The sequence below is a fragment of the Diceros bicornis genome, chromosome X (genome assembly GCF_020826845.1).
Source record: "Diceros bicornis minor isolate mBicDic1 chromosome X, mDicBic1.mat.cur, whole genome shotgun sequence".
Taxonomy (NCBI): Eukaryota; Metazoa; Chordata; class Mammalia; order Perissodactyla; family Rhinocerotidae; genus Diceros; species Diceros bicornis.
This window is the reverse complement of record NC_080781.1, coordinates 123,043,372-123,115,460: the sequence shown is the minus strand read 5'-3', so window position 1 is coordinate 123,115,460 and position 72,089 is coordinate 123,043,372. Positions and strand designations below refer to the sequence as shown.

The window sequence follows — 72,089 nt, the reverse complement described above, 5'->3', positions numbered from 1 at the left end:
AGATTGACCTATAATGCCATTTAAATTACAACCCAATTTCTGAGGAATTAAGAGCAACTGTCCTTAAAAAATATCCTTGCAAGACTGGAAATGCGGTTCTAGAGGCAGTTCAGATTCCACCCATTTCCCTTATCTCAAAAAGCTCAAAAACTTTCCGGGAATTATTTAGCACATCACCAATTCCTAAGACTGAATTTAGAAAAAGGAGAAAAGGAAAGAAAAACTGTCATAAGGGCACCCTTACCCCAAATCTAGCATCTTGAGTGTCTTCTCCACAAAAATTAGTAAAAAAACTTCAAAAAAATTTGGATTCATAACTAGGAAGCCTTGTATTACTGTACTGGATTCATGGCAGTAATTTTAAAACAATAGCTGTGGAGTCTCTGTGTATGTGTGTCTATGTATGTGTGTGTGTGTGTGTGTGTGTGTGTGTGTGTGTGTGTATGTGTATTTGCGTGATATCTTACCTCCAGATGGTATAATTTCTAAAGAGATCTATTCTATTGGCTTAAAGTAAGCACTTATATAAATTATTTCTAAAACTAATAAAAACTAACCCAAATGTCTTTCAAGATAACATGATATAAATTAATTTTTTGTAAATGAAAGCTTATTTAAGATTGTTCATTTGATTAAAATGGACATGTCCTCAGAGTTATCAGCACTGGATATGATGCAGACACACAGCCTTTATTCTACATTTATTGGTCAAATAAGCTCACATCATCTCTTGCAAAACTGGTTAGCAAATAATTACTTAAAATGATAGCTAATTTTGTCTAATATCTCATGAAGTTTTGTAGGCAATCTAAATAATTTTTGGGAACAAGTAAACTAAATAGATGTAAATAAGATAAAAGTGTTGGGTAAAATTTTTAACAATAATTATGTGTTATGGGGTATGTACTTAAAATAACTTCAAACCCTTTTGGTAACCTAAAACCTTAGATTTTGCTAAATTTAGTTAAATGATAAAATTTGTTGAATATCTGGGTCATTTTCAAATAAGATAAAATACTGAAACATTATTGCTAAACATGTCTAAGTTTATCAACTTTTGGCTTCTTATTACATTGAAACAAAATGTTTGGGTCTATTAGTGAACATGTCTTGTATTTTATTAAAAATTGTACTATGAAGCAACATGCTTTTAGAAATTGTGAAAAGTGTTTATAAATTTGCAAAGCCACAGAATGCTAATGTGAAAGACAGTTCATAATTGCTTGCTTCTTAGTTTTCACTAAAAATTAAGGTCTCTAAGGGTTAAAAATTCTAATTAATATATGTGATTAAAGTTACTAAAAATTAATAAGGAAAACAGCTTTGTATTCAAGGAAAGTAAAATGTAGGTTTTCAGTAAACAAGGTATAAATAATGGAAATATTTTTGTTTTTTTTGTTAAGAAAGATAAATTTGTCCTAAAGTACTGATAGGGAAGAAAGAAGGCAAGGGACAAATTCTGAATGTAAAAAGAAAGTTATAGATGGTTTGTGGAAAAAGAACCCTGAGGAAAGAATTTTGTGCATGGTCAAGTTGGCTAAGATTAAAATAAATTTAATTAAGTAAATAAGTTTTAATATCAAAAGTAAGACATTACAAAATTAGATTTGGTTTTCTCTCTCTTAAAAGGGATAATTTTCTTGAACTTGTTAGTCTGCTCTTGATAAAGAGATCATAAAAGATTTTTCTTTACCTTTGAGTAAGTCTACCTAAAAGACAGAAATTCTATGTTTAGTCAAAATAATTTCCTATGTTCTAAAAGGCTGAAATCTCTCTATTAAGAGAACTTAGATTTTGTTTTAATGATGAAATCTGTATATTTGCTTTTAATATCTCCTGTTGTCATCATGGTTAAATGGACAACTAAGCATTGTTTCATAGGGACCTATGATATTGTGTGGGTAAATGTTATTAATATAAGTGTTTTTTAAAAATTATCTAGCATTCCTAAAATTCTGATCTGTCCTGGTTCTCAGCCATAATTCTAGTTATTATCTGGAAGTGTCGTATGTCGCAGAAATAACCAAGTTTTTTTTTGTCAATTGCCATTTTTGAGTCTTTTGTCATTTGCAGATAGTTGTTGTTTTACTTTGATATTTTTGCAAACATTTCATCTTCAGAGAGATTCCTGGAAAGGACTCTGACACTTTAGAATACAGGTTTGTGATAAACGTTCAGATTACAAAACTGAGCTGGGTAAGAAATAACACAACTGTAACAGAGAAAATAATGGCCTTATAAAACTGCTAGCAGAAGATTAAGATCAAGAATTGATTATATGGGACCAACTGAACTGATGAGGATGATTATAATTTTGATCACTATTCATTTGAAATATTGTTGATTTTTAATGTTTTGTTTTTTCATATTTAAGAAAACCTTTTTCTCTTTTCTCTTAAGCTAACTATAACTTATAGAAATTTAGTAAATTATACCTTTGTAAGCAGAATTGAAACATTTACCTTTTTCTCCCTACATGATCCCTCCAGAATTTAGAAACTCTTAGTGAGTGAATATTCTTATATTCATGACAATATAGTTATTTGCATAAGTTCAATAAGAATCTGATCTCGTTATAGAAGGATGCAATTGGAAACATTTGTTATATTACCAAGGCTTTAACTGGAATGTCATATTTGAGACAGACATGCATAGACTTGAATATGACCTTTAAGCTTTAAGGGACAAGCCACTTGAAAATATTGGCCTGGTACCTTGCTTAGAGGGTTCCCAGCAATCTTACCCGGTCACTTCCCTGGCAGGTGCAAAAAACCTCAGGATATTTTGGGGAACCTCAAGAGAAGAGAGGAATTCACCGAAATCTATAAGTATTGTAGGCAGAGTCTGATGATAAGTCCTTGGCTTGGTTTTCCGGGCCTTGAGAAGCCTTTAAAGTTCAATCTGAGAGTCCTTATGAAAAGCTGCAGCAAAGCAGATTTAAAAGAGCCTATATGATCAATGGCTATTCTTGCTGTACTTACGTAAATAACTGGGCTAAGTTTATTGAAAGTATACTTATTTTGCTAACCAGTTAGTCTCAATTTGGCTATCTTTGGTAAAAATGATGGGGTCAGTTGAACTGGTCCTGGAGGGCGATTTCAGAGAGAAAAATTATGTTTCAATAAAAACTATAGTACACATTTGTAGATATTAGATTCTAGTTCTGTTAATTGTCTTTGAGGTTTTTGTTTTGTTTTATATCTGTAAACTGGACTAGATCCTGAATTCTTCTAGTCTCCTGAAATATCTGGCTACAAATCTCCAAACTAACATTTTCGATTTTTTCCATCATTTTCATTTGGAATCGTTGAGAACTGAAACCACTCATTTTCCTGAAGCCCTGCAAACAGAAGCTGGACAACTTGATATGAACTTAAGAGAGATTCATGCCTGTTGCTGTATAAGCCACTCAGAAAGATACCTGAACACCCAATGACATCATCAGAGATATTTCAAACTGCAAAAGATGCTTCCACTCTGACATCTAGAAATGTTCGGGACTGGCTGCCCCCTGGGCTCAGAAACTGATCCAACCACTAACATTGTTTCTCTAGAAATGCTTCTTATTAAATACCTGGTTACTTGCTTACACAATATAGGCCTAACTTTGGCAGCCCACCTGCATCACCATGTTTCTAAGAGACTGGTTAAATGAGATAGAACTACCTATGCACCTTATCAGCAGGAAGAAGCTAGAGCAGTCATCACCCTATATCTCTGAAGATTGAGGAATGAACAACAAAAATGGTGCATTTATAACCACAGGCCCTCCAGGACCAGTTCAACTGACCCCATCTTATTAACAGAGTAATTAAGAAATTGTCTTTCAGAAAATTTGCAAAGTCACATAGCCAGAGCATGTGCAGAAGAAATCCTGACCTGAAAAGACCTTGGAACCAAAGATTCTCCTCCCCATGGAACCAAAGGACCAAGACATGACCAGAACTTATAAGTCAGACTCTTATCAGAAGTGAGAGGTCCATCATTCAGGAAGATCCGGTGTCAAAATTCCTTCCCCACTTTATCATAAATGTTTAGGACCTCATCATAAATGTTTAGAACCTTACCATAAATGCTTGAAGCCCACCAATCAAAACCTATCCTGCCAGCATTTCTGCATGTCAGACTGTTCTCCCTAACATTTTAAATTTTGCCCCAAATCTTGAATCAGGGAGACAGATCTGAGGGCACATGCCTCCTGTCTCCCTGAAGATTGATCTCACAGAATAAAGCTGATCTCTTTTCCTAAAAGCTGATGCCATAATTAATTGGCTTGTTTATGCACATTGAGTAGGAGAACCCCATTTTTGTGCAGTAACAGATTGACACTTGGAAAAAAAGTAAGAAACAAAGAAATAAGAAAGAGAACAAAGTAACATAACAATAATAGTCTGGGATCAAGGTGTCAGCAAGGTTGGTTCCTTCTGAAGTCTGTGAGAGAGAATCTGTTCCACGTCTCTCTCCTAGCTTCTTGTGGTTTGCTGGCAATATGTGGCATTTCTTAGTATGTTAGGGTTCTCCAGAAAAACAGAACCAGTATGATGGGTAGATAGATAGATGATAGATAGATAGATAGATAGATAGATAGATAGATAGATAGATAGATTTATTATAAAGAATTGGCTCATGTGATTATGGAGGCTGAGAAGTCCCAAGATATGCAGGGTAAGTTGGCAAGCTAGAGACCCAAGAGAGCCAGTGGCATAGTACCAGTCTGAGTCCAAAGGCCTGAGAAAGCAGGAGAGATGATGGTGTAAGTTCCAGTCTGTAAGCAAGCAGGCTCAAGATCCAAGAAGAACTGATATTTCAGTCCAAGTCCAAGGCTGGAAAAGATCAATGTCCTAACAGTCAAGCAGGAGGAGTTCCCTCTTATTCATGGGAAGCTCAGCCCTTTTGTTCTATTCAGGTCTTCAATTGATTGCATGGGCTCCACCCACATTAGGGAGGGTAATCTGCTTTACTTAATCCACCTATTCAAATCATAATCTCATTCAAAAACACCCTCAAGGACACCCAGAATAATGTTTGACTAAATATCTGGGTACCCCGTGGCCCAGTCAAGTTGACACGTAAAATTAACCACCACACTTAGCTTCTGTTGCATCACCCTGATCTCTGCCTTCATCTTCACATGGTGTTCTCCCTGTGTACAGATTTATGTCCAAATTTCCCCTTTTTATAAGGACACCAAGTCATATTGGATTAGGGGCCCACTCTAGTCCAGAATGACCTTAACTAACTGATCTGCAACAACCTTATTTCCAAATAAAGTCACAGTCTGAGGTACTGGGTGTTAGGATTTCAACATATGAATTGGGAGGGGGACACAATTCAACCCATAACAGAAGACATATCAATGATTTTTTCAGAATTAGGAGGGAGGAAACATGTGACACAAAAATTGTATAAGCTTCTAAGCAGTGCCTTGAGTTGCACAACTCCAGGGGGAACAATGTCAGAGAATGCAAGGTGAGTTGTTGTTCTGGAGGCACCATGCATATCCCGTTCTAGGTGAATAATGCCCCCTGGGGTTACATAACACCAACATTTGCCTATTTTACAGGCAACAGGAAATCTTCTCAAATATCTTCTCACTGACACAGGAAATAAGGCACCTATGAACCCATCTTGCAAAATTGTCTTAAAGGCAAAATAAAGTCAATCATGACCTAAATCAAGGAAAATGATTTAGGACTAGATGAAAAAATATATTAAAGGGACACTGAGATTGTGGTTGGAAGTATGTGGAATAAGAACTACCCTTTAGGGACCGGCCCCATGGCCTAGTGGTTGTTTGGCATGCTCTGCTTTGGTGGCCTGGGTTCAGTTCCTGGGCAGGGACCTACACCACCCGTTGGTGGCCATGCTGTGGCTGCAACCCACATACAAAATAGAAGAAGATGGGCACAGATGTTAGCTAGGAGCAAATCTTCCTCAAGCAAAAAGAGGAAGATTGGCAATGGATGTTAGCTCAGAGCAAATATTCCTCAGCAAAATAATAATAATAATAATAATAATAATAGTAATAACTACCCTTTACTTTATAAAAGTATACTATTCAAATATTTTTATAATAAGCTTGTATTATTTTATAATCAAAACCTAATTTTTTTTTTTTGTGAGGAGCTCAGCCCTGTGCTAACATCTGCCAATCCTCCTCTTTTTTTGCCGAGGAAGAGTGGCCCTGGGCTAACATCCGTGCCCATCTTCCTCCACTTTATATGGGACGCCGCCACAGCATGGCTTGCTAAGCACTGCATCAGTGTGCACCCGGGATCTGAACCGTCGAACCCCAGGCCGCCACAGCGGAGTGCTTGCACCTAACCACTTGCGCCACCGGGCCAGCCCCCAAAACCTAATTTTTAAAAGTCACTTTGTTTAGTTCTTATTTGAGCTAGTAATATTAAATACAAGTCTTTTCAAATGAGCACTGTTTCCTTTGAACAACATCAAATTTCATCTTAACAATTTATATTCATTTATTGCTATAGAATTAAAAAAATTTACAGTATCATCTTAACACAGCAACCTAATTACATTGGTGCATGTATGTTATCTCTGTTTTATATATCTTGCCTCAGATTATCTAGCTATAAAATATGAAATTGGAATCCATTTTGTATACAGTTCAGTAAAACGTGTTTAAAATATTTTGCTGAATTTATGATTGTGCAAGTCTTGGCTAAAATAGAGATAAAGTCTTGGCTAAAAACAACACTCAAAGGAGTTCTTTGAAGTACTATAATAATGCTAGCTGTGAGTGTGGGCGGGACATCAGTATATACAATTTAGCTTTAAATCAGCATCCAAACAAATTGTCTTTTCTGTGAGCCTTTGCTTGGTTAGAATTTACCAAACAAGCATATTTTTTATTTCTGTTGAATTGCAATCACATTTCAAAAAAATGAAATAATTTGAATAAACTCATATTTGTTAAACAACTGTCTATCTTGGAAATAAAACTAAACTGGCTTTAAATATGAACTAAAAACAATCTTGAATCTCTCTTCCCTTTGAATACCAAAGAAACAAAGCCCTAAATTCATTTTTTAAATTATTTTACAATTTTCTGGGATTTTTAAATAATAAGATACAGATAGCTGAGGATCCAGACACAAATTCAGAAAGAAAGGGAATATTAGAAAACTAGAATTTGGTAGGCAGCCTAGTGGAATGGATATTTTGTAATAAAATGTTGCATAAATGATGCTGATGGGGATCTAGATTCACTGTTGTCATGGCAACCACTTGGCTTGTGGTATCTCTGATGCATCTTGCTTTACTTTCTCTTAAACTGCTTGCGAATGAAAGCAGAAATTAAACTATGTTAATTCAGTGTCCTGACTTTTTGCAGCTGTTCCTCCACTACATTTGTGATTTTTTAAAGCTCATCTATGTTTCCTTTTAGTTAAGGTGCTGGGGTGGGGGTGGGGAGCAGATGAATAGAATGCCTGAAACTGTCTGTACTATTGCCTGGGGAATGAGAGAAAAGTTACCTTTCATCTTTGTTTGCCTAGACTATAGTTTTAAAGTATTTAAAGACCAGTTCTTTGCAGACAATACAGCAAAGGTAAAAAAAAAAAAAAGTGAAAACTGAATGTATTTGTTTTTTAAGTGCTTTCATTATTAATGTTGTTTTTATGATGATTTTAGCTAAAATTTTAACAATTCAAATTGAGCTATGTGTAGAAAACACAGTAATAATTTATTTCTGGCCCCACAGTTGTCAGTTCAGTTTATTTAGTGACTCAAATATTGACATAGTAAAAACCAAATAACCAAATTAAACAAAAAGCAGTTTTAAGGATCAATGTGCTATTGCCCACGTGCCAGTTTTTATCAAAAAACCATTGTAACCATTTAATAACTGTTTTTAGTAACAAGTGATGTGTTATAAATACATTCTTTAGATTTTATGAAAGTTATGATCATTTATGGTTAAATAGCAACTTATAACTGGGTAAGAAGTCATCCAACTAGTGTCAGTATTTTATTAGATAATGTTTTGTTATATGCTGTTTGGGGCTATATTAAAGAAAACCAATTTTCTCTTCTGCATTATCACGTCAGCAGCAGAAAAAAAACATCTTTCCTCTCTAGGTCTACATCTATTGTTTCAACTGGAAGCCTCAGGGACATGGTAATTGCTTGGCAGATCAACATTAAGAGCAAGTTAAGTCAGGTCCCAGAGCAGCCTAAACCCTTGTACTCAAATACACATATGAAAGAGAGAACCTTTAACACCAAAGCAGATTCTTGGTTTTGTCCATAAAAAGGAAATGTTTATAAGCAAATTTATGTTGGTCAGAGGATAAAGCCAGATTTTTCTGGTAGCTGAATTATTCCCTGACAACAACTCCCCTTAGAAAATAGTATTTCATATACTTAAAGTAATGCTAAATCCCAATAGCCATAAGATAAAATTGAGGACCTTAAGACAAAGGTATACAGGAGTCCCTCCTTATCCACAGTTTCGCTTTTCGAGGTTTCAGTTACCGGAGGTCAACCACAGTCTGAAAATACTAAATGGAAAATTCCAGAAATAAACAATTCATATGTTTTAAATTGCCACCGTTCTGAATAGTGTGATAAAATATGGCACTGTCCCACTCCGTCCTGCTCGGGACACCAAGCCACTGCAAGTAAGGGATGGTTACATAGATTCAGAAATAGGTTTGGACTGGAAGAGAGAGAGACCACATTCATATAACTTTTATTACAGTATATTGTTATAATTGTTCTATTTTATTAGTAGTTATTGCTGTTAATCTCTTACTGTGCCTAATTTATAAATTAAACTTTATCATAGGTACGTATGTATAGGAAAAAACATAGCATATAAAGGGTTCGGTACTATCTGCAGTTTCAGGCATCCACTGGGGGTCTTGGAACGTATCCCCTGCAGATAAGGGGGCACTACTATATACTAAATAATGTAACTGTGTGTCACCTTCCTCAATAGCCAATGCCTACAAAATAAAATTACACTGCTTTGCATGCCCAAATCATCATGGCATAATTACTTACCCATCCTTATTTGCTGGAGTTCAGCCCACTCAAAGAGTCATCACTAAGTATTCCTGAGCATTGTACATGTGACCTGCTCACCTGTGCTCTGGAGCATGTTGCTCCATTGCTTGCCATTTCACTTCTGTTGTCCCCAGGCCTCTGTTGCTGCTGGTAACACTGAGGGGTGTGTGGGCACAGCTATTGTTCCTCCGCTGTGGCTGGTCACTCATTCTCCAACTCTAGGTTGTGGGACAGGTCCCTGTTCCATTGAGTTTCTCACAGCACAGAAAACATGAAGGTGAGCATTGTAAAGACCTTGCTGGAGGCTTAGGGAAGACCCCACATAGAAAACAGATTATCCCTACTCCTAGACATGGCTGCTTACTGATCATGAACCCATGCTAAGCATCTCAGCAGCTTCATGGTGGGGAGCCCTGGCATGCCTCATTGCCACACACCAGAACCCATGTGGAACCACCCTTTTGCCACAGAGAAAGGAGGAAATTCTTTCCCCAAACACGCAACTCCTTTTCTGCCTCTGGATGATGGAGATGGGACATTCAATTTGTCAGAGCGAATCCCTCACCAACCTCTACAGAACGAGCTCTGGACCCCATGGCCTAAACAATACCATCACAATATACAGCATTTGGCCAACATTTGGCCTATTCCAAACTTAAATTACACCACATAGGGCTTCTACAGTCCAATCTAGGTTGTGTGGGATCAAACTCCGTCCAATTTTTAGTCACAGGTTTTCCTTTATGGTAAGTCAAGTGAAGATAAGACCACCATATGCCCCCTGATTTTATGAGAACTTTTTGGAGTATTTATAGGCATCTTTCAAACTCAACAACGATCACAGGCATAGGACACTTTTAGTCCAGATGTGACTCTGCATAGGCATAATCTGGTTAAAAATACACCCAATTTATATTACTAAACAATACTTAAAATTCTGGTCTGCACTACTCCTGGATTCATACTTGCCTAGCATCTGAAAGACTGAACAGGCTCGCCAAAGTGATCCCACTCTAAAAAGAAGCCTTCTGCAAAGTCAAATTCCATTTGTCAGTGTAAATTGAAGGAACTGCAATACTTATAACCGCAGCATTTCAGCTTCAAAAATTCCAAGATCCTGTCCCCAAAAGACCCCCTATTCATGATGGAATCATAAAGTCATAATCATCTCAGGATATTAACCATACCAGGAGAATTATTGCGTGTTCCAAAAGGTATCTAACTTGTTCCCCCAAAATGAATTAGCCATTTGAGAGTTCTGGAAAAAATATCAGGATAAAGAATGAGCAGTTATTTTCCAATCAGAAGTTTAGTCATTTAGATGGTATCAAACCCTTCATTCTTTCTGGCAGTCATTCCACAAACATTTAAGTGACAGTGACTCTGTACTGGGAATTTTAATAGCATTAGGAGATATATATATTAAAATTTCTTTCTATACTCTTGGGACTCAAAATCTTCTAGAGAAGGAGAGAGTCAAGTGTATAATGCACAATTGGGTCACAAATATTAAAATGAAGTTATGAAGTAAAGCACTGTTAGAGGCACACCAGGGTGAGTCAGAGATGGTCTTCTGAAGAGTGCTGTCTGAAGTGAGTGTTGGAAGATAAATATTCTGCAGTCAGCACCATACTAACTTCATGGTACATTGGTATAACCTAAAGACAATGGGTGGATATGGATAAACTAAAATTAAATATATCCATTGAATGTTTACAGAAGTATGGACACAAATCATAATTAGACCATCCTTATGCAAGGTTCTTTTCAATGAGACATTTTTGCAGCTCTTATCTACATGGCTTTGATTAAGCAAATAATCTGAACATTGCTTTTATTTTCCCTAAGAGTGTCTTTCTAATCAGACTGTCCACTGTTGTATGTGAAAGGGAGATCGCTTTCAAACACCAGGCTGTTGAGACTCACAACAGAGTCTTATATCAGGTGAAGAGACTCCAGGCATCTGTTAAGGAAAGGACTGAGGTACACTATGATTGTTACTGCAACCACTGGCCTAATAGTCTCTCCTCTAATGACACATGGAGTACTAGAATTTTAATTTTTGTTTTTGAGTAGAAAAATTATCAAAAATATATCTTCTAGGATAAAATAATACAACTTGGCAAACTTAAGATAAATTTGTCTATAAACTTGTTTTTGCTGCAGAAAATTTAATTTTGTTGGGTAATAGTTAATTTTTGGATGTCTAAGTCAATTTTTATATGTATTAGCTTATAATATCAGATTGAATATTTGATCGAGGTTTATGAAAAAATGCCTCTTAAAATTTAGTAGCATATTTCTTAAGTACTTTAAATTAAACATTTTCTATTTAAAATTTTTTAAAAACTACCAAACTGAAACTTCTATTTATAATAAGGAAGTTCATCCTCTTCCAGGCCATTTAATTCATTTAATTCAGTTTTAATCAAGGTTCCTTTCTTACTCTCATCTATTTTACATAAGGCTCCTGGACACATTTTACTAATCTCCGAGACAGTGCACTACAAGTTCCTTAGTACTCGCTCAGTGGTATGCTGGTAAATAGTTAACTGGCTCTCTAAAAAATATGTAAATGAATAAAAAACACTGATTTGTAATGTTTGCCAATTTCTATCATGTAAACACTTTCACCATGGTCAATTCCAAGCCACCAACATCATGTTGCTAAACATATAATCAGCTCTTGGCAGTTGTGAAGCAGTATACTCTCGGGAACTAGTGCCAACCAGCTCTAGCACACTACAGGACCCACTATCTCTCTTTCCAGAGTACTATTGAACACACTCACAAACATATTGACTTCTGCAAGAGAATCGGGTACAGAGTGATCATGGTCTGTAAATAGGTGTGTATATTATTGTTGTTAGGAGATAATCTGGGTTTATGACAGCAATTCTGACCTATTACTACTGATTTATGGGACAAGGAACAGAAAAGAGTTTTCTTCTTTTGTGCAATTAAGGATTGTTTATCAAGCACAGAAGTATGCCAGCAGCTGAAATGGGGAAAAATATTTTTTTAAAAGCCTAAATAGTTATTTTTAGGTACACACTCCTCTTCAAATTGAGACTAATTTTTTCTTGTAACAATTGATTCAAAAAGCAAACCTACATGGTCATAAAAATATTTAAATGCATCATCTTTCTTTTTAAAAACTTAAGTGATTGAATCTTTAAAAGATTAAAATTAGAACTACCAAATGATCCAGCAATCCCACTTCTGAATATATATCCAAAAGAATTGAAAGCAGGGTCTTGAGGAGATATTTGCACACCAACATTCATTGCAGCATTGTTCACAATAGCCAAGAGATAGAAGCAACCCAAATGTCCATTGACAGATAAATGGATAAACAAAATGTGGTCTATACATACAATGGAATATTATTCAGCCTTTAAAAAGGAAGGAAATCCTGTCACATGCTACAGCATGGTTGAACCTGGAGGACATTATGCTAAATGAAACAAGTCAGTCACAAAACGACAAATACTGTCTGATTCTACTTATATGAGGTATCTAAAGTAGCCAAATTCATAGAAACAGAAAGTAAAATGGTAGTTACCATAGGCAGTGGGCAGGGGAAATGGAGAATTGTTTAATGGTTATAGAGCTTCAGTTTTGCAAGATGAAAAATTCTCGAGATCTATTTCACAGCAATGTGAATACACTTAACACTACTGAACTACACAATTAAAAATGGTTAAGATGGTAAATTTTATATGTGTTTTTTACCACAGTTTTTTAAAAAAAAAACTTAAGTGATTGAAGTGTTATGAATGGAATGCTTATGATTTGTAGTGGTCTAGCTCTTTTTCTATTGCATGTGTCTGTGAGAAGACAGGGTACCAAGTTTCTGGAGAGAATTTGGTCTCTGGAAATTTGGGTTGAGCACAATTTGCTTGTACTATGACTGTATTGTGTGGAGGCAAGGGGATATATCTAAGGAAAGAGCCACATAAAAGTGTCAGGTGGGCCATCCCCTGAGCTGTGGACCTGTAGGGCTTATATAGAGAGGAAGAAACTGCCAGAAATGGGATAGGACTGAAATAGGAGGGGTCAGAAGACAGTGAATGCTCAAAGTGGAGAGATGAAGAGAACCTGGAATAATTCACTTGTAGGCAGTAGGATGTTTTACATGATTTCTACCACTGTAACAGGAATTTATGAATCCTCCCACACAAAATGAGCTTAATTTGAACTCATTTGAACTCTGGTCTTGATTTTTTCAGCCAATAAATTTATGTAGATTATAAATAGGTCAGTGTTAACTAACAACTTTTGGGTTTCATTTTATATGATTTTGAAAAATGTGTGTTTCCTGCCACATATTTTCCAATGCATTTCAAAATACCATTATTTGTAATTTAGTTTACATACCGGAATACATTCATACACCTGTTCATTCATTTTTTTAACCCATCCACCACTGTGTTAAGCCCTGTGCTTGATACCAAGATGTGTAAAATTTTCAATAAACATGCACTCTATTAGATGAGATAACTATATACACAAATTATTGTTAAACATGGAAAAGTAAGTGTTTTAAGGAAATATCATGGAAAGCTGGAGAAGGAAGCTCTTAATTCCAAAAAAGTTTATTAAGGAGAAGACCAGGAAAGTGATGGGCCTTGAAATATAGGTAGGAAATTTATAGTCAGAAATGGAAGCAAAGTATATTCCACACCAAGGGAATACAATGCCTAGAGTACTAGAAATGTGAGAAAGTGTATGGTGTACAGGGAATCAGTTGTCTGCCTGCACCTGAGAAGCCCGCACAGTGAGAGAGGAGACTGAAAATGTGGGTTGAGGTCAGATCATTGAGTGTTTAGAAACCTGGACTTGATTCTTTAGGCAATGAGGAGCCGTTGAAAGTTTATGACTCATTTAAAAATAATATTATGTAGAAACATTATTGGCAACAGTTTGAAGAATATCTATTAGAGACAAAGGGAAACTATTATGAGCTAGAAATCTACAAGGCAATCCAAGTACAATATCCCAATTAGGGGCCTATCAGAGTGGTCCAGATGAAAGATGATGAGGGCCCAAACTAGACTGATGACTGTATGAAAAGAAAGAAGGACACAGCTTAGTTTTAAGATTTAATTTTGTGAAACTTAAATGGAAACCTCATTTAAAATGGAGTTGGGAGGCCAGAAGAGAGAAGGTTCATGCACATGTCACTCAAGGCACACTACTGACCCCAAAAGGAAGAGACGCACCTTGCATCTCCTATAGGAAGTGATACTACTTCACTACCTCAGCAGAAGGAAGAAATTCCTCCTTGCCCAGGAATAGCTCAGCCAATGAAAAGCGCCTATACCTGGAACACCCAATCTCCTCCAATGTACTCTTCCTTTACAACAGCCTCTCCCAACTTCATAAACGAAAGTTCCTCTCCTTTGTTTCTCCTGACTTGCAGTGTGGTTGGCTGGAGACCACAAGTCCCAAATTGCAATTCTTTGCTGTTCCTGAATAACCTATTTTTCTGGTAAAATAACTGGCTGTTTATTTGTTTTAGGTCAACAATTTAACATAAAATTTTTTTGGACAAGGCTTAGCAACTCATTAGATGTGAGGATTGAGAAGGAAGTAGAAAATGACTCAGAAATTGATTACTGGCCTCAGTGGCTGAAACAGTGGTAATTTTGTTTAACTGAAGTAGGACATAAAGAAGGAGAAATGCTTTTTCAGTTTAAAGTAATGGATTAAGTTTTGGACAGATTTAAGATGTTTGGGAGACATCAGTGAGGCAATATCTACCAAGCAGTTAAAGCTCTTGTTTATAGAGGGCTTACTATGTGTTGGCATTTTGCTAGGCCCTTGACATGCACTATATTGCTTAAAACTTACAATGGCTTTATGAGGCAGGTTCTTTTCTTTTTTTATCATCTCTCTATTATAGATCAAGAAAAAGAGCCTTAGAAAAGTTAAGTAACTTTCTCTAAGCCCCACAAGTTGCTAATACTTGAGCCAAGGTTAAACCTAAGCAATCTTACCTTATGGCCCACCCTATTGGCCACTGCCCTATATTAGCTCCCTAATACATAGATTTGGAGCTTAGGAGAAAAGTCAGAGCTAACAAAGTAGATTTGGAAGTTTATTCCACAAGGCTTTATTGAACTCCTGCCAATGTCCAAGCATAGTGCTCTGAGTTGCAAGCACACACATGCCGTTGGCATGACCCTAGAAATGAGAATTAAAATAATGGACCAAATCTGGGCCGGCCCCGTGGCTTAGCGGTTAAGTGCTCGCACTCCGCTGCTGGCGGCCCGGGTTCGGATCCCGGGCGAGCACCGACGCACTGCTTCTCCGGCCATGCTGAGGCCGCGTCCCACATACAGCAACTAGAAGGATGTGCAACTACGACATACAACTATCTACTGGGGCTTTGGGGGAAAAATAAAGAAAATTAAAAAAAAAATGGACTGAATCAATGAGTGTGAACATTAGGAAGAGAAGAGGCTAAAGTGAAGAATCATGGATTGGGCTCATGAATAAGTAACACTCAAGAAGAGGGAAAATAAGTATTCAGAAAAATGGGAAGAAAATTCAATCCAGGTGGCAAGTGAACTAAAGAAAGAGAGTAGTCAATTCCGTCAAGTATTCCAGAAAATAATTAAATGAAAGAATATTGATAGGAGGTGTGGAGTTTTATAAATTTTGGTGTAATTAATTATCTTCATAGAAACTAGCCTGTCATGACTTTTTGAGAGAATGTGAAGTGCAATGTGAAGATATATGTAAACTAATATACTTAGAATTTTGAGCATGAAAAGACAGATCTTTTGCCCATTTTTCAACTGGGTTGTTAGCTTTGTTGTTGTTGAGATGCATGAGTTCTTTACATATTTTGGAGATTAACCCTGTATCAGATGTATGGTTTGCAAATATCTTCTCCCAATTGTTAGGTTGTCTTTTCGTTTTGTTGCTGGTTTCCTTTGCTGTGCAGAAGCTTTTTTTAGTTTGATATAGTCTCATTTGTTTATTTTTTCTATTGTTTCTCTTGCCTGGTCAGACATGGTGCTTGAAAATATGTTGCAAAGACCGAAGTCGAAGAGCATACTGCCTATGTTTTCTTCTAGAACTTTCATGGTTTCAGGTCTTACATTCAAGTCTTTAATACAGAGGGGAAGGAGGGAGGGAGGAGGGTGAAAGGGATAATTAGGCACATGTGTGTGGTGAGGGATTGTAATTAGTGTTTGGGTGGTGCACATGATGTAATCCATGCAGAAATAGAAGTATAATGATGTACACCTGAAATTTATACAATGTTATAAACCAATGTTACTGCAATAAACAAAAAAAAAAAGAAAAGAAAAACAACAAAAGAAAGACAGATATGAGAGGATGGCTTAAGGGAGAAGCCAAATTGAAGACAGGGTTTTGTCATTTGCTTTCTGCCTCACAGACTTTTTTGCTGATTCTACAGCCTGAGAGAAGGGTATTATGTGTATAGTCAAAGCACTCTGTTCTTACAAAGTCAGAATTGGTGAGTAGATGATCCATCAATTGAAAAAGTTGATTCAAACAGAAAATCATATAAATAATGATATCTGCATACATTAAGCATTTTATTTTAATATGAAACATGTAAATATTCATTTATTTACCAACTTTTTGCTGAGGAGCCAAGGCCTTTTCTTTACATGCAGGCCTGCTAGCTGCATTTCCTCATTGTCTGTCCTGTATAAACTGCATTCATAATATAGTCTCCACCACTTCCTGTCTGGGTTGCTTCAAAGAGAAGGAGACCTTAGAGTCACTGTGAAGCAATGCAGAATACAGAGACCTTCTTGATGTTTTTGATTCTTTTAATCTTTTGCCATTTTCTTTCTCACACATAATTCAACAATTTTGATAATGACTTTCCAAAGCATTCAATCTGGTTTTCATAAAAGGATCAACTCTCTTTTCACATAAATATTTCACTAGTTTGTACTCTGATTCAAGCTTACACAAGGCCTCCAGGCAAGAAACAGGTGAAAGAGGCCCATGGTAGCTGAGCAGAGGACCACAGGAAGAGAAATTTGTCCTGCTCTTGGGACTGCAGGGTGAAAAGAGGGATGTGTCCCTGCCTAGGCCAGATGTGGACTCTGTGAGTGGGAGCCTTACTGGGTCGTTTGGAAAAGGACCCCGCCATCGCAAATAATCCATAATCAATCTATAAATCAAAATTGGGGTGAGTTTATTATGAGCCAGGTCTGAGGACTATAGCCCAGGGGCTTTCTTCTCCAAGGAAGGAAGAACACCAAAGAAGTGGGGTGTACAGGGTGGTTATATACCATCTTGGAACAAACAGCATACATCACATATGACAAGAATATCTCTTTTACTACTGTGACGAGATGCTTAGCTGGCACAGCAGGTCAGTGGTCACAAGGTGAGCATAGCAAGTTAGTAATTAATCCTTAGTTTCTAGGAAGAGAAGCTTATCCTTAAAGAAATGCTGATATGCGGGAAAGCTACATCCCTATCTTTAAGGGCATCATTCTTGTCGTTGGGACATTGTAAATGTTTAAAGCAGATGTACAATGCATGCTCGATAGGCCACATCAGGCCTTTTTGGAAAAACAAGGTCAGGCTGAACTAGTTTTAAACTAAATGGCTTCCTCATATACTCCAATATATCCTGTTGCTTTTTATTTATTCATCAACTCCATCCAAGAGAACTGCCAGGAGCAGGGAAATCTGAGCAAAAAAGGCTGGAGGTGCACTTTCAGCTGCTGGGAGTGTGTCTTATGGGAGGGACAGAGGAGAGGTGTTGTCCAGGTCCCATGTTGAAGGAGTGGTTGTCAGATGTTCCTTGGGGAGGAATCTCAAGGAAACACATGAAATGCATCCCATAAAGGAAAGAGTCAACTCTCAACAGCCATCCAGACCAGACAGCATCAAGACCAAGTCATGACACTACTCTTCAAGTAAGACTCTCCCCTCTCCAACGGTCACCCTTCCCCATCCCACCTTGACCCTAGAGATGTGTAAAGCCCCATCAGCAAGCATAGGTGTGAAGAAAAAGATTTGCAAGGCAGGTAAATAGACTAGAAGCCAACTACATCTCCACTTTGTTGCCAGAAGCTTTCCAACTTAAGCAGGTCTTATCTGGGACAGGGACATGATTAAATTTTAGGTATAGTTGGGATTTTCACTGTTAAAAGAGAATGGAGATTTTAATTACTGAAATTATCTTATTTTTATGATTAATAGTGACCACAGAACATTTTATCTAAAAGTAATCAAAATAATAACAATAATGATAGGAACTGGCCATGATTTTACACAAAGAGTGAAGACAGTTTGTACCCACAGAGTGGGTTTAAACAAATTTGGAGGGGGTGTGTGGTGGGGGACAATCAAGTACTCTGCTTGTACCCTATATAGCTGTCTTATTCTCATGCAAAAGTTACAAATAGTGACCAAAAATGTATTTTAGCGTCCAGGGAATGTTGATTATAAATGGAATGATACTTTTGCTCTCTTATTTATATCTTTTGTACTATGATAATCATCTTTCAGGATGACGTAAGAGTACAGTCATTTAGATGTAAATACTAATTTGACATAACTCGTGCAGAGTTTTTCTTGGTGATTTCCACATTGCCCTACCCTGTGAATGGCTTCCTCTCCCAATGTCAGGGATTGGAAACAGAGGTTTTACTTTGTTTTAGATTTTTTTTCTATCTCCTACTCATTATAATATCCTTATTCATTCCATAAATAATCATACAAGGTATGCACAGGTCTCATGGAGGGTACAGGCGTGTATAAACAGAAAGACAACGCCCAATCTAATTGCAAAATACGTTGAGCTCTGCAACTCTCTCTGGTTTGCCTAGAGTTTAGGTGAATGGTCATTGTGTTCACACGCTCATGATGAAATCTGTCTGTGTGTGAGGTTAAAGCTGCACAGATCTGTTACTTTCGAATAAAAATAATATCATAAGGCACTTCTTTGTGCCACTTGAATCCCTAGCAAAGATGCATTTATTTATTTTTTTAAAGCTTGTTATCACCTGGTTGACAGGTAATAAAATTTGTCCAAAGTAAAAGCTGAAAGCGGAAGTGTAAAGTAATGTATGAAAACCTCAAAAAATTCATCTGTGCAGGCAAATCCATACACAAAGTACTGAAAAATTAATGTGACATGCATATATATGGAGCTTTTTTTACATTATGTAGATGCTGCTGTAGTTCATAAAATAAAGCCATTTAAAAGCAAAGAAAAAGTCACCTGTGACATTTGGGCACACATATGATGCGGCTCAGGGCAAGCCACCCCAAAATATAACAAAGTAGCATATTAATTATTTTGAATTAAAGTTACTTGAGGAATAGCTGGTGCAAGAACTCTCTGACCCTCTTATTTGTCCCCCTGGAAGTTGGAAATAAATCCCCCATGTGAAAAGTACCCTCCCTGCACCACGAGGTAGAGAGACATCCTTATCATCAGAGATTGGGAATTCAGGGCTGAGAAGGCTATGTAAATAAACTCTGCTTAGATCCTTCACTAATTAGTACTCGAGCTTAAGTTTCTTTGTCTTGTCAGTTCTTCAAAAATTTATTGTTTCTTTGTCTAAAAGGTATAAAAGCTGCCTGTTCCGGTCACTTCTCTGAGCCTCATATCTTCGGGGTTCCTGTATGCATGAAATTAAAATTTGTTTTTTCTCCTGTTAATCTGTCTTGTGTCAATTTAATTATTACACTAGCCAAAAGAACCAAGAAGGGTAGGGGGAAATTTTCCCCTCCCTGACACATACACAACTGATCTTTCAATTGAAGACACTATTCCCAAACTAAATACAATATCCTAGAAGAAGTAAAGAGTTTATAGTCATAATTTGGTTTTGTCAGAGCAGAATATGCAAATAAACTAATACTTGCTACTTGGATTAAACATATCCTTACCTTGTTCATACACTTGATATGAAGGAGTAATGGCAAGGTGTGTTCTCCCTGCATGCATAGCATTTGCAGGCTGTCTTTCTATGACTGTTGAAGGGGCACGTGCAAGCTTCACTGAGTTCTTCTAACTGGACCTTGTAAAGTCACAAATGCTCTGTTGCTAGGATTTGTAGGATTCTTTGTGTTGCTTTATACAATTTCATACACTGATACTATTTCTGAGGTGGGTGTAATAATCTACACGTCAATTAAATTTTTGTTTGGTGAGGAAGATTTGCCCTGAGATAACATCTGTTGCCAATCTTCCTGTTTTTGTTTGAGGAAGATTAGCCCTGAGCTAACATCTGTACCAATATTCCTCTATTTTGTATGTGGGTTGCTGCCTCAGCATGGCTGACCAGTGGTGTAGGTCCACACGCGGGATCCGAACCTGTGAACCTGGGCCGCCAAACAGGGCGTGTGGAACTTAACCACTATGCCACACGGCCGACCCCCTCATTTAAATTTTTCCTACACTATAAATATTATTAAAACTGTTATTTGAGTTCATGTTTGATGTTAAAATACAAATCATACACTTTTATGTATGCATTCACTTTCCCCAATACTGTTCTCATTATATTCCCTTTGTGTGGAATACGCTTTGCCTCCATTTCTGACCATGAAATTTCTATCTGTATTTCAAGGTCCTCTCTTTCGTGACGTTTTCCTTAACAATAATATTTCGAATTAAGAACTTCTTTCTCAATCTTGCTATAAAGTCAGTAGAAGAGAATACTTTGGAAGAGCTGCAGGAGTTGGGAAGTTTAGATGATGGACTTAGAAAAGAGGATATACACAGCCCTATGAGGATGATGGTCTAGTGGCTGATGCAGTCCCAGGATTCCTGGGCTTTTTGTGGTGATTGATGTGAGGATCTCAAGACAGATCGTGGTGGTGAGGCAGGGAGCGCTGGTGTGGAAGGCAAAGGTGGGAATACTTGCCAGGAACATACAGAGTTCTTGGGCGTCCTCCTCACAGTCTTGAGGCAGTGAGGACCTTATTTGGAGACAGTCAATCTTAGGGGCTCCTGCTTTATGCTCAGAGCACATGAAGCTCTGGGGCTTCCCTTCAGCTCCCAGGAATGAGTTGATGAGGAATTTGAAGAAGTAAGCCTGATAAGGACGAGAACTGTGCCTTTTCATCTTTTTCACTAGCGTTAGCTGAGCATGTAACAATATTGCTTTAAAAAGTTAAATGAATTACCAGACAGCCCCTGTCTTCCATAATTCACTCAATTTAATTCATCGTGCTTTTAAGGAGCTTAAAAATATGCTTGAGAAGCACAAAAAGTTACACAAAAGAAAACACAATAAAAAAGAGATCACAAGGTCAATTAATTGCAAAATTAGAGGTGCTGATGACTGAAGTGCTTATGGTCTGCCAAATGCATTCCTTACATCAGGGTTCATTGGGTTTTGTTTATATAGTAATAATAATAATAATCCTTAGTTTTCTCCAAGTAGCAGATTTTGACTCTACTCAAGAAAGTACTAAAAAATCAATTCTATTTATGTTCTTCAGGTTAAGATCATAATCTACTCTGAGATGCATTTAACATTGTATACTTCACAGCGTGGTGTTCAATATGTATTTTAGAATATATTGCCATTGAAGTAAATATGCTGACAAATTTGTGATAATTACATGGAGTATTCATTTTTCCTACAACCATTGTATGTGAACCAGCTAAGATATTGACTCCACCCTCCTAAGTTGTGTGCTGGGCCTTCACCCTTTTGACTATCTTTGCTGTTATTTGTTTGTTGCTTTTTTATGATCAAGTTTTGGTATCAGACAATCATAAAATTCTCTAGACATTGAAATTGTCTGTGTCAATGAATAGGAAGGGGTATTCGTATTCCATACCCAATACAGAGAATATCTTATATCTTAGTTTATGTTGTGGGCATATATATATATACGGGCAGTTAGGTCATAATTTTGTCATTGAATTTAAACCAGGCTACTATCAATTGCACTGCTCCAGGCTTTTTAATAAGCCCATTATACAACATATTTCAGATATTCTGCAAAATGATTTTACTTTAAAATGGCAGGATAATAGCACAATGCAACAGCAAAAAGAACTGCATTGACAAGCTGCCACATATCTAGATGATTTTGTTTACCTCAATCCATAAAATGATTATTAATTTTAATAACTAGACACGCAATTATTTTGAGTGAGGAAGGAATTTATTTTGCTTCAGCATCAACTAATATTTATGAGCTTGCTATGTCTTAGGTATTGTGCCACATGCTTCCATGCACATTGTTTCAGTGCAGGATTTGAAATATATTTGATTACAGCTTACATGTTCTTCAGAATAGGGACATATGCAGGAAATGGAAGGTCCCTATATCAAGAAAGGCCTCTGATCTTTAGTAGAGAAATAAACCAGCAAAGTAATGAAACAGTCCATATTATAGAAGAGATAAGGAAAGTTTGGATCAAAAGATATGTCTTTTTCACTCTTTATAAGGTGAGAGGATTCTCGTAGACTCTTGCTCCACTTTTCTATTAAACAAAATAGAGCAGAAAAAAGCCTCATCTATCTATAACTCCTAGATTTTATGATATACATGGAATAGAGGAACAAATAAAATGACACCACAAGGAAGCAATCAACCAATTCCAAAATGTGGGAGATTCTTCAAGAAAAAAAAACTCATTCTTAAATCAATAAAAAAGGATGTCAGGAGAGGACTATTGAATAAAAGATACTTAGATATAAAAAGCAAATTAAATCTGTGGATGTTATTTGGATTCTCATTTGAACAAAACAAGTAAGAGAAATTTGAATATGAATTTAGAATTAGATGATTTTTTTAAGTGGCTTTGGAATTACTATTAATTGGGATCTGGCATATCCTTATGACTTAGTAATGCATAATGCAGTAATCAGGGGTGAAATAACATAACGTCTTGGATTTGTTTTAAATTACTTCAATCAAAAATGTCAGGGGAAGGATAAATGAAACGAGGTGGCCAAATGTTGACAATTATTGAAGCTTCGGGACAGATAAAGGAATCTCATTAAACTTGTCTTTTAAAAATTATGAATGTTTAAAATTTTCATAATAAAAATTAAGAAATTAATCAAAAGCAAGTTGATGACTTAAATAGTAATCATTGAATCATCCAGCCTGTCATTGTATTTTTGGCTGCCACTAAGCTTGTAGGCCACTGGAGAATTAGCTAGACAAGGGCAGGAAAAAATTATTCTCATTTATAATGTGACAAGCTCAGGGCTCTTATGGAGTCCATGTACTCATAAGGTATCCATAGATATGTTTCAGGAGGGTTTGAACTTTCACTAAGTATATACGAAATTTTTATTTGAAATTCTTTCTGGGGAGGTGGTTCATAGGTTTCACTAGATTCTCAAAGTCATTAACGACTGACAAAGGTTTAAGATATACTAGATTAGAGGATTTCTAAAGCCTCTCCTAGCTCTAAAATTCTACAAACCTGAAGGGGATCAGAATATGCCACCCCAAATCATGCCACTTTGGCATGAGGATTATTTTGAAGGCAATGGAGAGAAAGCAAACATAGGAAGGACTTTTTGCCTTTCCCCTATCTGACTGAAGTAGGACAAAAATTTCCCTTTGTGAAGGTGGCCCCTCCCCTCTCTTGTTCCAGGAGGAGGAAACAACCCTCACCATCAGACATGGAAAGATAGCATCAAGATGAGTCTGCACAAACTTATTGAAATTACCCTTATCTTCCATAATTTCCCATATATTTACATTCCCACAATTTACTGCCCTTAGAAGCCCCAACCCCTGTTTCCTTTGTCTAGTCAGTTCTCCACAATTTATCACCCTTTGTTAAAATGGTATATAAGCTTCTGAGTCTAATGGCTTCTTTGAGTTTTCACTTCTATGCTGTGAAACCTCTGTGTACATAAAATTAAAATTAAATTTGTACTTTATGCATTTTCTTCTGTTAATTTTACTTTCATCTGTTTAATTTGCAAGTCCCGATAACAGAACATAAAAGTTTTTCCTTCTCTACAAACCCATATGTGTAAGAACAAGAAATAGAATTGTCCTATAGTAAGAACTCCCTGCACAGTGGAAAGGACTCCATATTTCATGAACAATTCATTTTGAATGCATTTATATTCTTAAGATAATGCTTAAGTGCCATCAGATACATTTCAATAAAATCACATCTAGATGTTAGACCAGTTCAATCATTAACAAATGGCAAAACACATCAATGTAATTTTCTCTTAGATGCTCTTCAATGTCACCCTAAAGTCTATGCAGTAAAATCTCACTGTTAAAAAATTTGTTTGCCAAAAGACCTTAAAAAGTGGGAAGCATTATAGTAACATAAAAATCCCCTGGATATATGGAAGGAAGAAAAATAATACCTTTAAGTGCCAGCATCTTATTGACTGTGAGGGGAAAAAATGTGCTAGAAAAGACTGAGGCTTCTCTAAATCAGAAATTAAGAACATGTATGTGGCTTGTCAATGCACTTCTTTTTGCCACTGCATTGTGCTATTATGCTACCTTTTTAAAGTAAAATCATTTTTCAGAATATCTGAAATATGTTGTATAATGGGCTTATTAAAAAGCCTGGAGCAGTGCAATCGATAGTAGCAGCCTGGTTTAAATTCAATGACAAAAATTATGACCCAACTGCCCATCATCTAGTGTTGTTACAGTTAATAATCATGCTTCACACCCTGCATAGACTCCTAGTCATTGTTATCCTGTTCTTGCTTTAGTCAAGCCTGATGATGAAGCAGTGCAGAGCAAATGGCAGATTGTGTGTGTGTGTGTGTGTTAGTGAGGGTCATTTTTTATGTTAAAAGTCTGTATTAGCTATTGTCACAATAATGCCCAAACTCAGTGACCTATAATAACAAGCATTTAGTTGTGCATTCATATTCCTGCATATTGTTCATGAGCTAGAGTTTGTCAGTTCTTGGCTGCGCAGTCCTGTTTCAGATGTGAGTTGGCTGGGTTTGGTTCCGCCTGCAGGCTGGATCAGCTCCATGTCTTGTCATTAGGGGCCTAGGATGAAAGGGGCACGTGCTTCTCATGGTGGATCACCAGAACATCAAGGGCATTTACTCATATCACATGCTATCACATCCCATCAACTGAATCAAGTCACTTGGCCAGCCCCAAAGTCTTTCAATTCTTTTAAATGCACCAAGCTCTTTTCTGCCTCAGGGCATTTGCACATACTGTCCCCTCTACTCCACTCATAATCCTTTGCTCAGTAAATGTCTACTTATCCTTCCTTTCTCAACTTAAATATGGCTTCCTCAAGTGGTCTTCCCTGACACCTAATCTAACATAGTCTCCACCGCCACTATTATCTCACAATCAGAGCAGCCTATTTCTTCCTTCCTAGACCATCATAATTTTTACTTTCATGCTTACTTATGTGATCACATCCACCTTTCCCACTAGACCAAAGTGAACTGATGCCTAAGCCATGGCCTCTTTTTTTCGCCTTTTGAGTTGGGAACAGATATTTAGCCCGGGATTGAAAAAAATAGCTGTTGCATAAATGAGTGAAGACCATGAGAACCCTGTAGGGAGAATTTCCTCTTGTCAAACGTACTGAGTTTACGAGTTTGGAGACAGACAGGTAAATGTGAATTTGATTCCCAGCTCTATTGTTTAAACAACCTCTGTCCTTTACAAAGTCACTTGACTTCTCTGTGCCTGTGTTGAACACTAACTCTGTACTCCCTAACTCTGAATGTATATTTGAGGATTAAATGAGATAGTGGATGTAAGTTCCTAGCCCAATGCTGTGAGTATACCGGGCAGTCAAAATTCGTGACCATTTTGCTCTCTTTATCCCCCATGGCAGCAGAGCCCTAGTCCCATTCTCATACAGATTAGCCAGCATTTTAGAGTCCTCAGCATTCTTTCTGGTTAACGGAGTGCAAATAGTGTTCTTTGATACCATAGGAAGGTAGTAGTGTGGAACTTGGAACTAATGAACACTTTCCTAACTGATACTCTGTTTCAGTCTCTATTTCACACTTCTGTTTGCCTTTAGCCTGAAATAGATGGGATTATCACAGGCAACAATGGAATTGTAAAGACTATAGAGATGAAATTCTAGAAAAGAGTGAACAGCATCAACAAAAACAAAGCAAAAGGAAAGCATGCAGCATGTTGCAAGAGCAGTTCATGTCCCCTTTGGATGCAGAGTTTGCTGGTCCTAATCACCAGGACATGGAACAATAGTGAGTCCAAGGTGTAGTTCTAGAGATGGGAGGTGAAAAATTGTTTTATAACACTTGCGTTTGAGCTCAAGATGGATTGCAGTAGGCAACTGATTACACATTTAAGAAACTTAGGCACCACACCTGAGTGGGAATGGAGATTTGAAATTCAGATTGGAAGTGGCATCTCATGCCATATGTGTAACCAGTTGAACACAGTTGGGTCTCAATGGTTATAGGGCTTCAGAACCACTTGAAGGCTGACTTTAAAATGAGGAAAGGGAGTGAATGTGTCTGTGACTCTATCAAAAATGTGAAATGTACAATATGATTTTTATTCCTGACATGGGGTGTTTTCAAGCCGGGGTGAAAATGTTCTAAAATTAAGATTGTGGTGATGGTTGCATACCACTGCAGATATACTCAAAACCATTGAATTGTACATTTTAAATTGGTTCATTGCATTTATGTGAATTACATCTCAGTGAAGCAATTTAAATTCCAGGTAGGCATTAATAGAACACAAGTTCCATCGGGGCACAGAATTTTGGCCTTTGTGTTCAAGGCTATAACCCCAGCACCTGGCACGTAAAAAGCAATGACTATTTTTTAAGTGAACCAATGAGTGAATACCTAAAATCTAGAGGACATTGAAACCTGACCCATAAAGTGGGAAACTAACCACTAGATGGTAGGGTGGTCCTACTGGACCTGTAATGAAATGCAAACTCAGAATATTAAAAAAAAAAAATCTATGATGCACAATGCGTTCTAGAAAAAATTTTCTCGTACTACAAACTCGGTCCTAAAGGTGAAAGAAAACAGAGAATGTAGATGAAATTAAAAATAAATAACTCCACTAAAAAGAGAAAATCATGAAAATAAGATTATTACAAGGGATTAAGATGAAAATGTCTTTAATCAATAATGAAAAATGCTGAACATTCTCCAGAAGATAACTCTATTTAGCCAACCCACACAGGATTTGAAAGGTGTATCTTAATTAATTGTTGAGGTTTACTAACCTACTTTTTCTTTTCAAAACACATTTAAACCAGGTCCTTCACTGCCAAGAGAAGAAAAGCTGAACAGGGAATAAAAACATTGTTTTCTTGTTACCACCTTTTCACTAGAGTCATAGAAATTGCTCTCCAAATATAGCAGGACTGAATGCTCTCGACTGCGACTGCATTAACGACGTCAGCTATTCGAGGTACGTATCCATCAGAAAGTTTCAGAGAATCCAAGGTGAAAAAGATACTCTCATCTATCACCCCACTTCTTCCGTGTAGGCTAGTAATGCAGACCTGTAATTACAAATAATGGGAATGTTGATGTAAAAGCATCGCACACTCTAACAGAGCCTGCCCTTCCTCATTCTGGCTCTAAACTGTAGGTCACTCCAAACCTTCGATTCCCAACCCGGCTGGCGTATTTGAAACACCAGGAGTGCTTTGTAAAACGACCCGTGCCCAGACCCCACCTCACACCAATTAAGTCAGAATCTCTGCTGTTGGGGCCCAAGTCTAGGATTGGAAACTCTGCTCTGAATAGAACACACAGTGTCCACTAACTTCTATAGTTACAGTTGAAAGGGTGAAAGGGGTTGAGTGAGAAAGGAATGTGGTGGCAAATAGAACATCATTTTTCCCCACTTCCTCTATCACATTCCAAGCCACAGCTGTCTCTTTGTGCAAACTGAATTTCCCACTCACTGTCAGTCTCCACTGCCCAATCACACCCAGCATTTACTGTAAGCTCTCATCTCGCCACCCACTCCATTCATTTTTCCCAACAAGTCCCTGAACACAATTTCTTTTCTGTTCTTACTGCTCTCAGAAAATTTTAATACTTCTAAATAAACTCCATAATTTAGATCTTAATTATACGTGTGCTCTATATTATTCTCTAATTACTTCCTTTCAGAAGCACAGCTTTTTCAAAAAGAAAATAGACTCCTCTTTGGCAAAGAATATATTTTCTTTTAGGTTTCCTAACACACTCAGTAGAATCCTGAGCAGCAAAATGTATCACTACAGGAAGGATAAGCAGAAACGAATAACAAGAGTAACATGCAAAACTACCTCATGCACATGCTTATGTCGCAGAGGCTTCACTGAGACGGCCTTTCTGCTCTGTGTGTCTGGCTGGATGGAAAACTCAACTTCTACTCGGTCACCCTGATAAGGCTCAAAATCTAAAACAGCCATGGAGAGAAATTGAGTTGGAATTATCTCTTATTTTTGGTAATATTAAATTTTACAGGTTACTCTGACATTGTAATATCTTAAAATAGTTTCTATTACATCAAAGGTACATTCTGAACATTTTAAAACAGGTAATCTGTAAGTCTTCCCATCAGAAAGAAAGTTTATAATCCTTGAGGCATTGATTCTCTCTACTGATTTAACAAAGTCAATTGGGGAAAAGCATCAACTGTGCATCACTGGGCAATCTTTTTGAGAGTAGCACTGGATTTATTAAACCATTGTTCACATTCACAACTCCTTCTGGAGAGGCAAGAAAATATGTAAGTAAAAGCACAAGTATGAATCTGGCTGCCTGGGTTCAAACCTTGATGCTTCCACTTACTCAATTCACAACCTAGGTCAAGTCACTTAACCTCTCTGTGCCTCGCTTTCTTCATCTATGAAATGAGAAGCATAATAGTAGTACTTACCACAGAGAGTTGAAGGGACAATTAATCAATATACATAGAACTCACAGAATAGTGCCTGGCACATAATCAGCACCAAATAAATGTTGATTGCTATTGTCACCAGCCATGGGCTCTAACCTGCTTCTCTTGTCTTACTTAAACTCTAACCTTTTTGTGTTTGACCTAATTCTATTGTCTTCTGGAAGATGTTCCTTTCTCTAACAACTTTGGAGTCTTGAGCTTATGCAGTTTCAGCTATGTTCCAGGAAGAAGCTCTGAGTATCAACTGCCCTGGACCCAGACACTCTGAACTGGACCAGACTGGCCAAGACCGCAATAACAAGACTGACACCTGCACAGATAGGCAGAAAGTTGTACTAACGTAACCTGCTCTCATTAACATCGTAAATTCTCCTCCCCTGGGAGGGGCAAAGAAGCCATTTTTAGGTCATGTGATATATGTAAAATCATGATTTCAAACTACGCATGTACAAGCTTATGCCCACTTCTACCGTGATGATGAAACTTCCCCTTTGAATATTCATTTCCTACCCCAAATAAAGGTACCCACCTCCCCGTGCTCGAGGAGCCATAGCTTTGTGAAATTATTCCCTATAGTCTCCATTTTCTTTGCCACATGCTGCAAATAAAATTTCTGCTTTGTGAGACAAGTATTTCTGGTGCAGTTTGGTTTAACTCACCAAGAAGGTGCCCACGTTTGGTCCGGTAAAACTATTAGTGGCAGCAGTAGCAGTAGGACATATTGCTACAGAAAGAACCAATTTTCTCAGGTGTTTTGGATAGATGATGAACTCTATATATCTTATATTTTAAAGTTATAAACAAATATTTACAGATTTTCACAATAAGTTAAAAGCAAGTCACAGGATACAAAGGTACCAATGAGGATTTGAAGCAAATGGAATTCTCAAATACTGCTACTGGAAGTGAAAATTGGTACAACCACTTCAGAAAGCTGGTAATATCTACTAATGTTAAACATTTCTGTACCCAATGACTCAGCATTTCCTAGTTCCTTCATAGTCCTTTTCTTACTCTGCTTTCTTTCTCTTTCTTTTCTATACACATTTCTTTTGTGTGGCTTTATATAATATCCATAGGCTGATAACTCCAAAATGTACATAGCTGCAGCTCTAATCAACTTAAGATTTCCATATCCAAGTGCTTATTCAAATTATTATGTCTAAAGCTGAGCTCTTGCTATTCTTCTCATGTACCCAATTTTGCTCCTCGGGCTTTCCACATCTCAAAAATGGAAACTCTACACTTACAATTGCCCAAACAAAAACTTAGGAGTAATCCTTGACTCCTCTTTCCTTCACACCAAATGTCCAATCCATCAGCCAATACTTTCACTTCTACCTTCAAAATATTTCTAGAAATAAATCAATCCTTACAGCCTCCACTTCTACTAACCTTAGCCAAGTCTCCACCACTACTCACCAGGACTATTACAACAGATTTCTAACTTATCTTCCCAGTTCCAGCCTTGTTGCATATAGTCTGTTCTCAACATGATAGCAGGGTGAACATCTTAAAACATAATAAACTCCCCCCAAAAAGCCAAATCCTTACAATGACCCATAACTCCCTGTGTGGCTCACCTCCTCACTCTCCCCTTTCAGGTCTTTATTGAAACTTTACTTTTTAAGTAAAACCTTCCCTGAACACTCTATCTAAAATTTCAACCCATGGTTCCCTAGATTTTTTTCCTTAAACTATGACTCAGCGGTTTCAGTCCTAGTCCCAAGCATTTAGTCATGACAAACAAAATCATAGGTTCACAAAAACACTTGTACAAAAATGTTTTTTAGCAGTTTTATTCATAATAGCCAAAAGCTGATAACAGCCAACATGACCTTCAATAGGAAAATGGAAAAACTGTGATATATTCAACATAATGGAATGAACTACAGACACATGCAACAAGAGATGAATCTAAAAATATTCTCCTGAGTAAAAAAAGAGGATGTATGTCTGATTCTATTATATAAAATTCTAGAAAGGCAAATTAAATCTATGGTGAGGAAAAAAAACAGAAAAGTGTTTGCCCAGGGGCTGGGGACAGGCATTGACTTGGGAAAGGCATGAGGGTAATGTTTAGGTACATGTGTTTGTTAAAACCAAAGAAACTCAGAAAAAAACTATAAACAAATCTTGAACTTGAGTTATTGATATACATGTTGAAGTATCCAGGAGATGCTATATAAATGTTTGCATTTTACTTTCAAATATGTCAAAAAATATGAAATACACTGATGAATGGATGGGATGATGAATACATGGGGATAGATATGTGATAAAACAAACATAACAAAACGTTAATGGTAGACTCCAGGTGGTAGTATGGTTGTTCACTGTAAAATTCTTTCAGATTTGCTGTATGTTTAAACACTTCGTTAATAAAAAGACAAAACCTTAAGCAAGGATGGTAAGCTTTGACTTCATAATTCCAGTTGCAGTTAACAGAGTTCTCACTAACATGGTAAAATCTGATAATAAGCAATACTCTGCCTCTCTTTTCCAAACTCTTTCCAGACACATGATAACTCTCCCCTTCCAAGGACCACATGGAAAGTGTCCGTGGACATGAGTGGCTGGGGATAGTTAACTCCAACCAGTCTCAGGTGGTGATAGGAGAGGTAACAGATGCTGCTGGCACAGCCAACCACTAGGTAGAAGAGTTGGTTATGCTGTGGCCCATGCCACACCAAAAATGCCAAGATTCCACCAGGCCATCAGGTTGGCAGGATCACCAGGAAACGTGAGATACACTCGGTTAGGTTTACATGAAACATTTGTGGGAAAAATCAGTTCAGATGTCCTGTCATAAAGTGTAGAGATTAGTCCTAATGCTCTTGCTATTGTATAAATCTATAACTACTTATTTGTTTAATAAATTGATAACTCTTTTTTAGTTTTCAATAAACCCTTTTGGCAGCAATGAGCTAAAAAACAAATGCGTGCTTAGGGAAAATGAGTAATGAATTGATTTTCCAAGAAAGTTGATGAGCACATGACTTGTGCAATTCATCTGTGTTATGGACTGAATGTTTGTGTCCCCTCAAAATTCATATGTTGGAGCTCTGACCTCCAGTGTGGCTGTATTTGGAGATGGAGCCTCTAAGGAAGTAATTAAGATTAAATGAGGTCATAAGGATGGGGCCCTAACCCAATAGGATTAGTGTCCTTATAAGAAGAGACACTGAGAGCTTGTGTTCTCTCTCTCCCCTGTGTACACACCAAGGAAAGGTCATGTGGGGACTTGGTGAGAAGGCAGCTATCTACAAGCCAGGAAGAGAGCTCTCATCAGAAACCAAATTGGCTGAAACCTCTATCTTGGACATCTTAGCCTTCAGAATAGTGAGAAAATAAATTTCTGTTGTTTAAGCTACCCATTCTATGGTATTTCATTATGGCAGCCCGAGTAGACTAAAACAACACTTAGTCTGTCAACATTCACTCTCCACCATGGGGGTCATAGTGATCTCACTAACCACAAGAAAACCAGAGGGCCCAAATTTACTGAAGCATTTACTTTATAACTCAGTAGATATTTTAATAAACAGTGCCCAAAGACCACAAGTTAACAAGGGGAAGCTACAAACAGTACATTTACATATAATTCTATGATGCATGACTTTTCTTTTATCAAATAACTGCTCTAACATAATTTCAACAGTTTTATTCCAATTTTTCACAGGTACATTAGAAAAGTGAAACAACAGCTGTTCCTATGTTAGCTCCATAAGAACTTCACAAACAGTTAAATGATTCCGGATGCTTTAAACAAGAAAAAGAGTTAAGTGAATTCCAATAATGGTTTGATTCCTTCCATCCAAATCATGGAATCAAAGTGAGAAAGGAAAACACCAGCCCCTAATGTCCAAAACTGTTCACAGCTAGACCTCAATATTATAACTAGCTGGTCTGATACTCACAGCCAGGCCATTTTGTTTTCCTGTTGGACATAAACAATCCCATAAGATACAACCTCAGATAAAGTCACCCTGAGACCACAACAAAATGAAACAAAACAAGGCAACTTCATAATTTTGTCTAAGTACAGAAAAAAACAAGGCCACTGTGCCATCCACAAAATACCCAATCATAGAATCACCCCTGCTTTCTGACAGCATCCAGTCTAGGACTAACCCCTGCTTCCTTAGACCCTCCTCCAAATCACCCAACTAAATCTCAAATCCTATAATGTGTTCTTTCTAATACCCTCTTACTGAGACATGCCATGATTCCACCATGGTGTGTGTTCTCCCTCTCTGAAACAAGGAATAACCCTAACTTGGTCTTTGGCTGAAAAGCATTGACCAAAGTTATGAAAGTTCTTTCTGGCAAGGGTGAAATATCTAATATTTATCTAATATCTAATAGTATACATGCTATTATAAATTCAGTTTAAAAGTCCTACACTGGGGATAAAATTATTTGTGTTTGCAGTGCAAATACAAATACAAATTTGAAAAAAAGCATCATAGTAAATGTAAGATTCTTAGAAATTAAAAAAAACTGATGGAGCAGAAATGTAATTGGCTGTGGTGCAAGCATAATTCATAACTGCTCATAATTCATACATACTATGATATTCAACCAGTTGAAACCGAAGCCATAGTAATCAAAATTTAGAAGATATGTATGTGTGTGCACGTGTGTGTGTGTGTATGTTGTGTATTTATATATTCAAAATAACTGAACTACAAAACTTCTGGGACAAAGTTAATACTGAATACAAAAGGATAATGACTCAGCATGGCTAGCTTTCTCTTTTTTTCTCACTAGTTTTCTCTTTTTGCTGCACTGATCAGTCAGATTTCAGGCACGCTTGAGCCTTTGAAGGACTACTATGTAAATCAGCCCAACATCTTACCATAGTATCAATTCTTTTTTGGAAATGAGTCCTTCCAATTTTGGTTACGGTCTGTTTAAGATGAATTGGAAATCTTTAATCAAAAAATTCAACAAACAGTACAAAATTTCAGGTTTTGAAGAATCACAATTATTGATATGAAGATTGCAAAGAGAGAGACGTTGAAATTTTTCCCTAAAAAATGGAGGAAGTGAACAAGTTGAGCCATCAGAGCTCAAATGGTGTACAAATTTGAAGTCAGATGATCGTACTTGGGAAGATTTCAGCATGTGGCAAGAATCTTTGAATATAGCTCTTATTTTGTACTGGAGACATTTATATTCTAAAACAGAATGGAAGGAAATTAAGAAAACCTACAAATTTGCCACTAGATTGCAATTTGATGAAACATTCAAAGTTTCCATTAATGTACACAGACACATTCTTTTTTTAGAAATAATTTTATGTTTGAAAAATTTATGAATAATACTATTTTAAAGATAGAAACATAAACCCAATCTGTTAGTCATATATAAATACTTCAAAAGCCAATTTAATTTTAACCAATTGTAACACACCCATTTAGTCTCAAAAATGACTCAGATTGGACACTTGAGGATATGGTTACCCCGTACAGCTATTGCTGTAGGAGTGGGTTGCCCTACAGAAGCCCATGGCCTTTGGTAGAAGTATAAAGTCATTGCCAATGTGCAGCCTGGCAATGAGGTAGCTAGGGGAATAAATAGGCCAACATCTCCCTGCCTACTCCAGTCTCCTGCTTGTGCCTCCCACTGGCTAAATACAATCATAAAAATGTCAGCAGATAAAGAACAGGGTCCTTTAGTGACTTCTTTGGTCACTACAGAGGCATATTGAAACAGGGAAGCTACCTCTGGACTGAGTAAGACGCTGGACTACTGGGCAATTCAAGGCGTAAGGGAAAGTTCAAAAAAAGATAAGAAGGCTACATGGAACTTCTTTTTAATCTTTTAAGTGGGTACTCAAGCCAGTATATTCTGAAAAATTAAGAAATAACCTTATTTGTGACCCTAGGCTTCTAATTCAGGTCTCACTGGTTACGTAAGGACATGTAGGATGTTATAGGACTGCATTAGTGCATAACCTGAAAAATAAAGGGGAAAGAAATAGCAGCTTGTGCACTTGGTAGACCACCTCATCTCCACCCTTAGGTTGAATGCCCAATTCCATTTTAGCATCCTTCACCTAAATGGTTAAGATTTATTGTTTACTCACATAAAAAAAACAATCTGAGACCCATTACTGATGTTAACCATTTCCCATGAGTAGCACTCATGGACCTAAACCCTCAAATCCTGTCTGTAAAACAGGGCTGATCACTATCATCCTGTAAGACAGGTAAAGGCAGATGGGATCTTGGGCCCTAAAGCACCAATTAGACGACCTCCCGCTGACATATAAACACATTCATGTTGTGCAGAGAAGAACACACACACTCAATCCTCCCTCTCACGCACTCTTGTCACACTCGGTTTGCATACATTCGCCTCCCACTCATTCCTCAACCTACTTACAATTGTTTTTTTCACTTATACCAGCCTATTGGAACTGACCACACCAAGGTTACCTCAGAAGGTTCCTGATAGGATTAAATCTGATAGTATAAATTATGTACTTAACACAGTACTAGATTCTACACCATCTGGATCCTACTGGCATTTATAACCTTGTTTCATACCATCCCTCATTCAAGTCATACCACACATACTCACCACATTCCAGCTATCTTGTCCTCCCTTCAGTTCCTAGGAGACGCCAAAGTTTTTCCACTTCAGGACTTTTATAATGACTCTTCCCTATTGGAATATTTTCCCCAGCTGGCTCCTTCTTATCCTCCAGGTCTCAGCTCAAGTGTCACCTCCTCAGAGAGGCCTTCCCTAATCTGCTATCTACAGTAAACTCCAACCCACCATACTCCCAGTTTTGCTATCACAATATCTTGTTCAAATCCCGGAGAGAGAAAAACAATCTGTTACTCTCTTTTTGTTTGTTTGTTTGTTTGTTTTTTGGCTTACTTGCTGATTGTCTGAGGTTTACCTTATTAGAATGCAAATATGAAAATAGTACCTGGAACAGAGTGAGGCACTCAAATATCCCTTGAATGATCATCAACAAGAAAAGAACATATACTGACTCTCCATTATGTGGGTCAAAAAATTTAACACAAGTTTTCCTTCTTTCAGATTCCCATTATGTTTTAAATTGGAATTTTGTGTGTGTGCGTGTGACATTTTCATTGGGTTTCATAATCAGATTAGCAGCAGCTATTATGCCAATTCTAAGTATGACTGATTAGGTGCTCAGATCTTCTTTTATTAAGTGCCCCAGTACAGAACTGTATATTCTAGTTGTAAGTCTTTCTAGTTCTTCTATGTGAGCTGCCGCCAGAGCATGGCTATTGATAGATGAGTGGTGTGTTTCCACACCCGGGAACTGAACCTGGGCTGCTGAATCAGGGCGCACCAAACTTTAACCACTAGGCCATCAGGGCTGGCTCCAGATCTTCTTTTTAACCTACTTTCTCTTTCATCCTAGAGCGGTCTATTACTCTGATTCACTCAGTTTATTTTGTAGCAGTAAATCCCTCCACCTTGTTCCATCAGTCCTTCCTGATCTCTTCTGCGCCTTCAATCAATCCCTTTGGCATTACAGACGTGTTCAAGTGTTTCCATCTTGAAAAGAATTCTCCTAGCGAGCGCTACCATTGGTGGTGACTTCCTGTTGGCATGGTTACTGGGACCAAGAAATTGCCTTTGGAGCTAAGCAATCACAGGGGCCTTTTCTCCTAAAATTGGGTATTTCTGACTAAACAAGTCTTAAAATCATAGCTGCCACCAGACAATCATCTTTGGGGACTTCCAGAATTAACAACTAAAGTCCAGTCCTGGCTTTTACATCCAAAACAAGTCAAATGGAAAGCTGCCTGGTGGCTGAACTAACATCCCCTTTTGTATCCAAGGTAAATGGCAGCTGATTAGGCTTAAACAGGTACAAAGTTTTTACTTCTGTTCATCTTTTAAAATCCGGCCTGGCAAAGGGTTGCAGGAGTTTGGAGTCCAGTTCAGAGAGCACCTCACCCAGGAAATTTTCCTCAATTCTCCCCATAACAGTCAATCATTCTCTCTCCTCTGCTCAGTAATGTTGTATTTATCACGTTCTTTTAATGTATTCACATCTGTCTCTCTCAATTAGACTATGAGCTCTTTGCAGGCAGGGTTTAATAAAGTCTTATTTACCTTGGTCTTGCCAATATTTATCACTGTATCTTGAACTGAATTAAACTCAAATAGCATAAACAAATTAACTAATTATTGCTTTAGGCATAAGACAACAAAATGTTACACCTGATAATTACAAATAAAATTCAACAATGGATACACACACACACGCACATACACACACACTTGAAAAGTGTTGGAGGCGTTGTTTATCAGTCCCACGTCGGCCAAGTTCTGTATACCAAGCCTAGTGTGATTATCATTCCTGCAATTCATTATAATTTCAAAAGTGCCTATCATGATGATCTCTGCTGTTTATATTATACTTTAAGTTTGTTGGCAAAAAAAACCCTAAGCTACAGTTCACTGTCTTTCATGTATTCTGCCTATGATAACCTACCTCTCTGGGTCATAAAATGTTAACAGAGTAATCTTAAGTTTATGAGCAGTGAAAGCTGTTAACAGTAATTTTTAAAAGATGTTTATTTAACATAAAACCAGACTGGACATGGTAGTGGAAGTGGGCCTCGATCCAGTGGGACATTGACACAACCCTTAGACTGATACACAATTGTCACTAATTGTTGAATGGGCTTAAATCAGCTCTGCAGGTGAACTTCTCCGGCAGAGATAAAAATTCTCATGGGATAGGAGTGGGACAAGAGGTTTACCTTTCTACTACTATACTGCCTGTAACTCTAATCTCCCTGCAAGGCTACAAAGCAAGTTAGAGACTTGAGTTGGAAATACCTGATTTACTGCGATTGTCTCAGCACTCTGCTGACTTGTGGTTTTGAACGAAGTTAATGTAGCAATTCAGACATGAGCACCTCTTTAATGAGCTTTTCATTAATTCCTCTCTTATCAAAATAAAGCTTTTTAAAGGAAAAAAAAGTGTTGGAGGAGGTCATCAAGAGGATATGACCACTGGTTGACCCAAGAGCTGGACCTGGGCAATTGAAGGGTCCTCACTCCCTCCCCTGTCCTTGGAATGTACGTTCCACCCACCCTTCCCATAGCCAGAGCTGTTTCAAGGATGCAGCCTTGAGAGAGTAAGGTATTGTTGAAACCGTCTGGACTGTATATAAACTTTTCAGATTCTGGTGGGTGAGCGTGAAGATCTACTCGTCTTGCAGCCTCCCAAGACAAGCCTAGTATGTAAGTTCCCTCGCTTATTGAAACCGCTGCCTACCAATCTGGAGTGGTCTGCCTCTTTCTTCGGTCTCTCCTTGCCCTTGGGGTACGGGGGCCAGTTTATGAACCAACAGAAAGGTACAAGGCTATCTCTAAACCTTATTTTAAAGCATGGAAGTATTTTAAAAAATAGTATCCCTGGGCCGGCCCCGTGGCTTAGCGGTTAAGTGCGCGCGTTCCCCTATTGGCGGCCCGGGTTCGGATCAGGGCGCACACCGATGCACCGCTTCTCCAGCCATGCTGAGGCCGCGCCCACATACAGCAACTAAAAGAATGTGCACCTATGACATACAACTATCTACTGGGGCTTTAAGGGCAGAAAAAGGAGGAGGACTGGCAATAGATGTTAGCTCAGAGCCGGTCTTCCTCAGCAAAAAGAGGAGGATTAGCACGATGTTAGCTCAGGGCTGATCTTCCTCACAAAAAAGAAAAATAGTATCCCTGTACACTTGTAATATTTTTCAGTTAGATTCAATGCCTATATGAATGGAAAAATTACACAAATACTAGTAACTGCACCAATAAATGAAAATGCCACAAATGATAGCATGAGTTTTTAAAAACATTGTGTATCTGTCCCTTGCTATGCGTTATTTTAAACTCCAAAGATCCACCTTAAGTATTAAAGAGCCTCCGACTGGAGTCAAAGACTCTGGAGAAGTAGTTCTAGTACTAAAATCCTCTCACCAAATAAGCAGGATCCAAATCTGACCCTGGAAATGATCCCGGTAACCACCTCCAAATTCAATCTATGAAATTAAAACATACATAAAACCTAATTTTAAATTTTAAAAAATGTAAATTGTACCTTTACAAACAACATCTAGAGAGAAGTAACTTGTATGATTAATGTAGTTAGCACCTTCCACTGGAGAAGTAATACAGCCAAATGAAACTCTAGAATAGGAGTCTGACAGCCCATCACCACGGCAATGATCATAGAAAGCATCCACCTGTGAGATAAAGAAACAGTTACTTCAAACATAACAAAAGTTTAAAAATCAGAAACATACACTTAAATCATTATGGTTCAAGAAATGGTTTAAACAACTATAATAAACAGTGGTGAATATATTTCACCTGAAAAACATATCATAGACATGAGATGATGATAAAATAATACCTGAGCTTCATATCTTTTTTACTTTACTTGTTAGAGTAGTTTAGGAAAATTGAGCAGAAATTTCCCATATATTCCTCTCCTCCACTCACAGTTTCCCCTACTACTAGCATCTTGCATTTGTTTAACTGATAGATTTGTTCAGTTGGTACATTTGTTCAATTGATGAGCCAATATTCATACATTATACTTAACTAAAGTCCATAGTTTAAATGAAGGTTCACTCTCTGTGTTGTACTGTCATGTATTTTTAAAACATGTTTAAAAACATTTTTTTGTGGGGCCGGCCCCGTGGCTTAGCGGTTAAGTGCACGCACTCCGCTACTGGCGGCCAGGGTTCGGATCCCGGGCGCGCACCAACGCACCGCTTCTCCAGCCATGCTGAGGCCACGTCCCACATACAACAACTAGAAGGATGTGCAACTATGACATACAACTATCTACTGGGGCTTTGGGGGAAAAAAAAAAAGGAGGATTGGCAATAGATGTTAGCTCAGAGCCGGTCTTCCTCAGCAAAAAGAGGGTTAGCATGGATGTTAGCTCGGGCCTGATCTTCCTCACAAAAATAAATAAATAAATAAATAAATATTTAAAAAAAAGAAACATTATTTGTGCATCAGCCAGGTTGAATGCACTGATAGTATTAGATTCAAAGATAAAAGATATACTGTTCCTGCCCTCCAGAAATTCACAATCAAACGGGAGTAAAAGAAAAAAATAACTAATTCAAAGCAAGTTGTGACAAATAGTGAAAACAAGTGCAAAAACTGGCTTCTGGACATTCCCAGTAGGGAGAGAATTTCAGATTGATAGAATACAGGACAATTTCTTGGGGAAAGTGGGATTTGACCTGGTCTGTGAAAGAAGAGAAATGATTTTTACCTGTCAAATGGGGGTAGGGTTGAGGACAGGGGTAGGGAGACAGCAAGGAGGAGAGAAAATACATGTCAAGTTAAAGAAACAAGAAAGAAAACCATAAGACTCCAGATCAGGGCACCTAGGGGGACAGAGCATGAGATAAAGTTGGGAAAATAATGGGGGTGGGGGGTTTTAAAAAAGACAAGTCAAATTAGGGATTAGTTTATCTACTAAGGCATTTAAAACTTTTATTATTGGAAGTGTAATGACCTTTATTTTATATTTTGCTTTTCTAATTATACAAATAATACATGTTCCATTATACAAAAAATATAAAAGATACAGAAAAGACAAAAGCAAAAAACAATTACACATAATCCATAAATCTACTACCTATAGGCACTGACCACATTCTGGTACTTACCCTGCTCCAGACGTTTTTACTATGCATACATATTTATGCACTATTTTAAGGGAAAATTTAATATTATATATATTATAATGTATCACCAAAGGATCACAAATATGTCAACAGATTGTTGAAACATTATTTTTTTTATTGATGATTTAATAGTTTTAAACATTGTGAAATTTTGGGTTGTACATTTTTGCTTGTCTATCACCATATATATGTCTCCCTTCACCCCTTGTGCCCACCCCCCACCCCCCCACCCCCATTGCCCCTGGCAACCACAATACAGTTTTCTCTGTCCATGTGTTGGTTTATATTCCACATATGAGTGAGATCATACAGTGTTTGTCTTTCTCCTTCTGGCTTACTTCACTTAACATAATACCCTCAAGGCCCATCCATGTTGTTGCAAATGGGACGATTTTGTCTTTTTTTTTTTTTTACAGCTGAGTAGTATTCCATTTTATATATATACCACATTTTCTTAATCCAATCGCCAGTCGAGGGATACTTAGGTTGCTTCCACTTCTTGGCTATGGTGAATAATGCTGCAATGAACACAGGGGTGCATAAGCCTCCTTGGATTGTTGATTTCAGGTTCGTTGGATAGATTCCCAGTAGTGGGATGGCTGGATCATAGGGCATCTCTATTTTTAATTCTTTGAGGGATCTCCATACCGTTTTCCATAGAGGCTGCACCAATTTGCATTCCCACCAGCTGTGTATGAGAGCTGTTTCTCCACATCCTCTCCAACATTTGTTGTTTTTTGTCTTGGTGATTATAGCCATTCTAACAGGTGTGAGGTGATATCTTATTGTTGTTTTGATTTGCATTTCCCTGATGATGAGTGATGTTGAACATATTTTCATGTGCCCATTGGCCATCTGTATATCTTCTTCAGAGAAGTGTCTCTTCATTTCCTCTGCCCATTTTTTGATCGGGTTGTTTGTTTTTTTGTTGTTCAGTTGTGTGAGTTCTTTATATATTATGGAGATCAACCCCTTGTCAGATGTATGTTTTGCAAATATTCTCTCCCAGCTGGTGGGTTGTCTGTTCATCTTGATTCTGGTTTTGTTTGTCTTATAGAAGACAAACTCTTTAATCTGATAAAGTCCCACTTGTTTATTTTTTCTTTAGTTTCCCTAGTCTGGGTAGGCATGTCATCCAAAAAGATTCCTTTATGACCAATGTCAAATAGTGTGTTGCCTATATTTTCTTCTATGAATTTTATAGTTTCAGGTCTCACCTTCAGGTCTTTGATCCATTTTGAGTTAATTTTTGTGAATGGCGATAGCAGATGGTTCACTTTCATTCTTTTGCATGTGGCTGTCCAGTTTTCCCAACACCATTTATTGAAGAGACTTTCCTTTCTCCATTGTAGGTTCTTAGCACCTTTGTCGAAAATTAGCTGTCTGTATATGTGTGGTTTTATTTCTGGGCTTTCAATTCTGTTCCATTGATCTGTGTGTCTGTTTTTGTACCAGTACCATGCTGTTTTGATTACTATTGCTTTGTAGTATATTTTGAAGTCAGGGATTGTGATGCCTCCTGCTTTGTTCTTTTTTCTTAGGATTGCTTTAGCTATTCGGGGTCTTTTGTTGCCCCATATAAATTTTAGTATTCTTTTTTCTATTTCTGTGAAGAATGTCCTTGGGATTCTGAGTGGGATTGCATTGATTCTGTAGATTGCTTTATGTAATATAGACATTTTAACTATGTTTATTCTTCCAATCCACGTGCATGGGATATCTTTCGATTTCTTTATGTCATCATCGATTTCTTTCAATAATGTCTTGTAGTTCTCATTGTATAGGTCATTCACATCCTTGGTAAGACTTATTCCTGGGTATTTTATTCTTTTTGATGCAATTGTAAATGGTATTATCTTTTCGAGCTCTCTTTCTGTTAGTTCATTATTAGCATACAGAAATGCAACTGAGGGGCCGGCCCCATGGCTTAGTGGTTAAGTGCGCGCGCTCCACTGTTGGCGGCCCGGGTTCACATCCCAGGTGCGCAACGACACACCGCTTCTCCGACCATGCTGAGGCCACGTCCCACGTACAGCAACTAGAAGGATGTGCATCTATGACATACAACTATCTACTGGGGCTTTGGGGGAAATAAATAAATAAATAAAATTTTAAAAAAATTAAAAAAAAAAAGAAATGCAACTGATTTTTGTAGATTGAGTTTGTACCCTGCAACTTTGCTGTAGTTGTTGATTATTTCTAATAGTTTTCCAACAGATTCTTTAGGGTTTTCTATATATAAAATCATGTCATCTGCAAATAGTGAGAGTTTCACTTCTTCGTTACCTATTTGGATTCCTTTTATTCCTTTTTCTTGCCTAATTGCTCTGGCCAGAACCTCCAGTACTATGTTGAACAGGAGTGGTGAGAGTGGGCAGCCCTGCCTCGTTCCTGTTTTCAGAGAAATGGCTTTCAGTCTTTCCCCATTGAGTATGATGTTGGCTGTGGGTTTGTCATAAATAACCTTTATTATGTTAAGGTACTTTCCTTCTATTCCCATTTCGTTGAGAGTTTTTATCATAAATGGATGTTGTATCTTGTCAAATGCCTTCTCTGTCTCTATGGAGATGACCATGTAGATTTTATTCTTTGTTTTGTTGATGTGATGTATCACGTTGATTGATTTGCAGATGTTGAACCATCCCTGCATCCCTGGTATAAATCCCACTTGATCATGGTGTATGATCTTTTTAATGTATTGTTGTATTCGGTTTGCCAATATTTTGTTGAGGATTTTTGCATCTATGTTCAACAGCGATATTGGCCTGTAATTTTCTTTCTTTGTATTGTCTTTGTCTGGCTTTGGTATCAGCGTGATGTTGGCCTCGTAGAATGATTTAGGAAGTGTTCCATCTTCCTCTATTTTTTGGAATAGTTTGAGAAGGATGGGTATTAAATCTTCTTTGAATGTTTGGTAAAATTCACCAGAGAAGCCATCTGGTCCTGGACTTTTACTTTTTGGGAGGTTTTTGATTACTATTTCAATCTCTTTACTTGTTGAAACATTATTTTAAAGGCTAATATGGCATCCCACTGAATGGAAGCACCATAATTTGTTGACTCAATTCCATACAGCTGAACATTTGGCTTATATCCAAACACACTGCCTACTTGCCTGATTTATTTTGGTAGGCTTAACTCCCAGGAGTAGAATTTCTTGTTCAAAATTTTCTAATGGAAATTTGATCCATGAAGTTGTAAATTTGTTTTCACGTTTCTTTTTTCAATAGCCTAGTTCATGGCCTATTCCCATTTCTCTATCCATGTCTTTCCAGCTGCCAATGCTAATCTCATGGTTATTTCCCCCTCATTCACTTTCATTGAGGAGTGAAGCACCAGGCTTCCAACTATTTATCCATCACCACTTTTGTCAATATCCAAGTGGATGATTCATAAGACCCCCTGGCTTCTCTGTTTCCTGACTCCACACTAACTCACTGTCATACCTAGTAAATATGCCTTCCCACAATCTAAAACTATCTATACCTCAAAACTATAACATCACTATTTTATTTTTTTAATTACACAAATATTTTATGTTCATTGATGCAAAATTAGTAAACACAGATATTTTCTCTGAGAAAATAAAGGTCACTGGACAGGACCTCCTGTATCAACCTCCTGGCTTTCTCTGCCTTCCCTCCTATAACAATGGAGGGACTTCCAAGCCCTTATCTGAGGCTGACTCTTCCACTGGGCACGGGGTACCATTCCCTCTTGCCTCCATACAGACTTTGCTCCTACAGTTATTGCTTCTCTTCCTCCTACCTCAACAATTTTTCTCTTTCTAATGAATCAACATACGAACATACTTTAGACTCTCCTATCTCAAAAAAAAAGATAAATAAACCTCCCTTGGTTTTATTTCCCCTTCAGTCTCATTTCTTTGCTCCCCCTCCCAACAAAAGATATTTAAAGAATCATCTATACTCACTTCCTCATCTCCCATTCCCTCCTCATTCCTCTTCAATCAGGCTTTTATCTCCAACATGCCTCTGAAACTGCTCTTAAGTTCACCAGCAACCTCCAGGTTGTCAAATTGAATGGTGAATTTTCTATGCTCTCACCACTCAACCTCTTAGCGTTTGATCCAGTCGATCACAGCTTACTTCTTGAAATACTTTGCCTAGCTTTTGTGTGACCACCCTCTCCTGGAGAGGCTCCAGCTCAGCCTCCTTTGTTAGATCTTCCGCCTGTTTTCTGTCCCTGAACTGAGTAGACTAAGTTACAGACATGGATGTCCCATAGGTTTCTCAAGCTTGGCTTGTACAAAATTTAACATGTCCTAAACTTCCCACAAAAAAACTGCACTTCCCCAATCTTTTCCATCTCAGAAAATGACAATTCAGCCCTCCTAGGCTTAACACAAAACTCCTGGCATAACCTTTAACTCCCACACTTTCTTTCATACCCCCATCCAATCCATTAGCAAATCCTATCAATACCTTCAAAATATATCTGTGATCTGGTCATTTCTCACCACCTCTATTCCTGCCACTCTAGTCCGTGCCACTAGCATTTTACGCCTACAATATTGCAAAAGCATTCTACCTCACCCCTCTGCTTCCCTCTTCATCACTACCATCCATTCTTCACACAGCAGCCAATGTTTACTTTTAATGAAGCATTAAATCTGTCTTTTCTCTGTTTTAAATCTTCTAATGGATTTCTGCTGCACTTCAGGTAAAGCCCAAACTGCTTACCCCAATCTACAAAGTCCTATGTGATCTCTTCCTCTCTGCCCTCATCATCTACTACTCTCACTGTCCCTCACCATGCTCCAGCATCTTGGACCATCTTCCTGTCCCTCAAACATACATCCCCTTTTGGACTGCCTAAAATCTAAATCAAATTTTTAAAAATCACATCATTAGTGACCAAGAGGCTTGACTTGAGACATTCGACATAAGAGAGCAAGCCATCCAAGTGGACTGAGGAGCAGTAGATGGAGGGATCTTCTGGGGAGGGAACTGCAATGGGATAAAAATAGGCACAGCCTGGAGCTCAACTTGCATATTCCCTGACAAGTGATTTCTGTATACCTGAGTAGGGATAGTTTTGGGTTCATGGTGGGTAGGTGGATGAGGAAGTCAGATTTAAACGGATTGACACATGACAGGAAGAGAAGGCAATAGAGACAGAGAATTCTGTCAAGTTGCCTTGCCTGCAAAGGGAAGAGGGGAAGCTAAAAGAAAAAGCAATCTGGAGGGCCAGGACTTGTATTTTCTGAGCTAAGATTGGAGCGTGTTTAAATGCTCATGGATATTGGTCTTTAAAAGAGGGAAAACCTAAAAAGACAGGAAGAGAAGAGATACTCAATAGTGTGAGAAAGGGTTCCAAGAAAGCAAAGAGAATGGGATCCAAAATACAGGTATGGAGAGTTGGCCTCAGAAGGAGGGACATCTTTTCCATTCCAGCAGGACAGAAGGAGGAGGAGGGGATAAGTGAAGATGTAGGTGTAGGTAGATTTATAGATTTTGTTGTTAAAACAAACAACAAAAAAATACTAGCTTTGGAAGGAAACGAAAAGCTTTCCAACCCTATCCCACATGGAATGCCAATCCTAAGGTGGCTAGATAGATGACTTCTTTATAATCTTCGTGGAATATATAATTCTGATGTTAAATTGTGCAGAAATAGAAAAAATGAAGGAAAAGTCCCAATTCTTTTTATAAGTCGAATATAACAATGACTTCAAAAACAGATAACAGCAGTATAAACGAGACAGCTGCAGATCAATTCCATTTACGGAAATGCAAACATCTAAATAAAATAAGCAAGCAAATCAAGCAGGACATTATAAGAATTATACGTCATGACCAAATGAGGATCATTCACATAAAATAAGAATGGCTCAACATTAGGAAAATTATTCACATTTTTATCCATATCAGTAGCTCAAAAGAAAGAAAAACTAGATGAATGTCTTGAGTGATGAAAAGCAATTGGAAAACCCATCATCCTTAATTTTCAAAAAAGTCTAGAAATGTAATACAGAGGACACTTCTTTAACATAACTAAGATATTTCAAAGCGTCTGTTAATATCATGCATTCCAATAAAATGGAAACCATATAAGGGCTATAACTAGTCTTTCTTGTATTTCAAGATACTCATTTTTTTTCACATTTTAACATTTCTGAAACCAAGAGGACAGCCATAACTAATGTATACTCTAAATTTCCATTATTAAATTATTGGTATGCCTTAAAATTGACAGAGGTCTTAAAAATTGATGAGATTCTGTTTGAAAGGGCCAACCAGTGTTGAATAAGCACAAATACTGCATTTTCTAGATGTTAAGATCCTGAAATCATACTATTTCGTATTACACATGTCAAAAAATTAACTGTCTTTGTCGATTTTGAAGTTACAATAGTAATCTACACAATAACTAAAAAGAATGTGCACCTATGCGTGTTTGTATAAATTAATACAATACCGATAAAAGGGAGAGAAAAATGGATAATGTAATTTAGCCAAATTCCACATCTTTCATGATGCTAAGTCAAGAAAAGGTGTAAGAATATTATGCATGTTATCCAGGTGCCCATGAGAAGAGGGCTTCTATTTCTAAAAGTAGGAACCACAAAAAGCACAATGTCTAAGGAATAAAAGTTGCCCAGGAGGACATGAAGGGCGATTTATTGTTTAATTTTATATCTTTCTAGAGTTTGAATTATTTATGTATGATTTTACATATAATTAAAACTTTTCAAATGTAGAGAAAGTTTATATTAAGCAATTGGTTGACAGTTGTTATATATAATAGTAATAATAATGATAAAGTACATCTCAACCATTTAAGAAAGACACACAGAGTTCAGTAAGTTCGCCATCTACCAAATTATATAACAAAAATCAATACTTTATTATATAATAGAAGACAAAATTTGTTTGAATATATAATATACAAATTTATTGATAATGATTTAAATTATCTTTAAATTAAAAGTTTATTATTAAAAGTTAAATAAATGATTTAAGTTATAATGTATACTGATAATGGAACAAAAATACTAAAAATTTGAGAAATAAAATTGGTAGGAAATATATAGAACCTATTCGAAGAAAAGTATAAAACAATTCAGAAGCATATAAGAAGAGAGACGTGCTTTTTGGAGGAAAATACTATTATCATTATGTCAGCGCTCCCTAAATTAAATCTATAAACTTAGTCATCCCAATTTAAAAATCCCACAGGTGGTGTTGTGGTTGGGCGTGGGGGAACTAAACACAATGTTTTTAAACTGATACAGGAAAACCAACATACAGGAATAGTCAGGAAAATTCCAAAAACTTAAGCAAAAGTTTTGACAGGGAAACCAGGCTCCCAAACATTGAAATGTGTTATAATGCTTCAGTAATTCAAACCATTTGATCATACCTCCATGCAAGATAATACAATCAAATGAACACAATAGGACGTCCCCATAGTTTCAAATGCCTATAAGAATGTAGCACATTGATAGAAGTGGCATTTCAACTCCATAGGGAAAAAGTGGATTATTCCATTAAAGGTATAGGGACTACAGGGTAGCCATTATCAAAATAAGATCTGGATCCTTCACTCAATCACTATATCCAAATTGACTCCAGTCAGACCGAATAGTTGGATGTAAATAAATAAATAACTTTCAGAAGAAAACCTAAGTGAATATATGTGTAAATTATGAAATGGAATAAGCTTTTGTAAGGATTTTTATTGAACCAAAAACCCACATGGACAAGACGGACACATTTATAATATATAAAAATTAAACTCCACAAAGTTGAGTCTTGGAGGAAATATTTGCAAAATGTTTATATGAAAAATTTCCTAACAAAGCTCTAATTTCCATAACATACAAATAGCTCTAATGCTCCTAATATATAAAGAGCTCTAAGAAAAGAAAAGTTGCTCTACTCTCACCAACACTTAAAGAAATGCAAAATAAAATTATGAGTGCTTTTCACTTTTCACATTGGCAAAGATTTCAAAGATTGACGATATTTCCATCCTTGTCAATACTGGCAAACAGGCAGTTTCACAGCCTAGTGCTAACAGTGTCAATTAGTACAATAAAGCTGAAGCAAAATTTGATTATACCTATTAAAATGGTAAATATCTGCACTGAGGTAATGGTTGCAGGATTCTGTAAATTTACTAAAAATGTTGTTGAATTATATCCTTAAAACCAGAGAATCTTATGGTATGTAACTTGTACCTCAATAAAGCTGTTTTGTTTTGTTTTGTTTTTTGTGAGGAAGACCAGCCCTGAGCTAACATCCGATGCCTATCCTCCCCTTTTTTGTTGAGGAAGACTGGCCCTGGGCTAACATCCATGCCCATCTTCCTCCACTTTATATGGGACGCCGCCACAGCATGGCTTGACAAGCAGTGCGTTGGTGCATGCCTGGGATCCAAACCGGCGAGCCCCGGGACTCCACAGCAGAGCGTGCTCACTTAACCGCTTGCGCCACCGGGCTGGCCCCTCAATAAAGCTGTTTTTAAAAAGTGATTAAAAGGCATGTCTGTTCACCTAGCAATTAGATTTCAACAAATGCAAAAGTCCTTTACTTGGGTGAAAAAAAGCAAGTTTCAGGATAGTATAGACTCTAATAATTATCATTGTTAACCATATTTTTAAATGCTGAAGAATAGATATACAGGGCCGGTCCCGTGGCTTAGCGGTTAAGTGTGTGCGCTCCGCTACTGGCGGCCCGGGGTTCGGATCCCGGGCGCGCACCGACACACCGCTTCTCCAGCCATGCTGAGGCCGGGTCCCACGTACACCAACTAGAAGGATGTGCAGCTATAACATACAACTATCTACTGGGGCTTTGGGGGGAAAAATATAAATAAAATTATTAAAAAAGAAAAAGAATACATATACAATTTATACTTTTATAAACAGAAACCACTACAAAGATAAGAACAAATGTCCCACACAATCCGGTAAATGGGACTTTAAATTCCACTCTGCATCTCCTATACCAGATCACTTCAGAGAGGCAGAATAAATAGAAGGAAGGTTGAAACCTCCCCAGGATTAAAGAATGTCGCCAATTTATAAGTTTATTTATTCATTTATTATCTTTTATAATGCTTCTTTTTTTAAATTTTTTGTTTATTGCAGTAACATTGGTTTATAACATCGTATAAATTTCAGGTGTACATCATTATACTTCTATTTCTGCACAGATTACATCATGTTCACCACCCAAATACTAATTACAACCCATCACCACTTATAAATTGTTAAAATAAATAAATAAATAAATAAAGAGTCAGATAGTAAAAAAAAAAAAAAGACAGTACCCAAACTCACAGTAATCTTACTTTAATCGCTTTCAATCCGTGAGATGTTTTATCTTCTTCCACAACTGCAGTAACTTTTTGTCCAACCTTCAGAGGCACATTGCCAGTCACAACATCACTGCTGAAGTAGATCAACTCATCAATCAAGCCGTAATCACTACAGAACTTTGTCACGACTCCCTGCACAGTTTCTAACCTGGTGTCACCTAAGAGATGGGTAAACAAAAGGTTTCATTAATTAAGCTCAAAAGCAAATACACATTACAAATAGGCCCTACCAGAGAAAGATATGGTAGACAATGATCTAAAATGATCTAAATCTAGAAATAAATTGGGCTGGATTTGAGATACAGATGACACAGACAGTAGAGCTTAGTGGTTACGTGTGCAGGAGTCTAGAGGCAGAATGTTAGGTTCAAATTCCGTTCCACCATTTCTCTGTAGAGCACGGTGGCTCCACGCCCCCGGCGGTGCAGTGCCATTGGTAAGAGCACTGAGTCTGGGGCCAGACCGCCTGGTTTTGAATCTCAGCTCTTCCACTTACCATCTGTGTGACCCTGGGCACATTTCTTAACCTCTCTGAACCTGTTTTCATCTGTAAACCCAGGACAACAACAATGTCTGCCTAACAGAGTAGATCTTAAATGTTCTCACCACAGAAAATAAGATAATTAGGGGCGGGCCGGTGGCGCAGCAGTTAAGTGCGTGCGCTCTGCTTGTGCAGCCGGGAGTTCTGCATGTTTGGATCCTGGGCGTGCACCGACGCACCGCTTGTCAAGCCACGCAGTGGAGGCGCCCCATATAAAGTGAGGAAGATGGGCATAGATGTTAGTTAGCCCAGGACTAATCTTCCTCAGCAAAAAAGAGGAGGATTGGCTACAGCGGATGTTAGCTCAGGGTTGATCTTCCTCACAAAAAAAGAAAAAGAAAATAAGATAATTATGTGAAGTGATTAACTAGCTTAAAGTATTAACTAGCTTTACTGTGTAATCATTTCACAATATATACATATATCAAATCACATTGTACACCTTAAGCTTATACAATGATTTATGTCAATTATATCTCAATAAAGCTGGGGAAAAAAGGGTTGTTATAAATATTAACTAATGCATACACATCAACTGCTTAGAACTGTGAATGTCTCCCACAGGTTAGAGCTTATATGTTAGTTGTTGTCATGGTATCTGCATCTAGGCAGTCTTTAAGCATCCATTATTGTTATATAATTCCATCATTATCAACAACAGCATCAGCAGCAGTATCTGGAGATTCTTAAACATCTCACCACAAAAAGCACATAAAGAGATCTTGGGATTTAAATCTAGCACAAATGTGTATCTGAATCACTCAGGTTTATTTTTTTCTGAACAAACACAGCTAGTAAGCCATAATTTGGGATCTGAACCTAGAGAGTCAGCCTGCAGAGCCCACACTATGAAGGACAACGCCTTAGGTGTAAGGTGCTTCCCCAAAGACTTGGCGGAACTGACAGGATGGCTGGGGAAAATTTTGATCGTAATAGATTATGGAATCAGAGGCCAAGAAAATCCTGAAAATTTGAAAAAAATAGGTCAAATCTGTCAGGTGAAATAATAAAATACAAGAAAGGAACAAGGGTGACAACTGCCACTGAGGCACATGAAAATACTGTACGGGTTTCCCCTGTTACTCGAAAGTTCCATTTACACCACTTCGCTTTTACGAAAGACCTACAGTAGTACCTGCTTTCGCTAACTGAAAGAAATCCGAAGTGGATTTTAGCTTTTATGAAAAAAGGCAAAAATGGAAAAAAGCGTTCAGCGTTTGTTTTTCAGTGAGCCATTATAGAGGCAGCGCACACCCCGAGCAGCAAGAGTGACGCCGCCAGACTCCTTCCTGGGGAACTATACTCAGTATCTCAGCATCAAGCTGCCATAGCTTTGAACTGTATCTGTGAGCATCTGCGCTTTATCTTGATTTAATTTGGTAGGTTATTTTTGGGTGTGGAAACGCTCGCAAAATTTTCCCATACAAATTAATAGTAATTGCTTCTTTGCTTTCCGCCATTTCGGCTTATGCAAGGTTTCATAGGAACGCTCTACTTTCCGATAGCAAGAGAAACCTGTAAGTCCTGTGTCATCCAGTTGGTAAAAGTGAGGATAATTAGTGGACCCGGCCATGCAAGATTTACGCTAAAAGCTAAGCAGCAGCCTTCTGTGGGGACGTCAGCTAAGACTCAGCCACCTCTGCAGGGCTTCAGCCTCGGCCGGCACAGAAGCTGCAGGGAGATTCCGGCAGCAGGAAGGCCAGGCCTCCGCTGAGAGAACAATGCTGACCGACTAGGAGTCTCTTCCAAAGGACCATCCCGAGCACACTGTGAAGTGACTCCCGTGGAAGGAAGTCCTCAGAGGCAGGAGCACAGAGGTCAGGAAGTGACTGCTGGGCCTCAGGGTCTGGGTGAGACTAGCCCCGTGTCCTCTCGTTCCTGGTTGTGTCTCCCCGACTCGGCTGTAAAACGGACTTGACGATACCCAGGCTTCTCTCCTGGGAGGGTTCTGAGGACGAAATGACACGAATGCCCTCACGGCCCAAGCCCAGTGCTTGGCGCAGACAAGTACTCAACACACGTCAGAATCAACGTGATTCAGAGCAGGGACGCCACCACCCCAGCAAACCTCGGTTTTAACAGATTCCCACCAACAAAATGACGCCTTCAAAGTGTCCCTTGAGTCATCCACTCAGTGCCAAATCTAGGGCAAGTTTTTAGAATACAAAGGGAGCAAGTTAAACGCAGCCCCTACCCTCCTATCGACGAGATATATGACTGTCCGCTTGGCTTCAAAACATATGCCCGTTTGGGAAACAAAATCAAATGTACCCTCAAATCAGGGAGATGCATTACTACTGGAAATGTGGGAAGCAATCTGTTACACATTTGCATAACATATGCACAATGTAAGTTCCAAAAGCATCTGGGGAAATGCAACGGTGAGGCACAGCTCCCTATGGGCCAGGCCTTCTCTGTCTACACCACCGACACTTCGGACAGGAGAGTGCCAGGCGAGCTCAGGGACGCGGGGACGCCCTCCCCACAAAGTGGCGCCGCCTCGGGCATGCAGTGCCCGTCTGAGCTCTTGAGGCCCAGAACCAGGAGTGGGGTACAAGTCTAGGTGCAGGCCCCTGGGGAGGGAGGGGATGAGTTGAGTACCTTCCAAGAGCCTCAGATACTGAGCCCTCTGTCCCTCCGACGAGTCCCTTCTCCTCCAGAAGGCAAGAGCCCTGGAAATAAACCGGAACATGGTCCCGTCGTGTGTGACACTGGGCGCGAGGCTTGCTTCTAAGTCTCTGCCTCCCAGCTGCACTCCGATCACGGCAGTTCAGAGATGGTGCCGGCTCCTTTGCACCGCCCAACCTCTCGCCAGAGGTCCTCACACAAGCCTTGACTGCGGCTGCCACTTGAGGATCCTCAGTGTTCCGGTGCCCACCATCCCGCCAATGGGGGCGTAGTGTGCTTGGTGGAGGCCACTGAGATGCAGTGGGCTGGTGGGCGGGACTTCGTGGCTCCTCCTTCACAGGCGAGGGTGAAAATATGGTGGCCCACCGAAAATCTCTTCCAGTCCGACCCCTTTTTGCATCTCGCAGGGTAGAGGGTCTCCTCTGCAGGCTTCTGCAGGGAGGGCCTGATGCCTCTCTTGGAAGGTGGTGCAGCAGCTCACCCACACAATGGAGGCAGGCTCCCAGGCTCTGGCTTGCAGGTGTCGAGCCCCCACTCCTCACTGCACTGCCTGAGTTCTTTTCTCTTCCTTTGCTTCTAGGCACCCTCTACCCACCCACCCCACAACAGCCCCACCTCCTCGCTCCTACACCCACTCCAACGAGAGTTCAGTGGTCAGCTCTAAGCAATGGCTTTCTGTTCAATGTTAAATGATATCATAATATTGTGAAAAAGGCAAACTTGCACATCTACTTGGGTCTCAAAACAGAGGCTGTGCCCCGCTCTGCTTGGAAGCTGGGGCCAACTGCGGCTTTATAGCAAAGCACTCATTATGGTCCTGAGAGACACATCTAAGTGTGATCTGGAGTCGAGGATGGCTAGGTGAGGAGGGTCAGGTGATGTAGCACCATGCAGGGAGTTTGGATTATATCACTACTATTTTCTTTTGGGAACCATGCAGACATCGTCACATTAAGAATATTAGGAGCCGCCTCATGGCGCAGTGGTGAAGTTCCGCACGCTCTGCTTCTACGGCTGGGGTTCTGGGTTTGAATTCCGGAGGCGGACATAACACCAGTTGTCAGCCATGCTAAGGTGGGGACCCACATACAAAATAGAGGAAGATTGGCAACAGATGTTAGCTCAGGGTGAATCTTCCTCAGCAAAAAAAGAAGAAGAAGAAGAAGAAGAAGAAGAATATTAAATGAGGATTTGGGTTGTCTTCAATGTACCACTTACCAAAAGTCTATTTCTAAAACATTTGTGTAGCTTTAAGAATCCCCATTTCTAGGTAACAGTAGAGACCATTTACTCGAGAATGTCTGAAACAAGAGTCAAATGTCTCCAGTGTGCCCTCAAGACTGTGAAAAACTTGTAGAGGCAGAGTATCCACTTCCCAAAGCCCACAAATAGGCAATTTAGTGGGTATTATTCTTTCAACATGATGGCCAGTCTAGGGCTCCTCATGGTCTCGGGATATAAAACACAAACCCGAATCAGCCTCTCTATCCCTTTTTCTTACCAGTATCCATCCTGCATTCCACATCACTTCCTAGGACCAGGGCTTTCCTTCTGCACCTTGAGGCCCCACCCACAGTACCCTGCATTCCTCCCATATACCCTCCCTCTCTCCAGGAGGCCCTGGCCAGCCAAGTGCTCTGGACCCTAGGGAGTGTCCTGTGGTGAAGGAGAGTAAAAGCATTTACCCATCTGTGATGGCGCTTTCTGAAGCCCGGGCCTGGCAGCCTCACTCCCCACCTCGCCAACCCTCCTGTTGTGGATGTCTTCTCAACCTCAGGTGATCCCAACTTCTCAGTTCTCCTGGGCCATTGGTTGCCAGAGTCCCTCACCTCCAGTACCCCCTTCTACACCACACTCACCGCCCACTGCCTCTTGGTCTCCTCAGATACATCACTCAGAAATCTTATCAGCCTGCTCTCTGGGGACCCTCTAATGCCTCATCCACCACCAAATCCCTTAAAATCCCTCCCTCTCCAGCTCATATACAATCACATCTGCTATTTTTACCAAGGTTGTTAAAGCTGCTGCAGGCTGGACGTATCTCTACCTGGTTCTGACAAGCCCCAGAAATAGCCCCAAAGTCCTGAGTGTGGGGCAGTGCACACTATCTCCATATTCGACTGGCCCTGGACACTGTGCAGCTTAATATCCAGGGCATCTAGTGGGCCCAGCTGTTCCCTCCCCATTTATCAGGTTAAGGAATTTCCTTTCTACGCTCAGTCTTTTGAGTGACTTTATCATGAAAGGATGTTGAATTATGTCAATTGCTTTTTCTGTTGAGATGATCATCTGGTTTTGGCCTTTATCCTATTAATAAGGTGTACAATATTGACCGATTTTCATGTTTAACCAAACTTGTGTTCCTGGGATAAATTCCACTTGGCTATTTTATGAGCTGAATTGTGTTCCCCTAAATTCATATGCTGAAGTCTTAACCCCCAGTACCTCAGAATGTGAGTGTATTTGGAGATAGGGTCTGTAAAGAGGTAATTAAGTGAAAATGAGGTCATTAGGATGGGCCCTGATCCAATATCACTAGTGTCCTTATAGGACAAAATTTTGACACAGACACAGATAGAGGGAAGACCATATGAAGACACAGAGAGAAAATCACCATCTATAGGCCAAGGAGAGAGGCCTCAGAAAAAATCAACCTCACTGACACCTTGATCTTGGACTTCTAGCCCCCAGAATTGTGAGAAAATAAATTTCCGTTGTTTAAGCCACCCAGTCTGTGATACTTTGTTATGGCAGTCCTAGCCAACTAATACAGTCATTGTGTACAATCCTTTTATATGTTCCTGGATTGGTTTGAGGATTTTTGTTTCTATATTCATAAAGACATTGGTCTGTAATTATTATTTCTTTTTCTTGTGATGTTTCTGTCTAGTTTTTGTATCAGGGTAATACTACTCTCATAAAATGAGTTGGGAAGTGTTCCCTCTTCTTCTGTTTTTTGGAAGTTTGAGAAGGATTGGTATTCATTCTTTAAGTGATTAGTAGAATTCACCAGTGAATCAATCTAGACCTGGGCTTATTTTTTTTTTTTTTTGTGAGTGTGAGAAGTGTTTTAATGACTAATTCAATCTCTTTACTTGTTATAGGTAGACTCAGATTTTCTATTTCTTTTTTATAAGGGTTTTGGGTTTTATTTTTAATTTTTTATAACAACTTTATTGAGATATAATTCACATACCATAGTATTCACCTATTTGAAGTAGACAATTCAATGTCTATTTCTTCTTCAGTTAGTTTTGATAGTTTTCTCTTTCTAGGAATTTATCCATTTCATCTAGGTCATCTAATTTTTTAGCATACAATTGTTCATAGAATTCTCTTATAGTCCTTTTTTTAGGTAGGGACGTCCTCTCTTTCATTCCTGGTTTTAGTCGTTTGTGTGTTCTCTCTTTTTCCTTGGTCAGTCTACCTTAACATTTATCAATTTTCTTGATCATTTCGAAGAACAAACTTTTGGTTTTATTGATTTTTCTCCATTATTTTTCTATTCTCTATTTCATTTATTTCTGCTCTAATCTTTACAATTTCTTTCCTTCAGCTTGCCTTGGGTTCAGGTCACTCTTCTTTTTCTAGTTTCTAGTTTTGCCCATGTTGTTAAAGCTGCTTCAGGCTGGACGTGTCTCTACCTGGTTCTGACAAGCCCCAGAAATAGCCCCAGACTCCCAAGGGCTATAACTTAACCCTTATTGATTTGAGAACTTTCTTTGTTCTTACTCTGCAATTTCTGAATTGATTCTCACCTAATACTCTTTAGTTGCTCTCACAATAAGGCCCAAGACCCCAGTGGGCCCTGGGGTTGGTGGCCTTCATTTTGGGCCCTTTACACTGGGTCAGCTGCCAAGGTGCCCAGGCATACTTTAGGTGCTCAGAGATACCAGCACTCTGAAAGTCTCCTACTAACACACACTGCCTTGAATTGTTTATTCATTCCTCATTTGTTTGATGTCCCTCTTTCTTCCATACACTGAGCTTCATTTCTCTATATTTCTTAGCACAGTGCCTGGGACTCTGGTGTAAGCCCTTACCAATTTTTATTGACTGACTGACTGACTGACAAACTGACTGATGGACCCTTCATGCTGTATGGTAACTGCCTGTTCCCTTGGCCATACCCCCTTATTAGAAGTTCAGTGAAGGTAGGACCTTGTGTCTGCCTTGCTCCCTAGATTAGTCAAGAACAGTCAGTTAAAGAGAAAACACTACAGGCATTTCAAAAAGAAATGAATCTAATACTGGAATTAGATACTGACTAGTCTGTTTAAGGTCTGGAAGAGCAAAGGCCAAGGGGTATGGGTACCACCAAGGAATGAAGACAGTGCAGGAAGCTGTGCCAAAGCCAGAGCTTCCCTGATGCCCCAGAGCTGGAGACTAATAGGAGAACATGGAGCCCAAGAAAGCTGCAGGAATCCTCACCCCTTAAGCCTGCACTAGCCTGCCACCACCAGTGCCAGAGAAAGAATGCATCCCTCTCTGGCCTCTACATCTCGCAGCAGTGCCTTTCAGAGTAGACTCTGACTGGAACCTTGCCTGCAAGGGGTTACAGGCATGAGAATGGGACCAAATGAAAACAAAACTCAGAAGTAATTACTTGTTGCTTGGGTGAAGTGTGTGTGTGTGGTCGTGTAGGCATGCAACATTTTAGGGATGGCCAACACCTGTCTTTTTTGTGTGTGTTTGAGGAAGATCGGCCCTGAGCTAACGTCCGATGCCAATCCTCCTCTTTTTGCTGAGGAAGACTGGCCCTGGGCTAACATCCGTGCCCCATCTTCCTCTACTTTATATGGGATGCCGCCACAGCATGGCTCGACAAGCAGCGCGTCGGTGTACACTCGGAATCCGAACCGGCAAACCCTGGGCCACTGCAGTGGAGTGCGCGCACCTAACCACTACACCACCCAGCTGGCCCCAATACTTGTCTTTTATACTCTGAATCCCTTTATGGAGCCCAATGATAATTTACCATGGAATTCTTTCTTAATCACTACGACCATTTACTGAGTGCTTACCTCAGTACCAGCTAGTTTCTCTGCCAAATACTTTCCATTTATTCCCTCATTTAGTTAATATTTGTTGAGTGCTGACTATAAGCCCGATACTCTTCTGAGCACTTGGGATAAATTGGTGAACAAAAAGACAAAAACCTTGGTCCTTGTAGAACTAACATTCTCACAGGTTGAGGGAAGAGTAGATGATAAAAACAATAAATAAGTAAATCATAGGGTATGCTGCAAAATAATAAGTGTTACGTAAAAAATATAGCAGGACAAGGAAGTTCTGAAGTGCTGGGGAGGTTGGCAAGTTGTATTTTAGAATAGGGTATTCAAGGTAAATTTCATTAAAAAAATAATAGTTGAGCAAGGACTTGAAGGAGTTAGACAGTTAACAAGGTAGATACTTGGAGTAAGAACTATCCAGGGTGAAACTTTGAAAGCATCCCCTTTAGGATCACGATAAAGACAAAGAAATCCCCTGAGACTGAAGGTCTCAACCATGCTTGTAATGCAACAAAAATCAATCTTAGGGTAGGAAAGGAAGATACAAAACTGTCATTCCTTATAGATGATAGAATTTTCTACTTAGAAAGCACAAAGAATCAGATATTAAGCATTGGAATTAATCAGAGAGTTTAACAAGGATGCTAGATATAAATATAATAAATTAATATAAATATTTTAAGGTTCTCTTTATATTACCTAGTTTATTTCCAAAAGGATCATTCAAATTTACATTACCACCAATAATGTATGAGAACTGTGGTGTTTAAGACATCCTTACCAGCACTGGGTACTATCCTTTTTTGTTTGGTGATGGTGATATATATTTTTCAATCGTGTTAATGAGGTAGGTAAAGAGAGTATCACGTCATTGTTTGAATTTGCTTTTTTTTGTACCAGAGAGACTGAACATTTTTCCATGTCTGTAAACTAGTTGTGGTTCCCGTGTTTTAAATTATTTGTTTATGTCCTTTGTTTATACAATCAATTCCTAGGAGTTCCTTATACAGGAAAGATGTCAGCCTTTTGTCTGTCGTATTTGCTGTGAATATTTTCACCAGTTTGGTGTATGCCCTTTGACTTTGGCTATTTCTCAGTTTTCTGTAATCATAATGGTTAATAATCCTTTATTCAAACATCCTTTTCTTTGGTTAAGGGTCACATATGTGAATTGCAGTTATCAGTTACATAATAATGCTGATGGTAAATTTGGGTTAATTGGGTTCACAGACTCCCACCTATCCTGCCCCAGAGCCCCAGTTTCCACCTCCTTTTAAGCTCCGTCCACTGCAACTCCAGGCAACATGGACCAGTCACAATTCTTTAGTCCCCTCCCCTCCAAACGACTGGATTTTAGATGATGATTATCCTTCATAATGGCTGCTGAAAATTTAAAATATGCTAAAAGACTAGGATGCAATATGAAAATGATGATCAGATTCTTAAAATGGAAATATTTCATGACTTGGTAGAAAGCTGACACTACCACCATGCCTCCCCTTGTGTGCCAGCCAGCATAGTACCTGGAAAAGAAAAATGAAGCTAATACAATTTCTTTGGGCCCAATTCTGAATTATTCCCACAGACGAGTTGCCCATAGAATTGGCTACAAACAGAGAGAACTGGGTATGTGAAAACCCTGCAGACTTTGGAGTTTTAACAGCTGGTAGGCAACAATTTTTTAATACATTTACAAAAATGTTCTTAAAAACTCATAAAAGAGGAGGGCATTTTTCTCATATGAAACAAAATAATTGAAAAAGACACATAAAATGACTTATGCAATCCTCTCAACGGATTAGAGTGGCCACCTTCCTGGGGTCAAAGTTCTCTTGGGATGGAAAAACAAAAGCCATTAGTTCTGGAAAGGAACTGAATGTTCAACAGATTCTGCCAGAATTCTGGCATTTGAGAAAGGACACTGCAAATAGAGGGAAAGGCAAGTGAGGACGGGAGGCAAGAGGTGATGTGTCCTCTAAATCTCAACTGTCATCAGAAAGTCAGAGGGCTCCATTTGCCTATGGCTGGACAAAAGAAACTGCACTGGCTGTTGCAATCCAAGAGGCACCAACAAAACATCACCTTGTCCAGGGCACAGAGTACCCCTCATACAGGGGATGGGAGGGAGATCCAAGCAGGCAGAGCCTGAGTGCTGAGTGCCCCCAGCACAGTTGCTGGGAGTCCAGGCTGATTTGTAAAATGCTTATTTATGAAGAGTTGATACTCAGTTGCTTTTGAAGCAAAGGCATTTTCCTTCCTCCAGCTGTAATGCTCCATTGCTGGAGGCCATGGAGTTCTGTAAAGGAGGCAGAGCAGAGGAGGACTGGGTTGCTCTTTTGGGGGCAGGGTCATTTTGGGTTGTAGTTACTCCAGCCAAGGCTCCCATTTGACTAAAAGTTTCTCTAAAACAAATCTGGACTGGGACAATGTAGTGAGTTTGAGGGACTACAGGGCTGATCAAGGGGAAAATATGACCATGAGGAAGTAGTACACAACAAGTTTCCTTTGGGCAATGCTATGACAAGTTTGCATGTAAGGGAAAGTCCCTTGTTGCATGAGACCTTCCAGAGGCTAAGGTGTGTGTGTGTGGAGGGGGGGAAAGATAAGGTGCAGCCACTGTGGAAAACAATTTGGTAGCTCCTCAAAAAGTTAAACATAGAATTAGCACATGATCCAGCAATTCCTTTCCAAGGTATATACCCAATGAATTGAAAACAGATGTTCAAACAAATACGTGTACACAGTGTTCGTAGCAACACTATTTACAATACTCAAAAGGTTGAAACAATGCAAATTTCCTTCAATGGATGAATGGATAAATGAAATGTGATCTATCCATACAATGGAATATTATTCAGCCACGAAAAGAAATAAAGTAGTGATTTTCAGAGGCTTCAAGATGGCAGTGTAGCAAGAGCTGGTGCTTACCTCCTACCATGGACAAACCAAAACTACATCTACAGAGCCAGCCCTGATGGCCTAGCAGTTAAAGTTCAGTGTTCTCTGCTTTGGCAGCCTGGGTTCTGTTCCTGGGTACAGAACCACACCACTCATCTGTCAGTAGCTATGCTGTGGTGGCAGCTCACATAGAACTAGAAGGAATTACAACTAGAATATACAACTATCTACTGAGGCTTTGGGGGAAAAAAGAAGAGAGAGGAAGGTTGGCAACAGATGTCAGCTCAGAGCAAATCTTTCCCGCAAAAAAAACCCTTCACATAGAACAATTCTCTCTGAAAATGACCTGAAGACTAGCAGAACAGCTCTTCCACAACTAAGAAGAAAAAGAAAAAGCCACATTGAGATGGGTATGAGGGGCAGAGATGTGGTCTTGTCAGGATGCACATCCCTGACATGGCAACCCACAAGCAGGAGGGACACCACAAAGGCATAGCTCCTCCCTGAGGAGTGAGGGGTTCCAGCCCCACATCAGGCACACCAGCACTTGAGACCTGCATTGGGAAAATGAGCACCCATAACATCTAGCTTTGAAAACCAGCGGGGCTTACATCTGAGAGAACCAAAGGGATGTAGGAAACTGAGACTTTGCTCTTAAAGGGCTTGTATGCAGATTCACTCACTCCAAGATTTAGCACAGAGGCAGCAGTTTGAAAAGTGCCTGGATCATAAGTGAAGGAGATTCACTGACTAATCTTAGGGTGTGTGCTGGAGGAGCAAGGGTCTGTTGGAACTTTCTCCTGGAACAGAAGCACTGGTGGGTGCCAGTTTTTAAAAATCTCCTTCTACCTGGCTATCCCAGCACTGCCAGTTACCATTTTTGACACTCTCCCTCTACCTTGCTAGCAATGCTCACCCCACCCCTGCATTCCACTGTGGCCCCATCCACCCTGGCCTGGTGATCCTCTACCATGGCAACTGGCCCAGCACTCCTTCAAAGTGGCTCCTGCCCCACCACACCCAGCGAGCAGTCTCTGCTCAGCCCGCTGCCCCTCCAAAGCAGCCCTCTCACTGACAGACCTGGTGAGTGGGCTCTGCCCAGCCCAGTGCCCCTCCAAAATGGCTCCCACACCACCAGAACCAGAGAGTGCACACACTCCACACAGGTTCCACCCCTTGAATACTTGGTGCTAGTGGCCAGGGGGGCTTGCATTTCTGGGCCCAATAGGACTGAAACAATTGGAGAGAGAGTTCTTAACAGGCTACCACTGCAGGCCACTGCACAGACAACAGACTGAAACACACCCCCAGTCTTCCAGTGACCACTCCTTCAAGGCTAGGAGAGACAGCTGCTTCACCTAATACATAGAAACAAACACAAAAAATCAAGAAAAATGAGGAAACAAAGGGATAAGTTCAAAATGAAAGTTCAAGATAAAATGCCAGAAAAAACCCTAATGAAATGGAGATAAGTAATCTACCTGATAAAGAGTTCAAAATAATGGTCATAAAGATGCTCACCAATCTCGAGAGAAGAATGAACGAACATATGGAGAACTTCAACAAAGAGATAGAAAATATAAAAAGTCCCAAAAAGAAGTCACAGAGTTGAAGAATGCAATAATTGAATTGAAAAATACACTAGAGGGGTTCAACAGAAGATTAGAAAAAGCAGAAGAAAGAATCAGTGACCTGGAAGACAGGGCAGTGGAACTTACCCAAATAGAGCAGCAAAAAGAGAAAATAATTTTAAAAAGTGAAGATAGGTAGCTAGCCTGGTGGCATAGTGGTTAAGTTCGCGTGCTCTGCTTTGGTGGCCTGGGGTTCACAGGTTCAGATCCCAGGCGAGGACCTGCGTACCACTTATCAAGCCATGCCATGGCAGGCATCCCACATATAAAATAGAGGAAGATGGGCACAGATGTTAGCTCAGGGCCAATCTTCTTTGGCAAAAAGAGGAGGATTGGCAACAGGTGTTAGCTCAGGGCCAATCTTCCTCACCAAAAAAATAAAAAAGTGAAGATAGCTTAAGAGACTACAGGACAACATCAAGCAGAACAACATTCACATTATAGGAGGTCCCAGAAGGAGAAGATAGAGAGAAGGGAACAGAAAATTTATTTGAAGAAATAATGGCTGAAATTTCCATAACCTGGGGTAGGAAACAGACATCCAGATCCGGGAAGCCCAGAGAGTTCCAAATAAGATGGACCTAAAGAGATCCACACCAAGACACATAATCAAAATGTCTAAAGTTAAAGATAATGAGAGAATTTTAAAAGCAGCAAAAGAAAAAAACATTTTACTTGCAAGAGAACCCCCATAAGACTATCATCAGATTTTTCAGCAGAGACCTTATGATCTAGAAGGAAGTGGCATGATATTCAAAGAGCTTAAAGTAAAAAGTTTCCAACCAAGAATACTCTACCTGGCAAGGTTATCAGTCAGAATTGAAGGAGGGATAAAGTGTTTGCCAGATAAGCAAAAACTCAGGGAGTTCACCACCACTAGACTGGCCTTACAAGAAATGTTAAAGGGACATCTTTAAGCTGAAAAGAAAGGGTACTAATTAGTAACAAGAAAACATAAGAAAGTAAAAATCTCACTGATAAAGGTAATATACAGTAAAGGTAGCAGAATAATCAATTATAAAGCCAATATGAATGTTAAAAGACAAAAGTAGTAAAAATAACTATAACTACATCAATTAATAAAGGGATACACGAAATACAAAGATATAAAATGTGACATCAAAAAAAATAACACATGGCAAAGGGGGAGTAAAAATGTAGAGTTCTAGAGTGCATTCAATCTTAACTTGTTATCAACTTAAAGCAAGCTGGAATATATACAGACTGACATGTGAGCTCATGGTAACAACAAAGCAAAAACCTACAGTAGATACACAAAAAATAATGAGAATGGAATCTACACATAACACTAAAGAAAGTCATCAAATCACAAGGAAAAAGAACAAGATAAGAAGAAAGAAACAAAGAGGAACTACAAAAGAGCCAGAAAACAATTAGTAAAATGGCAATAAGTACATATCTATCTATAATTACTTTAAATGTAAATGGGCTAAATTCTTCCATCAAAAGACATAGAGTGGCTGAACGGATAGAAAAACAAGACCCATCTATATGCTACCAACAAGAGACTTACTTAAGACGTAAGGACACACAGACTGAAAGTGAAGGGATGGAAAAAGATGTTTCAAGCAAATGGAAACCAAAAGAAACCTGGAGTAGCTATACTTATATCAGAAAAAAAATAGACTTTAAAACAAAGAAGGTAATATAAGACAAAGATATACATTACATAGAAGGGGTCAATCCAACAAGAAGAAATAACTTTAAAATATGTATGTACCCAACATAGGAGCACTTAAATATATAAAGCATATATTAACAGACCTAAAACAGGAAATTGACAGCAATACAATAATAATAAGAGACTTTAATACTCCATTTACGTCAATAGATAGATCATCCAGACAGAAAATCAACAAGGAAACATTAGCTTTAAATGACACATTGGACCACATGGACTTAATAAATATATACAGAGCATTTCATCCAAAAGCAGCAGAATACACATTCTTCTTAAGTGTACATGGAACATTCTCTAAGATAGATCATATGTTAGGCCACAAAACAAGTCTTAATAAATTTAAGAGGATTGAAATCATATCAATCATCTTTTCTGACAACAATGATATGAAACTAGAAATCAATTACAAGAAGAAAAGGGGGAAATTAACAAATATGTGAAGATTAAACAACATGCTACTGAACAACCAGTGAGTCAGCAAAGAAATCAAAAAATACCTCAAGGCAAATGAAAATGGAAATACAAAATTCCAAAATCTATGGGATGCAGCAAAAGCAGTTGTAAGAGGAAAGTTCATAATGATACAGGCCTACCTAAAGAAACAAGAAAAATCTCAATCTAACATTACACCCAAAGGAAATAGACAAAGAAGAATAAATGAAACCCAAAGATAGTAGAAGGAAGGAAATAATAAAGATCAGAGTGGACATAAATGAAATAGAGACTAAGAAAACAATTGAAATGATCAATGAAATTAAGAGCTGGTTCTTTAAAGAGATAAAATTGACAAACCTTTAGCTAGACACTCCAAGAAAAAAAGAGAAAGGGCTCAAATAAACAAAATCAGAAATGAAAGAGGAAAAGTTACAACTGATACCTTAGAAATACAAAAGATCATAAGAGACTTCTATGAACAGTTACACACTAACAAATTGAACAACCTAGAGGAAATGGATAAATTCCTAGAAACATACAGTCTTCCAAGACTGAACCATAAAGAAATAGAAAATCAGAAGAGACCAATTACTAGTAAGGAGACTGAATCAGTAGTCAAAAAGCTCCCAGCACACAAAAGTCCAGGACAAGATGGCTTCACGGGTGAATTCTACCAAACATTCAAAGAAAATTTAATACTTCTTCTTCTTAAACTCTTCCAAAAAAGTGAAGAGGAGGGAAGGCTTCCAAACTCATTTTACGAGGCCAGCATTACCCTGATCCCAAAACCAGACAAGGATACCACAAAAAAAGAAAATTACAGGCCAATATCCCTGATGAATAGATGCAAAACTCCTCAACAAAATCTTAGCAAACTGGATTCAACAATACATTAAAAGGATCATACACCATGACCAAGTGGGATTTATTCCAGGGATGCAAGGATAGTTCAATAACTGCAAATCAATGTGATACACCACATTAACAAAATGAAGGATAAAAATCATATGATTATCTCAATAGATGCAGAAAAAGCATTTGACAAAATTCAACATCAATTTGTGATAAAACCTCTCAACAAAGTGGGTATAGAGGGAACATACCTCAACATAATAAAGACCATATGTGACAAGCCCGCAGCCAACATCATAATCAACACTGAAAAGCTGAAAGATTTCCTCTAAGATCAGGAACAAGACAAGGATGCCCACTCTCACCACTTGTATTCAACTTAGTATTGGAAGTCCTAGCCACAGCAATTAGGCAAGAAAAAGAAATAAAAGGTTTCCAAATGAGAAAGGAGGAAGTAAATTCGTCTCTATTTGCAGGCAACATGATATTATACAGAGAAACCTGAAAGACTCCACCAAAAAACTGTTAGAACTAATAATGGAAAGATAGTCCATATTCATGGATTGGAAGAATTAAAATTATTAAAATATCCATACTACCCAAAGCAATCTACAGATTCAATGCAATCCCTATCAAAATTCCAATGGCATTTTTCACACAACTAGAACAAATAATTCTAAAATTTGTATGGAACCACAAAAGATCCTGAACAGCCAAAACAATCCTGAGAAAGAAGAAGAAAGCTGGAGGTATCATGTTCCCTGATTTTGAAGTACACTACAAAGCCATAGTAATCAAAACAGTATGGTATTGGCATAAAAACAGACACACAGATCAATGGAACAGAACAGAGAGCCCAGAAGTAAACCCACACATATGTGGACAATTAATTTACAACAAAGGAGCCAAGAACATACAATGGGGAAAGAACAGCCTTTTCAATAAATAGTGTTGGGAAAACTGGACAGTCACATGCAAAATAATGAACCTAGACCACTATGTTACACCATACACAAAAATTAACTCAAAATGGAGTTAAAGACTTGAATGTAAGACGTGAAACCATAAAATTCCTATAAGAAAACATAGGTGGTAAGCTCCTTGACATCAGTCTTAGTGATTTTTTTTGTATATGACTCCAAAGGCAAGGGAAAGAAAAGCAAAAAATAAACAAATGGGAATACATCAAACCAAAAAGCTTCTTCACAGCGAAGGAAACCATCAACAAAACAAAAAGACAAGCTACTGAATAGGAGGAGATATTTGTAAATCGTATAACCAATAAGTGCTTAATACACAAAAGATAAAGAACTCACACAACTCAACAACAAAAAAACAAACAACCCAATTAAAAAATGGGCAGAGGATCTAAATAGACATTTTTTCTAGAGAAGACATACAGATGGCCAACAGGTACATGAAAAAATGTTCAACATCACTAATTTTCAGGGAAATGCAAATCAAAACCACAATGAGATATTACCTCACACCTGCTAGAATGGCTATTATCAAAAAGACAAGAAATAACAAGTGTTGGAGAGGATGTGGAGAAAAGGGAACGCTTGTACACAGTTGGTGGAAATATTAACTGGTGCAGCTACCATGGAAAACATTATGGAAATTCCTCAAAAAATTAAGAATAAAACTACCATATGATCTAGCTATTCCACTTCTGGGTATTTATCCAAAGAATATGAAAACTAATTCAAAAAGATATATGCACCCCTGTGTTCATTGCAGCATTATTTACAATAGCCAAGATATGGAAACAACCTAAGTTTCCATGTATGGGTTAACGGATAAAGAAGATGTGGTATATATATATACAATGGAATACTACTCAGCCACAAAAAAGGAGGAAATCTTGCCATTTGAGACGACTTGTATGACCTTGAGGGTATTATGCTAATTGAAATAAGTCAGACAAAGACAAATACCGTATGATTTCACTTATATGTGGAATCTAAAAAACAAAACAAATGAACAAACAAAAACAAACTCATAGATACAGAGAACAGATCAGTGTGGGCCGGCCTCGTGGCTTAGTGGTTAAGTGCGCATGCTCCACAACTGGCAGCCCGGGTTCGGATCCCGGGCGCACTGATGCACCGCTTGTCTGGCCATACTGAGGCCATGTCCCACATACAGCAACTAGAAGGATGTGCAACTATGTCATACAACTATCTACTGGGGCTTTGGGGAAAAAAAAGGAGGAGGATTGGCAATAGATGTTAGTTCAGAGTCAGTCTTCCTCAGCAAAAAGAGTAGGATTAGCACGGATGTTAGCTCAGGGCTGATCTTCCTCAAAAAAAAAAAAAAAAAAGAACAGATCAGTGGTTACCAGAGTGGAAAGGGCTTGTGGGGAGGGCGAAATGGGTGAAGGGGATCAACTGTATGGTGATGAATGGTAACTAGACTTACAGTGGTTATCACTATGTAGAGTATCAAATAATGAATTATAATATACACCTGAAAGATATATAATATTTTATACCAATTTTACCACAAAAAAAAGAAATGAAGTACTGACACATGCTACAACATGGATGAATTTTGAAAACATTATGCTAAGTGAAAGAAGCCAGTCACAAATCCCACATACTGTATGACGCCATTTATATGAAATGTCCAGAATAGGCAAATTCATAGAGACGGAAAGCAGATTAGTGGTTGCCATGGAATGGTAGGGGGGAGTGGGGATGAGTTGTGACTGCTTACTGGGTATAGGGTTTTTATTTAGGGAGAAAAAAAGTTCTGGAACTAGATAGTGGTGACGGTTGCACAACTTTGTGAATGTACTTAATGCCATTGAATTGCACACTTTAAAATGGTAAATTTTACGTAAAGGAATACTTTCTCTGCTCTCAAAAATTCTGACACCAAATATGTGGGTTTTCTACAGCAAGCAATTCTCCAGTTCTCTGTGAACACCAACTGGGTGTCCTACAATTTAATTCAATCCTGACACTACCCAGAATTAGTGCAGACCCCACGGATTAAGGGCTCAGTCCCACAAGCCTGTCCCCTACTTCAGATGCCAATCACAAGTAGTGAATTCCCAGGTAACCCACACTTCTTTCCAGCTTGGCTACAAATTAGGGGTTCCCATGATCCCTTTCTCAGGTGCAACACTTTGCTATAAGGGCTCACAGAACTCAGGGAAACACCTTACTTATGCTTACCAGTTTATTATAAAGGAGATTATAAGGGGTACAAATGAACAGCCAGATGAAGAGGTACTTAGGGAGAGGTCTGGAAGGGTCTGGAGCACAGGAGTTTCCGTCCCAGTGGAGTTTAGGGTGTACCATCCTCCCAGCACATGGATGCGTTCACCAACCTGTGAGCTCTACCCACCCTGTAGTTTAGGGATTTTTATGGAGGCTTCATTACATAGGCATGACTGATTATTAACTCAATATCTAGCCCCTCTCCTCTCCCTGGAGGTTGAGGAGTGTGGCTGAAAGCTCCAAGCTTGCAATCATCACTTGGTCTTTCTGGTGATCAGCCCCCATCCTGAAGCTATCCAGGAGCCCATCAAGAGTCACCATATTAGAACAAAAGACACTTGGATCACCCCAGAAAAGGATTGAGGAGCTCTGTATAAGATGCTTTTAGCACCCCTATCATCCAGGACATTACAAGGATTTTGGGAGCTCTGTGTCAGGAACCAGAGCCAAAGACTGAATACATATTTCTTATTATGTCACATATGTTACATCTATTTTACTACAATTTTAAGAAATCAGCAAAGGACATGAATAGATATTTCTCCAAAGATGGCCAACAAGCACATGACAACATGCTCAACATCATTAGTCATTAGAAAAATAAAAATCAATACCCCAATTACCTGCTACTTCATATCCATTAGGATGTTTATAATAAAAAATACAGGCAATAGCTAGTGTTGGCTAGGATGTGGGGAAATTATAACCCTCATACATTGTTGGTGGGATTGTTAAATGGTGCAGCCACTTTGGCAAACCCCCGGCTGTTCTTCAGAAAATTTAACATAGAGTTACCATATGGCCTGATAATTCCACTGCTAGGTATATACCCAAGAGAAATAAAAACGTATGTCTACCACAAAAATTTGTACATGAATGTTCATAACAGTACTTTTCATTATAGCCAAGAGAGGAAACAACTCAAATGTCCATTAACTGATGAATGGATAAATAAAATTTGTTCTATTCATACAATGGAATATTATTCAGCCATAAAAATGAAACACTGATACAGGCTACAGCATGATGAATCTTGAAAACTTTATGCTAAGTGAAAGAAGCCAGTTACAAACAACCACATATTTTATGCTCCGTTTATACGAAATGTCCAGTATAAGCAAATCCACAGACATAGAAAGTACACTAGTGGTTGCCTGGGGCTGAGAGAAGGGCAGAATGGGGTTTGACTAATAAAGAGTTCAGGGTTTCTTTCTGGGGTGAGTAAAATGTTCTAAAATTAGATAGTGGCAATGGCTGCACAACTTTGTGAATATACTACAAATTATTGAATTGCTCATTTTAAAAGGATGAATTTTATGGCATATGAATTACATCTCAATAAAATCATTATTAAAAAAAAACACTAGTGTATTTACAAGCATTTCCTAATCTGATTCTTTCTGAAGCCAAACATCTGGATGGAAAAAAAAATAAGACCAGTACCCACCATATGTAATAAAGTGCTCCATTGTAGATGCCTCATTTTAAGAGCTACACTGACAAAGTGGAGTGTTTCCAGAGGAAGGTAAAGAAAATGATAAGGGAACTAAAGTATGTTGTTTAGAGAACAAATAGTTAGTAAGGAGACATGAGTGCTCCTCCAACCATCTGAAGGTATACCATGCTGAAGAAGGATTAACCCACTACTGTGTTTTCCAAAATTTAGACTTTAGACCAATGGATTGAAACTACTTTCTTTCAACATAAGGAATGGGCTTTCTTGAAAAGCAATAAAGTTCCTGTCATTTTAATTGTCCTAGCACCAACCAGAAATTGATCATCAGTCAAGGATATTGTTAAAATAAGTTCTTCATGACGGGAAACATTAAACTAGATGCCCTGAAAGATCCTTTGCAATTTCAGGATTCTGTGCTTCCAAGTTAAATTTTTTTGTTTTCTTTTCTTTTTTTTTTTTTTTGGTGAGGAAGATTGGCCTTGAGCTAACATCTATTGCCAATCTTCCTCTTTTTGCTTGAGGAAGATGGTCTCTGAGCTAAAATATGTGCCAATCTTCCTTTACTTTGTATATGGGATGCCGCCACAGCATGGCTTGATAAGCAGTATGTACGTCCATGCCCAGGATCCAAACCCACGAACGCTGGGCCACCGAAGTGGAGCATGCAAACTTAACCACTACACACAGGGCTGGCCGCAAGTTCAATTTCTAATACTTATTTTAATCATAAAATTACATATAGTCCTTGGGGAAAATGCTTTGTTTGTGGGAAGCATAAAATCATGTTTAAGAATGAGTAAATATTTAAAATTACAGAAGAAAATTTGAAGTGAGTTCTTGTAGACAGGGTATAGTTGGGTCATGGTTTTTGTTTTCATCCTTTAATCCACTCTGCCAATCTATGTCTTTTAATTGGTATACTTAGACCACTTATATTTAAAGTAATTATTGACATATTAGGACTTATGTGTGACATTTTATTATACATTTTCTGTTTGTTTATTGTTTCTTGTTCCCCTGTTTCCCCTTTCTTGTCTTCCTGTGAGTGACTTGAACATTCTTTAGAATTCTTTTTCATTTATCTATACTGTTTTTGAATATATATCTTTGTATAGTTTTTTTAATGGTTACTGTAGGTATTACAATATACCTATTAACTGTTCATAGTCTACTGGCCTTGACAATGTAAACCACTTCCAGTGAGGTGTAGAAATCTTACTCTCATTTAGGTCTATTTAACCTCCTAAATTTTAAATATAAATGTAAAGGATTTCCTCTACATACATTGAGCACCACAGTAGACGACACTATAATTTTTCTTTGACCATCAAAATAATTTTAAAAACTCATAAGGAAGATAGTCTATTATATTTACCCCTATTTTTACCCATTCCAATTGTTCTTGTTCCTTCCTAAAGTGCCATCCTCCTCAGGTTATCATTTCCTTTCTGTTTAGGGAACTTCTTTTAGCCATTCTTTAAGGGTAGATCTGCTGGTCAAAAATGTTCTTAATTTTCCTTCATCTGAGAATATCTTTATTTCCCCTTCATTTCTGAAGGATGTATTTACAGATATAACATTTGTGTATGGGTGGTAAAGTGAATCACCAATTAATCCTGCTCTGTACCATCTCCTTCAGTTTTCTTGATGCTTCAGGTTTGCCTTTTTTTCCTTGAACATGCAGGTAGGACAACTGCCCAATCAGTGTATAGGAATCCACTGGGTTTCTTAAACAGTTACATGGATGACATAGATGATACC

The 72,089-nt window shown here is 38.4% G+C and overlaps 1 protein-coding gene across 1 annotated transcript; it reads right to left on the bottom strand.

Annotated features, from left to right (window-relative positions):
* Positions 1 to 27,092: 27,092 nt before the first annotated feature.
* On the bottom strand, positions 27,093 to 53,248 carry CT55 (cancer/testis antigen 55). The gene is made up of 5 exons (XM_058536808.1): positions 53,089 to 53,248; positions 49,920 to 50,104; positions 38,987 to 39,131; positions 28,271 to 28,383; positions 27,093 to 27,493 (listed from the first exon to the last, which is right to left on the bottom strand). Exons 1-5 carry the CDS (start codon positions 53,177 to 53,179, stop codon positions 27,302 to 27,304), a joined length of 726 nt encoding a protein of 241 aa, XP_058392791.1. The 5' UTR covers positions 53,180 to 53,248; the 3' UTR covers positions 27,093 to 27,301.
* Positions 53,249 to 72,089: the final 18,841 nt, after the last annotated feature.

Excerpts from the sequence above, each read along its gene's own strand:
- CT55 (XM_058536808.1), bottom strand. The coding sequence starts at position 53,179 with ATGTTCCGGTTTATTTCCAGGGCTCTTGCCTTCTGGAGGAGAAGGGAC. Across the intron at positions 28,384-38,986 it reads TCTAGATGTTGTTTGTAAAG|ATTTTGAGCCTTATCAGGGT; the intron begins GTACAATTTACA and ends TGGCTGTTTTAG. Across the intron at positions 27,494-28,270 it reads GACATAAGCATGTGCATGAG|GTCTGCATTACTAGCCTACA; the intron begins GTAGTTTTGCAT and ends TTGTAATTACAG.